Below are 62,500 nucleotides of genomic sequence, written 5' to 3'. Positions count from 1 at the left end.
TGCCCCACCTCATGAGCCCTTCATTCCCATTACGTAGCTGAATCAAGTAGGTTAGATGGTTATGGTCCGTTGGGAATGTCTGTGGGAACACATGGTCAGCGCGATAGGAACCAAGGTGCTCAAGAGATGAGCCCATGCCTGAGAGTTCTTTCTCTTGAGTTTGGAGTTTATCCCATGTCTGGAAGAAATTAAAGTAAACCCCACAGTTGAGAATTCCTATTTGCATCTGGTGAAGCCAAAAATGAATTATGAGTATGGTCAGAGGTCGTGACTCCTCTGCCATGAAGTGGGAGCCTTCGTCCTTCTGAAATGTGGCTAGGAAGCCATAACAATAAAAGAATTGTGTCAGTTCTGTGACACTAATGGATGGGATGACTTGGAGCAAGGCCCTCGGCACTATTTGTTTATAGTTACCGGAGATTGGACAAGGAGGGCAGGATGCTAAGTAAGCCTTAACAATCTCGTGCAAGCCCAGCCAGAATTGATGCTGAATCAGCTGGGTAGAACATGTTACCCCAAAGTGTCCTCCCAGTCTCTCATGGGCAACGCCTAGCATCGACAACCGGAGATTACAGGGGACAACTACTTGCCGGCACGAGACCTTAACAGGATCGTGAGAACCTCGGGTGATCTTAAGGGGCACCTCATCCCTTAGCAGGAACTCAGCCTTAGAGGGGTTATTTATTTCCCCCTCGCTCAAGTAGGTGGGTGCCCTGTGGTTTATCACCATTTCACCCATCAGCTGAAATCTGCTGAGCTGTGACTGGCTCCTGGTGGTCTCTTGGTCCTCCTTCGAGACCTCTGGTCTGGTGGAAAGCATCATTGCTTTAGCTGGGGAGCCCTCTCGGGTACAGGGCTTAAACTCATTGCTGGAAGGGGGAGACTCTTGGGCCTCCTCCCTTAGCCAAGCTACCTCACCCAGATCAATGGTACCTAGCCAGTCGTCTTCCCCTGCAGGTTGCGTCCTCACAGTTTTAGGCTCCGGCTTGGCAGCCTTCATGCACCTGAGGGGCACTTGCTGTACACCCTTCACGGGCTTTTGACCCAAGCATGAGTTTTAGCCCTCATGTGTAAGATCACTCCCTGCCCCCAGTCGGCACTTCTTGCTGAGCTGGGACGTGGTCACCCTCAGTTCCCTTATAGGGAGTTCCTTGGTGAACCCTTCAATGAAGTGGGTCCTCCTGCGATTGTCCTGCTGGACTTTGGCAACATTGGGTTGAGGTGGCAAGTGATTGAGTTGTGCCAATCGGGCGTCCATCTCCTGCATTCTTAATTCATGCGCTCTCTCTCTTTCATACTGCATCCTTTCTTGCTCTGTTCTTCTCTGGGCTTTGTCTTCATTCATGAGCTCCCGTACATACCTTCGCAATGCTTCTCCCTCATAGCCTTGTCTTTCTGCCAAGTCCACAAACGCACTGATTTCAGCAGCAGTCATTTTGCTAAGTTTTTGTGGAGACAGCGACAAGAAAAACTCAACAGCACAAGGTACGATGTTGACCACACCAGAAATTACACGGAGGGGAAAGACGCTCTAGCCTTATGCAAGAGTCTCATGGAAGGAAGGATGAAGATGGAGCTGGGCAAAATGCACAATGGCTGTAAAGAAATGCCTCTCGAGAAAGAACTATCACCAAATAGTAATTGGACAGGAGCCTAACTCGAAAACCAGGGTCACGACAATGGGTGAGCTTAGGCTGTCCGGTTTTAATGCGTCCAAACAAGTAACGATATATTTGACAACTGTGCTACACAATAAAAATTGGAATCACAACTATAGGTGACCCTCTATGCTAGACAAAATAAACTGGAATCACAACTATACAGTAGGTGACCCTCTAGGCTAGTCAGGAAAAAAAATGAGATCACAGCTATGGGTGACACTATGCTGGACGAAATAAAATGGAATCACAACTATGGGTGAACCTTTATACTAGTCATATAAAGTAATGGAATCACAACAATGGGTGAATCTCTATGCTAGTCCTAAAAAAAATGGAATCACAACAATGGGTGAATCTCTCTGTAAGTCTTAAAAAAGTGGAATTACAACAATGACTAACCCTCTATGCTAGTCATAAATGAATGGAATCACAACAATGAAAGACCCTTTATGGTAGTCATCAGGAAAAAAAATGGAGTCTCCACGATGTGTGACCCTCCTATGCCAGTCATAAGGAAAAAAATGGAATCTCCACGATGTGTGACCCTCCTATGCTAGTCTTAAGGAAAAAAAAAATGGAATCTCCACGATGTGTGACCCTCCTATGCTAGTCTTAAGGAAAAAAATGGAATCTCCACTATTTGTGACCCTCCTTTGCCAGTCATAAGGGAAAAGATGGAATCTCCACGATGTGCGACCCTCCTATGCTAGTCTTAAGGAAAAAATGGAATCTTCACGATGTGTGACCCTCCTATGCTAGTCTTAAGGAAAAAAAATGGAATCTCTACGATGTGTGACCCTCCTATGCTAGTCTTAAGGGAAAAAAATGGAATCTCCACGATGTGTGACCCTCTCATGCTAGTCTTAAGGAAAAAAAATGGATTTGTAAAGATGTGTGGGTGCGTTCTTGCAACACCACCACTTGCAACTCAGTGACTTTAAAGCAAAGTTTGTATTTATACTTAAAGTATAATAAATAAAATGAAACAAACAATGTCACTGAGATTGCTTAATGCTTCGTTAAGAAAATCAGCCCCTTTACATACTTTCCCTTTAGTAAAAAATGAATTTAAGAAATTACCCTCCCAAATATTTTATCTAAATGATCCTATACCCTGACGGAAAAAATTAAATTGAATGTGATATCATAAATCCTTTATCTTTAGGTTAACAATATTACACAATCGTACGAAAATTATCCCTTTAAAAAATGTACATAAAAACAATATCCCACGATAAGTAACAAAATGAAATTACATACCCTTACTGTCAAAAGGAAAAATCGAAATAATGAATGCCACGTGTTCTTACCGTTACTCTACACAATTATGCCTCGCTGGAAATTGACACGTGTTTTAGTGTATCACGGTTTTTCCGAAAATTTCGTAAATTTCAATTCACTAAGTTCTAACACAAAATAAACTATTCACTTACTGCACAATATATGTAAATGAAAAAAAAATATCCCTTTCAGAAATGTAGATAAAATGATATCCCACGAAAAGCAATAAAATGAAATTAAATAGACTTACTGTCAATAGAAAAATCGAAACAAGGAACGCCATGTGTTCTTACCGTTATCAACACAGGAATTAGGCCTCACTGGATATTAACACTGTTTTAGTCTACCACGTTTGTTGTCCTAAAATTTTGTAACTTTCACTTCACTTTTTTTTTAAAAATCACAAAATAGCACATTCACTTAATGCACAATATATTTAATGAATGAAAATTTTAATCACGTTGATAATAAACACTCAGGGAAAAAAAAGCAGAACACAAATTCTTTTCACGCGGTTGGCTATCCTGCTAAACAATAGGACTAAAATCTACCACGTGGTTTTAAAAACAAAAGGGTTCGCGTTGCGAACACACGCACTAATAAACACAAAACTTTAACAATGAGAATAGAATACTTTTGCTGTTTTCTTCCACGGTTCCAACTCCAGTGATATTAATTTACTTGAAATAAAATTGAGGTTCGTCAAGTCGCTAAAGACAGAAAAAAGGGGGGAATTTAACTTTGATAAAATTAATGTGAAATTACTGTCTTAGTGAATCCTGGCATTTGGTCGCCAATATGTTACGGGCCACTGGTTCGAGTCCGGCCTTGCTTAAGAGACTCAATGCCCATAACAAAACAAATAACAATGGTAGGTCGCCAGTCAGCAATAATACAAGGAATACTGACAAATATATGTATTTACAATAACATTTAAATAAAAATTAATAGAAGAAAGGGGAGCACAATAGCTAATTATGTTTTAATTTATGCCACGAGGAGCTTCAGATGGAGTTTGGCTGGCCGTGGATGAAACGCCAGCACAGCAATCAACGTTCACTGGAAGGGGAAATAAATTGAATTATTAACATCACACTTACTTCTACCGGCTGGGAACACGATGAAGTCGTGTGGCTAAAACCTTTATGCAAATTAAATGAAAATGGAAAGCTTAGGGATTTAAACGTTACACATGGGAATCAACACTGTCATAGGGTGAATTAATTAAAACTAGGACTAAACTGCACACGTGGTCTGGGTATAGGGGATAGGATACAAGGTTCAGTGGGTAGGATTTCTTTAGAGGATAAGGAAAAATGGGATATGATAAGGAAGGGATGGGAGGTTGGGTAAGGATATTGAGAATCTCAAAATCAGACACCTTACCTTAGTAAAAAGGACTCTGGTTCCTTCCCTTATGGAAGGATATGTAGACAGAGGTCCTGCCTCTCTGATGTCTTGAGGGTGAAGAGAGCTGGTGTTTCCCTCTAGGAGGTTGAGTAAAGAAGAGAAGATGTTATCCTCATGGAGGCTGAATCACCATGAAGGATCCCCAGTTTTCCCTGGGTAGGTCAACCCCACTTGACTCCCAATTGAGGGGGTAGGCGGGATTGGCCTGACCGCTGTCCTATTGGTCAGGCTTGATCACGTGTCCCAACATCCTTCGCAGCTCGCTTCCCTCCTTCTCCTGGGACCTCGATGTTGTCACGGGACTCATAGAAAGTAGCTGAAATTTAGATCTCAGGGGGAGTAGACTGGTATAGCATGGTTGGAGGGGGATGAGACTCTGGGTAGGGTCCCAAAACTCGTGGCATTTCGACTCATGCTTGCTGGTGTGGTCTTTTGTTATTTGAAAAAGGTGGTGTAATGACCGCCATTACTAACGATATATATATATATATATATATATATATATATATATATATATATATATATATATATATATATATATATATATATATATATATTCAAACAAGTGATATATATTTTTGATACATTGTTGTCTAGACTCTCTTAACGACCTTGGGATCAGAGCCCAAGGCAAAATCACACAAAGAAAAGAGCTTGTGTCCGGCCGGGAATCGAACCCTGGTTGGCAACCTTGTATAGACAGTGACTAACCCACTTGTCAACGAAGAACGATAAAAGTCAATGACAATTCTTCTGTACTTATACATGTCGAATTCAGGTGTTTTGTACTCAGAATTGAAATCAACCCTTCTTCACCATCTTAGCTAATTGGTAGTTAGTTACTTGGTATTCGATTAATGATATATTTTTACACATTTAGACGTGTTTTTCATATTCAAATAAGCGATATATATTTTTGATACATTAATGTCTGGATTTTCTTAACAACCTCGGGATCAGAGCCACAGGCGATATCATACAAAGACAAGAGCTTGTGTCCAGCCCGGAATTGAACCCGAGTCGGCAAGCTTGTATAGACAGTGACTAAACCACTTGGCCTCGAAAAAAGATAGAAGTCAATGACAATTCTTCTGTACTTATATCTGTCGCATTCAGGTGTTTTGTGCTTAGAATTGAAATTAATCCATCTTCACCATTGTTGCTAAATGGTAGTTTGTTACTTGGCATTCGATTAATGATAAATTTTTGCACATTTAGACGTATTTTTATATTCAAATAAGCCATATATATTTTTGATACATTAATGTCTGGATTCTCTTAACGACATCGGGATCAGAGCTCCAGGCGATATAAAAAAAACACATGAGCTTGTGTCCGGCCGGGAATCGAACCCTGGTCGGCAAGCTTGTATAAACAGTGACTAAACCACTTGGCCACAAAGAAAGATAAAAGTCAATGACAATTCTTCTGTACTTATACATGTCGCATTCAGGTGTTTTGTACTTAGAATTGAAATTAAGCCATCTTCACAAACATAGCTAATTGGTAGTTTGTTACTTGGCATTCGATTAATGATAAATTTTCGCACATTTAGACGTGTTATTCATATTCAAATAAGCCATATATATTTTTGATACATTAATGTCTGGATTCTTTTAACGACCTCGGGATCAGAGCTCCAGGCGAAATCACACAAAGACAAGAGCTTGTGTCCACCTTGGAATCGAACCCTGGTCGGCAAGCTTGTATAGACAGTGACTAAGCCACTTGGCCACGAAAAAAGATAAAAGTCAATGACAATTCTTCTGTACTTATACCTGTCGAATTCAGGTGTTTTGTACTTAGAATTGAAATTAACCAATCTTCACCATCGTAGCTAATTAGTAATTTGTTACTTGGCATTCGATTAATGATAAATTTTTTAGCACATTTAGAAGTGTTTTTCATATTCAAATAAGCGATATATATTTTTGATACATTAATGTATGGATTCTCTTAATGACCTAGAGATCAGAGCTCCAGGCAATATCACAAAAACACAAGAGCTTGTGTACGGCTGGGAATCGAACCCTGGTCGGCAAGCTTGTATAAACAGTGACTAAAACACTTGGCCAAAAAGAAAGATAAAGTCAATGACAATTCTTCTGTACTTATACCAGTCGCATTTAGGTGTTTTGTACTTTGAATTGAAATTAAGCCATCTTCACCAACGTAGCTAATTGATAATTTGTTACTTGTCATTCGATTAATGATAAATTTTTGCATATTTAGATGTGTTTTTCATATACAAATAAGCCATATATATATTTGATACATCAATGTCTGGATACTCTTAATAACCTCAGGATCAGAGCCCCAGGAGAAATCACACAAAGACAAGTCCTTGTGTCCAGCCGGGAATCGAACACTGTTCGCCAAGCTTGTATAGACAGTGACTAAACAACTTGGCCACGAAAAAAGATAAAAGTCAATGACAATTCTTCTGTACTTATACCTGTCGAATTCAGGTGTTTTGTACTTAGAATTGAAATTAACCAATCTTCACCATCGTAGCTAATTAGTAATTTGTTACTTGGCATTCGATTAATGATAAATTTTTTAGCACATTTAGAAGTGTTTTTCATATTCAAATAAGCGATATATATTTTTGATACATTAATGTCTGGATTCTCTTAATGACCTAGAGATCAGAGCTCCAGGCAATATCACAAAAACACAAGAGCTTGTGTACGGCTGGGAATCGAACCCTGGTCGGCAAGCTTGTATAAACAGTGACTAAAACACTTGGCCAAAAAGAAAGATAAAGTCAATGACAATTCTTCTGTACTTATACCTGTCGCATTCAGGTGTTTTGTACTTTGAATTGAAATTAACCCATCTTCACCATCTTAGCTAATAGGTAGTTTGTTACTTGGCATTCGATTAATGATAAATTTTTGCATATTTAGACGTGTTTTTCATATTCAAATAGGCCATATATATTTTTGATACATTAATGTCTGGATTCATTTAACGACATCGGGCTCCGAGCCCCAGGCGAAATCACACAAAGACAAGAGCTTTTGTCTGGCCTGGAATCGAACCCTTGTCGGTATGCTTGTATAGACAGTGACTAAACCACTTGGCCTCGAAGATAGTTGAAAGTCAATGACAATTCTTCTGTACTTATACCTGTCGCATTCAGGTGTTTTGTACTTAGAATTGAAATTAACCCATCTTCACCATCGTAGCTAATTGGTAGTTTGTTACTTGGCATTCGATGAATGATAAATTTTTGCACAATTAGATGTATTTTTTATATTCAAATAAGCCATATATATTTTTGATACATTAATGTCTGGATTCTCTTAATGACCTCGGGATCAGAGGCCCAGGCGAAATCACACAAAAACAAGAGCTTGTGTCCGGCCGGGAATCGAACCCGGGTCGGCAAGCTTTTATAGACAGTGACTAAACCACTTGGCCACAACGAAAGATAAAAGTCAACGACAATTCTTCTTTACAAATACTTGTCGAATTCAGGTGTTTTGTACTTAGAATTGAATTTAACCCATCTTCACCATCGTAGCTAATTAGTAGTTTGTTACTTGGCATTCGATTAATGATAAAGTTTTGCACATTTAGATGTGTTTTTCATTTTCAAATAAGCCATTTATATTTTTGATACATTAATGTCTGGATTCTCTTAACGACCTCGGGATCAGAGCCCTAGTTGAAATCATACAAAGACAAGAGCTTGTGTCCGGCCGGGAATCGAACACGGGTCGGCAAGCTTGTATAGACAGTGACTAAACTACTTGGCCACGAAGAAAGCTAAAAGACAATGACAATTCTTCTGTACATATACCAGTCGAATTCAGGTATTTTGTACTTAGAATAGAAATTAACCCTCCTTCACCATCTTAGCTAATTGGTATTTTGTTACTTGGCATTCGATTAATAATAAATTTTTGCTCATTTATACGTGTTTTTCATATTCAAATTAGCGATATATATTTTCGATACATTAATGTCTGGATTTTCTTAACGACCTCGGGATCAGAGCCCCAGGCAAAATCACACAAAGACAAGAGCTTGTGTCCCGCCGGGAATCTAACCCTAGTCGGCAAGCTTGTATAGACAGTGACTAAACCACTTGGCCACGAAGAAAGCTAAAAGACAATGACAATTCTTCTATACTTATACCTGCCGAATTCAGGTGTTTTGTACTTAGAATTGAAATTAAGCCATCTTCACCATCGTAGCTAATTGGTAGTTTGTTACTTGGCATTCGATTACTGATAAATTTTTGCACATTTAGACATGTTTTTCATATTCAATTAAGCCATATATATTTTTGTGAATCCGCCTGGGGATCTGATCCCGAGGTCGTTAAGAGAATCCAAACATTAATGTAATAAAAATATATATGGCTTATTTGAATATGAAAAACACGTCTAAATGTGCAAAAAATTATCATTAATTGAATGTCAAGTAACAAACTACTAATTAGCTACGATGGTGAAGATGGCTGAATTTCAATTCTAAGTACAAAACACCCGAATTCGAGAAGTATAAGTTCAGAAGAATTGTCATTGACTTTTATCTTTTTCCGTGGCCAAATGGTTTAGTCACTGTCAATACAAGCTTGCCGACTAGGGTTAGATTCCCGGCCGGACACAAGCTCTTGTCTTTATGTGATTTCGCCTGGGGCTTTGATCCCGAGGTCGTTAATTGAGTCCAGACATTAATGTAGCAAAAATATATATATTTTATTTGAATATGAAAAACACGTCTAAATGTACGAAAATTCATCATATATATATATATATATATATATATATATATATATATATATATATATAATTTATATCTATATATATATATATATATATATATATATATATATATATATATATATATATATATATATATATATATATATATATATATATATATGGGCGTGTTTGATAATTTTTCTTACTTCTTGATTATTAGTCTGATATGGAGGAGTCTTTTCAGGTTTTTTTTTTTTTTTCTAAAAGGTTTTCTACTTACGGAGATTTTCTTTGGTTAATTCTACAAATAAGTTCATACTTCATGCTCTGTTTTCCATGTATTCAACTTTACACATGTTACTCATAAGTATAGTAAGAATTTCATATTATTATGATGTGCTCATTACTAATGGTTGTATGAAAATCTTTATGAAAAGAAAAAAAAATAATGAGGAGCATTCCCCTTAAAATTATAAGTAACTCCTAAATTGAATTTATTATACTTAATAATTGCCTTATTGGATAATTAGGACATCAAACTCAAAGATTACAAATTATAAAATCCTATCTTGCCATATTAACATCAATATCCAAACGTAATGTGTTTATTTTTTTTATTAAAAAATAGGCAATATTATAAAAGTAAAAAAATCTGAATAAAGCACGAGAGGGTGAAATGTGATATATACTTCACTTGGTTCTTGGCATATTTTATTTGTGTATTTAAATAAAGTTTGTATACTGAAAAGAGAAATTAATAATTCAAGATAGGAAATTCTCCTATTCTAGACCAATAAAGATGCATGTTATATTATCAACCTTCTCTAACTGAAACATTTCCGTCTTCATACTTTAAAGCAAATATGTATTGGTGCCTTGGTCCAAGCGCTTCAACATTTTGCTTCTTCCTATGTTTAGAATTTCCTCAATTTTGGTCTGATTGTGTTTACGAATGTTTTTATTTTTATTTTTTATTTATCTACTGATTAGGGAAGTTCTGCTAAATCTATTTCACCAAAGTTAGATTTTACCCTCACACATTTATATATATATATATATATATATATATATATATATATATATATATATATATATATATATATATATATATACATATATGTATATATATATTTATATATATACACATATATGTATATATATATTTACATATATATATATATATATATATATATATATATATATATATATATATTTATGTATACATATATATATATATATATATATATATATATATATATATATATATATATATATATATATATATATATATATATATATATATATATATATATATACATATATATATATATATATATATATATATTACAATAAGCCATATATATTTTTGATACATTAATGTCTGGATACTCTTAACGACCTCGGGATCAGAGCCCCAGGCGAAATCACACAAAGACAAGAGCTTGTGACCGGCCGGGAATCGAACCCTGGTCGGCAAGCTTGTATAGACAGTGACTAAACCACTTGGCCACGAAGAAAGATGGAAGTCAATGACAATTCTTCTGTACTTATACCTGTCGAATTCAGGTGTTTTGTACTTAGAATTGAAATTAACCCATCTTCACCATCGTAGCTAATTGGTAGTTTGTTACTTGGCATTCAATTAATGATAAATTTGGCACATTTAGACATGTTTTTCATATTCAAATAAGCCATATATATTTTTTGATACATTAATGTCTGGAATCTCTTAAAGACCTCGGGATCAGAGCCCCAGGCGAATTCACACAAAGACAAGAGCTTGTGTCCGACCAGGAATCGAACCCTGGTCGGCAAGCTTGTATAGACAGTGACTAAACCACTTGGACACGAAGAAAGATAAAAGTCGATGACAATTCTTCTGTACATATACCTGTCAAATTAAGGTTTTCTGTATTTAGAATTGAAATCAACCCATCTTCACTATATATATATATATATATATATATATATATATATATATATATATATATATATATATATATATACATAAATACATAAATATATATATATTATATATATATATATATATATATATATATATATATATATATATATATATATATATATATATATATATATATATATATACTGTATAGATGTGTGTGGTTGAGGGTATAATTCAATGGAGATTAAATAGATTTAGCAGAATTTCCAAAAAATATAAAAAAATCCTAAGCCACATCAGATCAAAATTTGGGAAATATCAAATATAAGAAGCAAAATATCAAGGCGCTTGGAACAAGGCACCAACACATTTGCTTTAAAGTATGAAGACTGAAATGTTATCAGCAAAAGAAATGGAGTTATAGAAATTTTAGAGGATGTCCTTACAATGTTATACAATATCGATATAAGAAATAATTTTGTTAATAGGAATAGTGAAACACCTGAGCCGTTACCAAAAGCAACAGTAAGAAAAGTGAAGAAAACATCAAAAGGGTATGTAAGCAAAAGGAGACGGTGTAACAGTTGATTTACTAATAAATGGTCAATATTTCATAGTACTAAAACTCACTGAACTTTAGAGAAAAAGTCAGCAAGAATTCTCTATACCTACAGCTTGACATGAGCATATGTTGAACATTTTTAGGATCCCTTACCTAATGTAAAACAAAAAATCTTTGCTGAAGGTTAAACACCGAAAAGAAAATCTTGTTTCTATCGATGCAGACAAAAACTTTCTTGGTCTACTTGTCACTGCAGCCAAATCTATAAACAGTAACAGGAGGGAGGTGGTATCATATTTGATTATCTTTACTTCCCTTCTTAATTACTCAATTGACAGTACTTTGCGAGTGACATCTTTGACTGATTTCCTTGATGAGCTATATAAAACTCTTTATGATGAGTAACAATCGCGTTTACCAGCCCTTACGAATGGAAACTTCTTTGTAAGCTATGCATCAAAACCCTGCTCTAGAAGGCTTACAACTATGTATGGGAGACTACAGAGGTGGAGAATTAGGGTTCCTGAATTGTTAATTAATAAAAACAACATAAACAAAGGAGAAACTTACTTTTATTACCTTGAAAGTTGTAACAAATGTGTTGTTCTAAATTAATATAATTGCTGAAGAGAAAATATGCAATAACCTGCGATGTTATTTCTTGGATCATAATATACCTCTGACATCTTGATCCCCTTTTAAGTAAACTGACTCACACTTTAATTAAAAATGCTATATTCTTCTTCTGTATTGACATAGAAATATACCTACTTAAGGCATGGAGAAGCCGGCAATTACTTTCCCAAGAAAAATAATTTTCTTTAGCATTTGAAGTTATGTATGTCTCATTCAATAATTCTGTAATTACCCTTTTTACAAGTACGAGTTGAAAGGATATAAAAAAGAAGAGACAAGTGTTTTATAAATATTTATATATATATATATATATATATATATATATATATATATATATAAATATATATATATATATATATATATATATATATATATATATATATATATATATATATATATGTGTGTGTGTGTGTGCGTGTGTATATATATATATATATATATATATATATATATATATATATATATATATATATATATATATATATATATATATATATATATGTATATATATATATATATATATATATATATATATATATATATATATATATATATATATATACATATATATATATATATATATATATATATATATATATATATATATACATACACATATATATATATATATATATATATATACATATATATATATATATATATATATATATATATATATATATATTTGGGCTCAGGCCATGTTGTACTGATGGAAGTTCCATCGTTAGTAGCTTCCTAGATTATATTTGACTACAGTGATATATCCCAGATAATTTACCAAAGGTATTCAGAATTCTAACTCCTGAAGCGAATATCCTTTGAAGATTTTTAATAAGGGATATCGCATAAAATCAGAGGACGTATTCTTGACACGTCTCATAGCTATCTACACCCCTAATAGCGTTTTCGCTTCTGGGGGAAAAAGTGACAAGAATATAGGAGAGCCGTTATTAAGGCAACGCTCCTACTGTTCTGTAAATAGGTGCCACCCCACCACCTCGTGGCGCCATCTAGCCATTCTTTCCCTTGTAGCTTTGCTGACCAGTGTTTATCCCGTGTTATCTCTTGCTATTTTGGATTTATTTCGCTGCTATGATGTCTTCACCAGTTTCATCCGCCTCTGGAAAGTTAAGTAATATCTTTGAATTGTGTAAATGTAAGCTCTTGTCAGTTGTACTCTTCGATTGAGATCGTAATTAACGTAACAAGAGCTGTTGCCAGCCGGATAGCGTCATGGATGCGGTTCTTCCTTTGTAGATTTAGTTAGCCAAGAACGACTTTCCCGGCATCGCTTGCTTCCTAACTTTAGCTATTTCGCTAGGGATTTTTATATCACGTCCTTGTCATGATTTTGGCAAAATATTTGGAGCCTCACGAGTGCTAGGCTTCCTAGCCTAGGCACCTTCACACTTCATGCATGATATAACCTTCCTGGTAAAGTTTTACTGAAGGTCAGGCAATATTTTATACATTTAAGATATTACTGCATTCAATTTTCCTCTCCCAAGATAGTATACGAGAGAGTTTCGGTGAACGATTCTCACTGCTGCTAGGCTACTAGCCTAGGGGCTTTAGTATACTTACATACATGTCCCCAATTGGTCTTGTATTGCCTTTTAAGGGGAGACTGACACCTCCTATACCTTTCAAGCCAATACCAATGTCCTGGTGGGATTTAAGAACAATTCCTCTCCCTCTGACTAGCTTAGGCTACCCTCAGTTAGATTTGCCCTGAACTGAGTTCTGGCAAATCTTTACTGAGACGTCCTGTTTCTTTCTCTTAACCATTGTGTCGGTTTCGAGCCTAGAACGGGACATCAGAGTAGTTTGTCTGTGTTCGGCATCCGTCCGTCTGGTGAAATGATTTCCCAGGTCGGGTTAGGTTGCCTTTACAGGAGGCTAGACCTCCCTAGGCCTTACCCGGGAGGTTTTTGTATGACAATTCCCCCTCTTGGCCTAGAAGACATTCCTGTGCTGGTAGATCTTCAGCCAAAGAATTGAATTCTTCCCCTTCCGAAGATCTCTGGTACGAGATTCCGTTCCCTTTGAGTTTGCGTCCTGGGAGTCGCCTTCTCACCTAGACAAACCCAACCTGGGGAATTGAATTCCCTACCATGAGGTTATCTTCTATGGGATCAGAATCGCCCAGGTAAGTAGTACCTTTGGGTATTACCTTACCCATAGGACCCTTGCCCCTCCCCTGCTGTCCTTTTTGTGTTGGCCTAGCCTTCACATACCTTAGCCGCTGTTCTACATTCGACCCTATGGGTAGTCAGTAGGATTGGCCTGGGGTCTCCTGCCTGCCGCCGGCCGAGCCGGCTGCCGGCAGGAGCCCCCATCTGTCTTTGAGTGTTTTTCAGCCCTCCCTTGGTCTGCCTTCCATATCCAAGCTTCCAATATGGATGGGATATGGTTGGATGGAAGCCCGAATTTAATTCCCCCCTCCATTTGAACCCTTATTCCAGATATAGGCCGGCAAGCTGAGTCTTTGCCTTCCTCCATCCTTCTTTTCCTTTGTCTTTCCCCATTCTGGGCCAACTGCTGGCAGCCATGTTGGACGCCTGCCGGCAGTTAGCTCTGCCGCCACTTGCCTTGGGCGCCGTTGATTGACGACCAAAGGCAATAGGCATGCTCTGACCGGCCGCCGCCAACTGTGTTGTCTGCCGTTAGCCGGTAACCCAAACTCTAGATAGAAGGTCTCTCTGGCTGCCGGCGACAGAGCAACAGCCAGCGACCTGCCGCCCATCACCCTGAAGGCAGTGCTTGCCTTCTATAGCCCAGAACGCGCCGGCATGTGCCGGCCGGCACAGCAGTACTGACGGCATGCCGCCCCCAGTCATTGCCATAACCCATATAAAATTTTTTTCCAACCTACACGGTGATCATGGGCAGCCCATTGTGAGACCATCACAATTAAGAGAGCGATTCTCTCTGCCTTTCTAATGGTTGACAACCATTACCAATTCCCCAATATTGAATAAAGAAGACAGTGTTAAGAAGACACCATATATCCAAGGATATTATTCCTAAATTCATTAAGAATTTAGTACTCAATATTGAGAGAGGTCACAGCAATGGGCTGGACAGTAGACACAGTAGGTGTCTTTTTCTTCATCTAGCTTACCCTATCTTAAGCTATATATTTTTGAATAAATATGTATGATGAAATCTGAGAATTTCACCGAATACTTATATGCCTTTCTTTCTTCACAGGAGGAGCATCCCGAGTGCGGGCACAACTTCTGCAGTGTCCGCAGTAGGAACTTCTGCGGCCATGACATGTCCAGGGCCCACGCTTACTGCGCAGTCATGAAGGGATCCCTTAAATACTGGGACTGACAGGTATGAACTGTTTGTGACAAACTGGTTAAAGAGGCTTTTGATAATCAAAAGTCTACAGAGTGTAGCGATGCAGCAAGAGAGACGCTGCACAAATGGGTCAGGGGTTTTCAGGAGAACACCTCTGGCCCATATCTGCTTAATGAGAAGATGAGGGCATGTCTGTTCACTAGGGTATCTTCGGATGCAGTTATTCCCCAGGCTCAACCTGAGATTCCCCTCATCCAGATTCCGATGGAATCTGTTGTTTCGGATGCCTTGCAGGGCATCCAGCTTGAGGACAACATGTCGGTTGTCTCAGAGGAGACCGAGCATAATCTCCTCTTTGATGAATTGGAACGGGAGGATGACATATCCCCTGAAGGCGAGACCGAGAAAGCCAAAACGATTTCGGTCTCTTCTGCGACGGTGGCCGAACCGGTGCCTTCGACCTCTTCTTCTGCCCCCCAATTGGATTCGATCAAGAGCACTCTGCACTCTTTTCTTTCCATGTTCCAGGAATGCAAAAGAAGTCGTCAGAGAAGGAGGCTTCTCTTCGGACGGAGATGCACCAGCTCGTGGCGACGCTTTTAGCCCCAAAGAAGCTAAAAATCAAGGACCTTCCTGCTTTCTCTGACATCAATCCTTGGAGATATGCTGAGCATATGCCGATGTCAGGGGGGAAGCTCTTCCTCTCCGAGAAAATGGGCACTGTCCCAGTGGAGGATGTAGAGTTCTGCTCAGCAAAGGGGCCTACCCGGATTGCTATGTCCATCTGAGGATGGAGCCTTCGTCCAAAGAGGAGACAGAGCCAAAAGAGGTCATCGTTTTTAGCTCCCCAAGGCCCAGGCCTTGTTCTCAAACACCTTGAAAGAGAGGGCCTTTACTAATTCCAAGGTGCCAGCTCTCAGCAAAAAGCACCCTTTCTTTGTTGCTGATCCCTCTCGTGCCTTTCCTTTTATGGACAAAGGGTTTAAGGCTGCCTCAAAGGCAGTGGAGGTAGGGAAACCCTGTCCTACACTCGCAGAGTATAGACCCTTCTCCCTCGCTTTTCCATCGGATGAAAAGGACTGGAAAGATGTGCATAACACTTTCACAGTCGGGAAGCTGGAGGCAGACATTGCTGGACGTCAGTTCGGCGAAGACCTCCCCAAGCTGTCAGACTTTCTCCTGCGCAGGGAGCAGGAGACAAAAGAATGTCTTTCCGTCTCTATGTCTCTGCCGACGGTACTAGAAACGATGGCAAGCATATCGGAAACCCCAGATATGTACATGGTCTTCGCCAAAGCTCATTTGGCGACGGTCACCAAAGACCTGTTCAACTTTATCAAAGCCCGTAAGTCTTGCAGAGAGTTCGTGTTCGCCTCGGCTGCAGTGAGGCATGAACCGAGGAAGCTGATAGCTTCCAACATCTGGGGAAAAGACCTCTTCCCAAGCGAAGTGATCAAAGAGGTCGTGGACAAAGCCGCTTCGGAGAATAGGAATCTCCTCTCCAAGTGGGGCTTGTCCTCCAAAAGGAAGTCTTCCGCTGACGAAGGTCCTCTGCCGAAAAGGAAGACGAAACGACCAAGAGTGCCCTCTCGTCCTAAACAACAACAGCTTCCCATGGCCACGGTGCAACAGTTGGTTCCCCAGACGGTAGCGACACAGTCGCCCGGCTTCACCCCAGCTTTAAAAAGGCAGTCGACCACTTTCAGGGTGAAGTCTCGAAGTTCTTTTCGAGGATCCTCTAGGCACCCCTCCAGAGCCAGGAGCAACAGAGGTGGACGTGGACGTGGCCAAGGAGGTAAATGCTCCAACCAGCACTCCGAGTGAGATGCTACTGGTAGGAGGGAGACTTCTTCTCTTCCGGGATCGTTGGACCTTCGACCCCTGGTTCCATAGACTAGTCAAGAATGGACTGGGGCGGAGTTTGAACACAAGTCCACCCAACTAAACTCAATTCTTCCAACACTCAACCCCATATTGGAAGAATATGTTCAGGAACTCTTAAACAAGATGTTTATAAGAAGGGCAAAGTCCATCAAATTCCAAGGAAGGCTATTTTGTGTTCCGAAAAAGGACTCAGAAAAGCTCAGAGTCATTCTGGACCTATCACCACTCAACAAGTTCATAGTGAACTACAAGTTCAGAATGCTGACGCTTCAACACATAAGGACCCTTTTGCCCAAACAGGCATTCACAGTCTCCATAGACATGACGGATGCGTACTGGCACGTACCAATCAACCGTCAGGTTTCCCCCTACCTAGGGTTCAAGTTACAGAGAAGACAATATGTCTTCAGAGCCATGCCCTTCCACTAAAACATGGCCCCAAGAGTATTCACCAAGCTTGCAAATGCAGTCATTCATCAACTACGCCTAAAGGGAATCCAGGTAGCAGCCTACCTGGACGACTGGCTGGTATGGGCAGCATCCAAGGAGGAGTGCACGCAAGCCTCCAAGGAAGTGATCCAGTTCCTGGAATACCTGGAATTCAAGATCAACTTGGAAAAGTCTCGTCTTTCTCCAGCTCAGAAGTTCTAGTGACTTGGTGTCCACTGGGATTTACAGTCACACTGCCTTTCCATTCCATCAAAGAAGAGGAAAGAGATAGCGGGATCTGTCAAGAAACTCCTTCAATCCGCCCGGATATCAAGAAGGCAACAGTAGTGCGTGTTGGGGTCCCTCCAGTTTGCCTCAGTGGCAGATCCAGTGTTGAGAGCACAATTAAAAGATGCACCAGGAGTTTGGAGAAAATACGCATCAAACACTCGAAGAGATCTAAGGAAGCCAGTACCGAATCATCTGCGATCCCTACTCACGTCATGGTCGGAGGTCAAGAACCTAAAGAAGAAGGAACCCTTGCAACCACCTCCACCATCAGCCACTGTTCATATGGATGTCTCAAGAGAAGGGTGGGGAGGCCACTTTGATCATCTGAAAGTCCAAGGAACCTGGTCTCCTCTCTTCCGAACCTTCCACATCATCTTTTTGGAAGCCAGGGCAGTTTTTCTCTCGCTGAAAAAACTGAAATTTCGCTGCTCGATCCACATTCGGCTGGTCCTAGTCAGCGAGGTTGTAATGAGATGCCTCAATCAACAGGGCTCGAGATCGCCTCATCTGAATCAGGTAATACTGGCCATCCTCCGTTTAACGGAGAAGAAGAGATGGCACTTGTCAGCAGTCCAACTTCAAGGATTCCGCAATGTGACGGCGGACGCTCTTTCCAGGGTCAACCCAGTAGAGTCGGAATGGTCCCTAGACGCAAGATCATTCTCCTTCATCTTACGCAAAGTCCCAGGACTGCAGATAGACCTCTTCGCAACGAGCTACAACAAGAAGCTACCCCGGTACGTAGCTCCGTACGAGGATCCCCTAGCGGAAGCAACGGACGCGATGTCTATAGACTGGAACAGATGGTCCAAGATATACCTGTTCCCTCCAACCAACCTTCTGCTGAAAGTCCTCGACAAACTAAGATCCTTCCGCGGGACAGCAGCAATAGTGGCCCACAAATGGCCCAACAGTGTTTGATTCCCCCTGGTACCGGAACTACGCCTGAAGCTGATCCCATTGCTGGACCCAGTTCTGACTCAGCAAGTGCAGAAATTGACTGTCTCCACTTCATCACTGAAGTCCCAGAACCTTCATCTCATGATTTTCTCACCTGAGCAGTCAAGAAAATGTCCGGGATTTCAAAAGACAGTATCGACTTCTTAGAAGAGTACAAGTCGAAGTCAACAAGAAGACAATATGAGTCTTCCTGGAAGAAATGGGTCGCCTTCGTCAAGGCAAAGAAATCTAAGGAGATTTCTATGGATTTTTGCCTGTCCTTCTTCATCCATCTCCATGAACAAGGTCTAGCAGCCAATACGATCACTATGTGCAAATCCGCCCTATCCAGACCAGTGCTTTATGCCTTCCAGGTAGACTTCTCTAGCAAAATCTTCAACAAGATTCCCAAAGCCTGCACTAAACTTCGGCCCGCAGCCCCCCCTAAGCCCATTTCATGGTCTCTGGACAAGGTTCTTCACTTAGCATCAACTCTGAATGATGAAGATTGTTCACTAAAGGACTTGACTCAAAAGGTGATATTCTTATTTGCACTAGCCTCAGGAGCCAGAGTCAGCAAAATAGTGGGCCTCTCGAGGGATGAGGGGCACATTCAGTTCACAGACTGCGGAGAACTGAACCTCTTTCCGGACCCAACGTTTCTCGACAAGAACGAGCTGCCCACTAAGAGATGGGGTCCCTGGAGAATCTGCCCTCTGAAGGGAGAAGCATCCCTCTGCCGAGTGGAATGCCTAAAGGTCTATCTTCGCAGAACTTCAGACTTTAAGGGAGGTTAGCTTTTCAGGGGAGAGACGTCTGGTTCAACAATATCCTTGAAACAGTTAAGGGCGAAAATCACCTATTTTATATGCAGAGCGTATCCAGACAGTACACCCGCAGGTCATGATCCGAGGAAAGTCGCCTTGTCCCTTAATTTCTTTCAGACTGTCGTTTGAAAGCCTTCGCGCTTATACTGGATGGAAGTTATCCAGAGTCTTCTTCAAACACTACACGAAGCAACTACAGGAAATTAAACATTTCATGGTGGCAGCAAGTAGTGTTCTGAAACCTGCCACCTGACCTCTGCAAGAACAGTGCACTATTTGGGACTTTATAGTGAAGGGTGTACATGATAGACTCTTAAGGTATATCATGTGAGTAATGTGTCTAGTATCGACACTATTAGACTGTTCTAGCTACACAGGTGACATTCAGCATAATAGACCAACACATGTGCCATGCATATTTATATGCATAGTGTTCCTTGTAACAGCAGAATACATAGTGAAATCTTGACATATTTCCCATGGAGTGGCTTGTGTTCCCTTTTTCAGGTGGAACTTTATTTATGACTGTTATTACCGATTATGCTCCTCTGCAGATTCATTCAGCATAAACTGAAATTGTAATTGATTCTTACAACCTTGATTACTATTTTTACTTTTGTAATAAATAATAGTAGGAATCTTTACGTCTCATTTCGCCCCAAATACTCTAAACTTTATATATATGTCAGAGCATCTTTTGATCCTATTAATATCTAGGAAAACACCAGGAACTGAGATTATTACTGTTCTGAGCAACCAGGTAAGGTCTTATTGCACTAAACTGTCTATCTTACTGAACTAAGGTTTCCTACATGCGTATAAACCTGTCTGTCTCTATCTACATCTAGACTTGGGAGGTTCTTCAGGAACCTACACAGATCAATTCCATCTAAGTAAAATCTATGCTTTACGTATATGACGACACTAATATACAAACTGTTTGCTAGTCTGTTCCTTGAACTCACAATCCTTGGGTTTTTTTCCTAAAGTCTACCCGTACTCTTCCCTGTATGGGGCAGGAAGTACTGACATCTGATATGAACAGTTGAATGATGTTTTTAATGGTAACGTCAAGTGTCTCTAGGTCCTGAGGGCCAAAAGGAAAACTTATCTCGAGGTGAACGGTACTATTGAAAATCCACAGATACATTAATGCTCTGGTAAACTTCCATCAGCACGACATAGCCTGAGCACAAAAAACAGATTTTGAGCGAAGCGAAAAATTCATTTTTGGGTGAGGTAGCCATGTCGTCCTGATTGCCCCTCCCTCCTTTTGACAAAGGATAACGATTCCCTCCCTAATATACTGTACCTGTTACACCTACAAAGCTACAAAGAATGGCTAGATGGCGCCTCGAGGCGGCGGAGTGGCGCCTATTTACAGTACAGTAGGAGTGTTGCCTTAATAACGGCTCTCCTATATTCTTGCCACTTTTTCCCCTAGAAGAGAAAACGTTATTAGGGGTGTAGATAACTATGAGACGTGTCAAGAATACGTCCTCTGATTTTATGCGATATCCCTTATTAAAAATCTTCATGGGATATTCGCTCCGAGAGTTAGAATTCTGGATACCTTTATAATTCTCTGGGATATATCACTGTAGTCAAGTATAACCTAGAAAGCTACTAACGAAGGAACCTCCATCAGGACGACATGACTACCTCACCCAAAAATAGATTTTTCGCTTCGCTCAAAATCTGTTTATATATATATATATATATATATATATATATATATATATATATATATATATATATATATATATATATATATATATATATATATACATATATATATATATATATATATATATATATATATATATATATATATATATATATATATATATATATATATATATATATATATATATATATATATATATATATATAGAGAGAGAGAGAGAGAGAGAGAGAGAGAGAGAGAGAGAGAGAGAGAGAGAGAGAGAGAGAGAGAGAGAGAAAATTTTTACCTCATACTTGGGATGGAGCCCTAGCCCCTTCAAATGAAAGGCCAGGTTGCATCCAACCATGCCAATTGAGGCTCAAAACAAGTCGGAACGTAACTGCTACCCGCAGCTCAGGATGTTCCTGGAGAAATATCAGTGTCTCACCAGCGAATTTTCCGTGACTTCCCGGTGCACTAGGGGACACAATAGATTTCTTTTTTCTTTTTATAGTTGGAAATACCCCTATTGAGTCAATATGGATTCAAATACACGCAATATCTTGTTCAAATAGGAATAAATTTTCTACCCCATACTTGGGATCAAACCCCAGCCCTTTCAAATGAAAGATCTGGTTGCTTCCAACCATACCACCAGAGGCTTGAAAGAAGTTGGGACGTAACTGCTACCTACAGTTAAGGATTTACCTGGCGAAACATCAGAGTCTTACCAGCGAGTTTTCCCTCCCCTCCTGGCTCACTAGGTGACACAATTGATAGTTTTTTTTTTAGTTGGAATTACCCCAAATGAGTTAATATGGATGCAAATCATCACAATATCGTGTTCAAATAGAAATATATTTCTACATCATACTTTGGATCGAACTCTAGCCCCTTCAAATGAAAGGCCAGGTTGTTTCCAAGCATGCTACAGGAGGCTCCAAAGAAGTAAGGATCTAACTGCTACCTGCAATTAGATTTTCCTGGAAAACATCAGTCTCTTACCATAGAGTTTTCCCCGACTTCACGGCAGCATATTCCTGAAGTCTGGATGGAAATAAACCTCTCGGATATAAGAACCAATCAGAGCGTGTTTTGGAGCGGTGACGTCGTGAGACTCCGCCCTCCTTAGTGCTACCACCTATAAACTTTTTCTAATTCTTGCAAAAGCACCAGTTTTGAAAATATTAATCTTACATAATACGTTATGATATTGGTAAATATATTTGTTATTATAGAAGAACACAGAATATATGTATCAACTATGCTGAAACAGCTAGCATTGACGCTGGTGCTGATTATTATAAAAAGGTCTGAGTACGCAAGGTATATAGCACCATTGCTCCATGTAAACAAGCTGCATGTACTCTACTGCTGCTCTTAAACTTCTGTTGTTTTCATCGTGTGTTGCTTGTACTTTAGTCACTATGGAGTGTACAAGAAATCCCGAGTTGCTAGATTTTGAAGGTAGTGGCTTCCATAATATTATTTTACAGAAAAAGCAAGATTTCGTGCGCTTACGAACTAATGTTAAATCAAGGGAAGATTCAACATCAAGAATTGTATGTGTTTCAACTCCTATAAACTGTACCCTGTTGGAGTGAAGAAATTATTTCGCCAAAAATTACTATGCCAACACAGCAACAAATTCAACCACAAAGGTGTGAAGAAGATTGTTACTGGGTAAGTAGTTTTTGCCATGTAATTTTACTCACTCATATTTAAGAGGTCTAACCTAAAACCTAGTCTTGGGGTCTTAAGCCATACCTGAATAGGCTTACGCGTAAGAGGCAGGCCTCACCTAAGACCAAAGGGTAAAACTTTACAAAGCTTGCATGACCTATGTATAGCCAAAAATAGCTACACCCAAAAAACGTATGTTTGGGAGTGAATTGATTTTTTAAAGCATGCAGTAAAATATTATACAAAAGCCTACACCTACAAATAGTAAGGGGGAAATTTTTAGGAAACCTGGGTGGGGGAACAGACAGAATAGGCTACAGGGCAAAAATCGGAGTTTCTGTCGTAATTTTCGTAAAACGGTAAGGGGATCCAGTGGTGGGAAACCAGGGTTTTTGGGTGGGGGAAAACAGAGATGACCACAATTAGCCATACACAAGGAAATTGATAAAAAATAGCTGTGCGGCTAACCCCCTACCATATATAGAGGCTCCTGTTGCTGAATAAACACTGGTTCTATGCAACGTAAAAACACCATACAAACAAATACATATGCGCTTACCCCCTACCGTACACATGGCCCCCTGACCAAAACGATCTTTCATAACTTTGTATGATCGGAATGCTAGGGGGATAGTAAAATGGCCTTTGCTGATGTACAGGCCTGTTCAAGTGCATGATTGTCATCAGTTTATCATTTTCATTTCTTTTCTCATTTTTCCATCTAGCCATACTTTCATTTCAGCGCTGGATGATCTTATAGGTCCCAGCACTTGGGCTATGCCCTAAATTCCATAATCCCTCTCTCCTACCGTACACATAAACCCCCTACCTTACATACAAGTGAGTCTTTGTATATCAGCAACCATTTCCTCATGCATTGATTAAACATGGACCTAAACTTTCCCCCCTAACCTAACCTACAAACCGTGTCCTTACCTACATGCCTAACAGGGGGTGTTAGCACCCCTGTGGACCCCTTTACAGTGCCATATTCTAAGCTAGCCATAATAATACATACAGGTGGCCGCTATCCTACATACACCCCAATATAAGCTGACTCCCCTACACTGCATACAGGAGGGGGCTATAACCGTTTGGTGGTCTATACTACTTTACCTATGAACCCAGCTAGCCTAGGCTATTGCTTGACGACCTGAGAAACAATACTCGTTATTGACATATCAACCCCAGCCTCTGTAGGGTGACATCGTTTTTTCAACGATCATTTTTGGAACATCTGTTACTTGTACATTGGGACCTGCCTGGCCTAAGCTACTTCTTACTTTGGAATTACAGAAGGCCGCACAATCTTGATACAGTTTTACCTACCAAAGTGCTGAAATATGGCAATTTTCAGTTGTCCTCGGGCAGGCCATTAGTTTGGTACTCAGTCCACAGGAGCTAAGTCTTTGAATTTTTGGGCTTAGGCCATGTCATCCTGATGGAAAGTTCTTTCAGTAGCTTCCTAAGGGTATATATGACTACAGTAGATATTCCCAGAGAATTAAAATAAAGGTTTCACAGGATTCTAACTTCTGGCACGAGTACCCATAAGGTTTCCCTTTAGGATATTGTATAATAACAGGGGACGTATGCTTGACACGGGAAGTTGGTGGCAAGTTATGGGAGGAGCCGTTACTAAGTTCTCCTCCTCCGTTACTGTTATGGTACTCGGATGACATCATAAATGCCATCTTGGCTGTGGAGAATTTTTTATTGTTATGTTCTGAGTGGGAACTTAGTCCGGGAAAGTCTCCTTATAACAGTTACATCAAGTTCAACATGGGAGGATAGGAGCACTTACTCTCGGGGCACAGACACCCTGCTAATACTTTACTGTCACAATTCACTGACCATCACTCTTTAAATACAAAAGGGGGAAATTTTACTGTCCAGAGGCCGAAGAACTCCACACGTAGGATTAACAATAATTTATGGCCTACTCTAGCTTTGTCAGGTCTATAGTCATCTCATTCTCAGGCTCTGTTTCGGCTCCGTCCCAGCTACCCCAATGAGATGCTGGACAGGTATTTTACGTTAATGTAATTAAGACAAAATCCAAAATGGGAGCAGTGATGTAAAGTAGTTTAAAAGTTTATAAAGATAAGGATCTTTACCTTCGAAGCAAATATATTAATGCAAAGTTCCTTGCTGTTACCACCTATACTTACTTAGGTTTACTCTTTAAATATTGGGTACTTTGTCCCGTGATCAACTATTCATTTCACACATTAAAATAAATGAGGGAGCAAAAATACTAAAGAGGTTTAATTAACCTAATATTGATTTATTCACAAATTTACATCAAAGAAACGGACATCTTAACAAAGACAAAATAGAATCATAAAAATGCAATTCAAAATGATGAAAATTAGTTAGTTAGACACATGGTCTGCAATAATAAAAAATCGAAATGGGGTCGGACACGTGATCCATGTGACCCAGAGACTGTGTTAGTCTCCAAGCAAGAAATAATAATGGAAAAATATTTACACACAATCCCACCGCACACAGTCCGAATAGTGTAAAAGCCAGGTTCCCTATAAAGTTAAAATTAGTCTAAGCTAATAAAAAATGGGGGAAAACTAAATGGCCATTGATGTAGTACCTGCACTCCTTTGAAGTTTAGTCCTATGCCCGTGATAGCTGTTGACCTGGTTGCACTTTGCACTCTTTTCTGGCCCACCCCAAGAATCCTTTTTTGTGGTAATATGGTTCACAGGTTCCGCTCCTTCACTATCTCCAGCCGGCAGCCACAGGACTCCTTGGTGAGTCACGTTTTGGAAGAGGGGGAAGGGGGTGAGCCAGAGGTGCACGGAATCACTGACCAGTTGAATGGGGCGACGCTAAGGTCGAAGAGATCACCTGGCTTCACCTTGCCAAACAGGTGAAGAGCTTGATGCGCATGGTATTTCATTGGGGGTGCCATATCGGGACTTCAGGACAGGGCAACATGTTGTTGCAAGGAGTGCAGAGGAGGCAGGATTTTGTACTAAATACTTTAGAGAAATCTTGCTGCTCTAAGGGAGTTTATATATACAATAATCATACCTATACTGGCTTGCTAAAAATTAATAGTTTAATGATCAATTAGCAATGGGCTGGTGCGATGGGCATACATCTTAAAATTAACAAACCTTAATTGGTATTGAGAAATATAAGATGCATTAATTTAGCAGTATTGGAATTTATATAAAAAATGCAGTTTAGGAATTTAATCTCGACCCACGTAGTTTAAGGAAAGAACCAACGTACGCCGTGGTTACACTAAGGCCCTCTATTGTGCGTATCTACGCTGTGACGTCACGAGCATGGCGTGCGCCACTGTCAACAAGTTTAGGTTTAGAATAGTCCTTCCTATGTTTCGTTAAAGAAAATTGAATGTAGGAGAGAACGTTTAAGGGGTAGCTATAGTATTAGTAGAAGAGAGCTAAAAATACGATTAAAAGAAGAAGAGTGAAGAAAATTCTTCACATTGGCTGCCATCTCGGCTGATGTCATAACCGGGCACCTTCTCCATTCCTTCTCTTGTAGCATCTCTGACCAGGTGTTTTTCCCAGTTGTTTGCTATTATCTACCAGCATGTCGGAATCTTCAACCTCTTGTGCCCCTGGAAAGTTGAGTACCATATTCTTATATTGTATAAATGAGCTCTGGATGTAAAGTAAAACCTTTTTATCTTTAAATACTGTGCTTTGTGGCAGAGCTGTTGCCTTCCAGAGGCGTGCCAGACGCTCTTGTTCGCTTCGAATGCTCTATTTAGTTAGCCAGAACAACTATCCCGGTTCCATAACTAATTATCAGTATTAGTTATTTAGTCTTCATTGCTAGGAATTAGTTATATTAAGCCGATAGTATTCTTTAATTTCAGAGAGTGTAGGTAGCCATATTTACGACGCTAGAGTTGGTAGCCCATCCCCTAGGCTCGATAGCCTATGTGTTTTAGTTTACTCTTATGCATGATATAATAAGTGTTCCCAGTGTTAATTTATTAAATGAAGATATTAGGCATTTATACATATAAGATTCAGGGATTGTACATGGGTTTATCTCCATGTCGAAAGTATACAAGGGGTTTTGATGATCTTGGTAGTGGATTCCTTTGCACCTAACCTACAGCTTAAGGGCTTTAGTATACTTTCACACCTCCCTGGTTACCTTAGCCTAAGGTAATCTCTCCTCCCTCTGAGGTAGCCTAGGCTATATCCTAGTCCTCCTTATCTTGAATGTACTCAAGTGAGGTTAAGCTAGGATTTTATTTCCCTGTCCAAAGCCATAGATCATGAGCTTTGAGTTAGGGTCAGAACCTCAGAGTATCAGTCGTTTGCCCCCAGCTACCCCCTTAGGTGAATGAACTCTCCTTTGGGTCTCCGCTGGATGGCAAAAGGTGGGGGGGCTCTGCCCTCCCCCCTATGCCACACCTGGTAGGGTTACGACCCTTTCTCCCTGTGGCCTAGCGACTTGTCCTACGCCTGCCTTCCCCTGGCTGTGAGATATGCTTTCCCTAGCCTATATTAGGCAGACCCTAGTATTCTGTTTCTCTATAGTTTAGGACGGCACGACCATGCCGTTCTTTTACTATACTAACCCACCCTAGACTGGAGAATGAACTCTTCCTATACCTAGGATGGCACCGGTACTGAAATAGAATCCCCTTTACGGTGTCGGGGAAGGCTCACACCAACCCCCACACTCCTTCTCAGGACACTTTCCCCTCCCCCTCTGTCCTTTGGTGATGGCCTAGCCATCACATCTCTACCCCTCCCCCTCTGTCCTTTGGTGATAGCCTAGCCATCACACCTCTGTCCACCATCCTACAACTCGACTGAGTGCCGGCAGGCTGTGGAGTCGGCCCGGTCCTTTCGCCTGCTAGTCCGAACTGCTAAGCTTCCCGCATATAGTTGAACTATGTGATAGCGTAACGACAGGTCGGTCTGCCGGCCGGAGACCTCCCTGCTATCTTAGAGTGTTCTTCGGTCCTCCCTTGGACTGCCACCCGTAACCCTACCTGACTGCCGGCTTAGTTGTGGCTGGATGGAAGTCTGATCATACTCTTCCTTCCATTTGAAACCTCCTTCTCGAGGAAGGCGAGGTTAGGATAGTGAGCTGCCACCCTTCCCTCTCCCTTCCTCCATGCTTTCTCTCTCTCTCAATCAAGTGCCGGTCCACTGTAGCACAACTCTGCCGGCAACAGCCGACAGCGTAGCCTAGGTCTCCTCTCAGTCTCATAGATCGATGTCAGGGTTGGAGTACCTAGAGCCGGTTGTCTGACGGCTGCCGGCGTCCGCCGACATGTCGACAATATGCCATCAATTCCCGAGGTTATCTCCCTTTTCCCTGCCACATAGACTTATGGGTGCAAGGAGTTACCCTCAATCGGAGACTCGCCGGCGCCCGGTGTGCCTCCGACGCGTCGGCAGGCTGCCGGCTCCACCTAATTCATATTACAACAGTGGACTGTCACCTTACTCTAACCCTGCCGGCTATGCGCCGGCAGTGTCTGTTGTATGGTGCTATACAGTAGCCAGTATATCTGTTGTATAGTACATACCCTAGACAGAAAACTATGGTGTATAGTTATGCAATAGATATTTTCTAGCATACTCTGTGCATCCATGCGCTCGAATTGGGGATAATTATTTCCCATTTTCACTATGCTGAATGAACTCAGCTCTCTCCCTTTCACCACTGCTAATACCCTTGAGGAAGTACTAGCTGTGCTACTCTATCCCTACTGGATAGCTGCCCCCTTAGGCTTACTAGAACGAAAGCCCTAGAATTAGTAGAGGTGTAAGGTCACGGCAATTGGCTGGGCGGGATTCACAAGTATGTGTCTTCCCTTCTTCATTTCCAGCTTACCTATCCTAAGCTTACACTTGGAAAGGAATCTTATACTATAATTGAGATTACTTTAAGACTAATCTAATATTACTTTAAGTCCATCATTATAGATTTCCAAATACTCATGTACCTCTTTCTTCTTTACAGGAGGAGTACATCCAGTGTGAGAGTGCCTTTTGCAGCGTTCGGTGGCTTGACTTCTACGGCCACCTGGCGTGCCGGACCTGCTCAATGAGGCGTTCGAGGCTCCCCAGTCTGCGGAGTCAAGGGACATCGCTTGTGAGAAACTGCGCAAGTTGGTGCCTGGTTTCCAGAAGAACTCCACGGGGCCCTATCTCCCCAGTGAGAAGATGAGAGCTTTGCTCTTCCCTAAGGCATCTGCGGATGCCGTCATCCCCAAGCCAGAGATCCCCTGTGTCCAACTGACGGTTGACCCAGATGTTTCGGACGCATTCCAGGACATCCACCTCGATGATGATGAGAGGATGTCAGAGGTGTCAGATACCACCGAGAGGACCCTGATGGCCGAGGGTCGAGAAGAGGAACCTACAGAAGCTCCTAACTCTGAAGAAGAAGGTGCCCCTGCACCCTTTATCGCTTCCGTAGTCATCTCGGAACTAGTCCCCTCTACATCGCCCACTCCTATGCCCACAAGAGCAGACAAATCCGTGGACAATTTTCAAGCCTTGATCGCGATCCTCGAGGAGAGGCTCCGCAAGAGGGGTGAGGATTTCAAAAAGGAAATCCTCGGTTTAACGAAGCAACCGCAGAGGAAGATCAACGTGAAGGACCTTCCATCCTGCTCTCTGACGAACCCATGGAGGCATGCCGAGCAAATGCCTATCACTAGTGGCAGGATCTTCGTGAACGACAAGCTAGGCGCCGTCTCCCATGAAGAGGAGGAATTCTGGCCTAGCTTCGAGGCATATCCGGACTGCTATATTCGCCTCAAGTCCGAACCTGTTTCCAAGGAGGAAACCGAGCCTAAAGAGGTCATTGTGTTTGACCACGCAAAGGGTCAATCTCTGCTAGCCGGATGTCTGAAAGACAAGGGCTACACCAACTATAAGGTGCCGACCCTGAGCAAGAAACACCTGTCTTTTCTTGTTCCTACCACCATGGTCTTCCCTTTCGTGGAGAAGTTCCTCCTAGCAGTGTAGAAGGTGGTGGAGGAAGGGAAACCCTGCCCTACATTGGAGGAATGTAGGCCCCTCTCCCTCGCCCTCCCTCCTGACGACAAAAACTGGAGAGACATCCAGTAAACTTTCTCTTTGGGAAAGTTGGAGGCTGATATCGCTGGACGTTAATTCAGTGAGAACCTCCCCAAGCTCTCCGAATATCTTCTTCGTCGGGAGAAGGACACGAAAGAGAGGCTGGCTGCCTCCCTTTCCCTCCAGGTGCAAATGGAGACGATGGACGGGGAACAACGGACCCAAGGCTTCTACATGGTCTTGGCCAAGACCCACCTCGCTACCCTGACGAAGGACTTTTATAGCTTCATAAGGGCACGGAGAGCCTGCAGAGAGTTCGTGTTTGCGAATGCTACCGTAAAACACGAACCAAGGAAGCTGATTTCCTCCAATATTTGGGGGAAAGATCTCTTTCCCAATGACCTCGTGAAAGGGATCGTTGACAGGGCCGCCGCGGAGAACCGGAACCTTCTCCAAAAGTGGGGCATGTCAGGTAAGAGGAAATCTTCTCAGGATGAGGGCCCCAAACCGAAGAAGAAATCTAACAAGCCAAGACCTCAGCAGCATCAGGCTAAACGTCAGCTTCCGGCAACCACTGCTCCCTAGTTGGTGGCTCAGCCCCAACAAACCTTCCAACTGGTACTTCAGCCAGTGGTGACTCAGTCACCAGCCTTCACTCCCGCCTCTGAGAGGCAGTCGACTACCTTTCGTCCCAGAGGTAAAGGCGCCGGCAGAGACTCCTCTCGACGTCCCTCCAAAAGGAGAGGAGGAAAGGGAGCAAGCGGCCGAGGTGGTAAACCCTTGCGCAACCAGAAGCAATGAGATGCTTCGGGTGGGAGAAAGACTCCGCCTTTTCCAGGATCGTTGGACCTTCGATCGCTGGGCTCACAGCATCATCAAGAACGGACTAGGATGAAGCTGGGAAACACCACCACCAGCTTTTCACCAATTCTTCCAACACTCCACCCCCGTTCTTGAAGAATACGTCCAAGAACTCTTGAACAAAAAGGTGATCAAGAGGGTAAAGTACACCAGTTTCCAAAGAAGACTATTCTGGGTTCCCAAGAAGGACTCCGACAAACTCAGAGTCATTCTGTACTTGTCCCCTTTCAACAAGTTCATAGTGAACAAGTTCAAAATGCTGACTCTTCAGAATATAAGAGCCCTACTGCCTCAAAAGGCATACACAGTCTCAATAGACATGGCGGACGTGTACTGGCACATTCCAATGAATCACCAGACCTCCTACTACCTAGGATTCATGTTTCACAGAAGACAGTACGCCTTCAGATCCATGCCCTTCGGGCTAAACATAGCCCCAAGGATATTCACGAAGCTCGCAGAGACGATCGTTCAACAACTACGCTTACAAGGCATCCAGGTGATGACTTACCTGGACGATTGGCTGGTGTGGGCAGCATCAGAGGAAGAATGCCTGCAAGCTTCCACAAAGGTGATCCAATTCTTGGAATATTTGGGCTTCAAGATCAACACTAAAAAGTCTTGACTTTCTCCAGCTCAAAAGTTCCAATGGCTAGGAATCCATTGGGACCTTCAGTCACACTGTATTTCCATTCCACTAAAGAAGAGAAAAGAAATAACAAGATCTGTCAAGAGACTCCTCAAATCCAAACCGATTTCAAGACAACAACAGGAACGGGTGCTCGGCTCCCTTCAGTTTGCTACCTGACAGACCCAGTGCTAAGAGCACAGCTAAAAGATGCATCGGGAGGCTGGAGAAGACATGCATCAAACGCTCGAAGAGATCTGAAGAGACCTCTACCGACCCGGCTACGATCACTCCTCAAGCCGTGGTCAGTGGCAAAAAATCGGAAAAGGTCGGTACCTCTTCAATTACTGCCTCCCTCGGTCGTTATCCATACGGACGCATCGCTAGAAAGATGGGGGGGGGGGGGGGGTGGAGGGGTGCCACTCTCATCAACGTCAAGTTCAAGGAACATGGTCTCCCCTATTCAAGACGTTTCACATCAACATCTTGGAGGCCATGGCAGTTCTCACCCTGAAGAGGCTGTCCCCACGTCCCTCAGTCCACATTCGACTGACCCTGGAAAGCGATGTCGTGGTCAGTTGTCTCAACCGTCAGGGTTCAAGATCGCCCCAACTCAACCAAGTGTTGCTGCCCATCTTCCGCCTGGCGGAGAAGAAAAGATGGCACCTCTCAGCAGTTCACCTACAAGGATTCCGCAACCTGACAGCGGATGCTCTATCCAGGACAGCCCCGATAAAGTCAGAATGGTCCCTAGACGCAGACTCCTTCTCCTTCGTCTACCAAGAAGTCCCAGAACTGCAGATCGACCTCTTCGAAACGAGCGACAACAAAAAACTTCCTGGCTATGTGGCCCCGTACGAGGACCCCTGAGCAGAAGCGGTGGACGCCATGTCCCTGGATTGGAGCAGATGGAACAAGACTTACCTGTTCCCTCCACCTAACCTTCTGCTAAAAGTCCTCACCAAGCTGAGATCCTTCCAAGGAATAGCTGCCCTAGTGGCCCCCAATTGGCCCCGGAGAAACTGGTTCCCATTGATCCTGGAGTTACAACCTAAGCTAATTCCCCTGCCGGATCCAGTTCTAACCCAAAAAGTTCAGAAGTCGACTGTCTTCGCTTCATCAAAGAAAACCTGAGACCTTCATCTCATGATTTTCTCTCCCTAGCCGTCAAGAAGAGGTTTGGGATCTCAAAGAAAAGCTTAGACTTCTTAGAGGAATATAAAACAAAATCTACCAGAAGGCAATACGAGTCATCTTGGAAGAAATGGGTGGCCTTTGTCAAGGCTAGAAATCCTAAATAAATATCAATGGATTTCTGTTTGTCCTTCTTCATTCACCTTCATGGACAAGGCTTAGCAGCCAACACAATTTCCACCTGCAAATCGGCCCTGACAAGACCCTTACTATATGCCTTCCAAATAGACCTGTCTAGTGAAATTTTCAACAAGTTTCCGATGGCATGTGCTAGACTCAGACCTGCACCTCCGCCGAGACCCATCTCTTGGTCTCTTGACAAGGTGCTCCATTTTGCCTCAAGTTTGGACAATGAAACTTTCCCTTTTAAAGATCTGACTCAAAAAGTGATTTTCTTATTTGCTCTCACCTCGGGGGCTAGAGTCAGTGAAATTGTGGTATTATCAAGGGAAGAAGGCTAGATCCAGTTCTCAGAAACAGGCGAGCTCACCCTCTTTCTTGACCCAATGTTTCTTGCCAAGAATGAGCTACCCATCAAAAGGTGGGGTCCCTGGAGAATCTGCCCTCTGAAGGAAAACATCTCCCTGTGCCCAGTGGAGAGCCTAAATGTCTATCTTCGAAGAACTTCGGACTTCGGTGGAGGACAGCTCTTTAAAGGGGAAAATTCAGGTTCTGATTTGTCACTCAAACAACTAAGGGCGAAGATAAACTACTTTATTTGCAGTACACCCGCAGGTCACGATCCCAGGAAAGTTGCCTCTTCCCTGAATTTCTTCCAGTCAATGAACTTCGAAAGTCTTCGCTCATTCACAGGATGGAATTCTTCAAGACTGTTCTTCAAACACTATGCGAAGCAGGTGCACGAATTGAAACGCTTCGGTGTAGCTGCAGGTAGTGTGTTAAAACCTGCCGTTTAGTGCTGCGATGAACAGTGAGTTATTTGGGACTCTAACGCTAAGGGTGTCTGTGTTGACCCTAGTGCGCAACATAGTGAAAATAGTGCCACCGAGTGACATTACGGACTGTTCTTATACTAAGGTGAAGTCACATAGACTAAAACACTTGTGCCACGTGTTCCAAACATGAAGTGTATATAAGACATTTCAGAAAGACTTTATAATTCCTACGGAATTAACGTGTGTGATGGCAAGTTTCCTTTTCAGATACCACATATATTGGTCCCAAGTCTACATAATTGATTTGTATTCCATTACAATTTACATTTATTACTTTTATGTGTGCTAATTCTTATTTATGCCCAAATACAGGAATTTGCTATACTCGTGCATCTTATTCGCCCTAATAGTGTAATAAAATACTGTTTGAGAGTTTTAATATCCCTCTATAATATGTAAATATATCTGAACAATGAAATACTATTGTTCCTTCATTTATACAAACTCATCTACACTAAGGTAATTTGTTCCAACACGTTGTACTTACCTTATCTTCTACCTTGCTCTGGGACCGGCGGGTACTTCTTGATACTGGGTGAGTTTCTTTATCAAGTAACTTCGATACTTCCCATAAGTCCAGTAGGATTCATCCCTGCCGGGGGGCCGGCCAGGAAAGGGTAACATAGCACATGGTTATCTGAGGTGACATATACCGGTAATGTCACAAGCTCTCTATGGTCATTACACCAAAGGAATATTGTCCAGAAGTCGACGGCACTACTAAAAGGGAAAAATCCACGATACATTAATTCTCTGGTACACTTCCATCAAGACGACATGGCCTAAGCCCAAAAAAAACGGATTTTGAGCGATGCGAAAAATCTATTTTTGGGTGAGGTAGCCATGTCGTCCTGATGGACCCGCCCTTTTCTCTATTCTAGGCCTTGGCAGGCCCCCTCCCAATCTTACTGTATTCATGGAGGCTGTCCTCGACACCAGAAGGAATGGAGAAGGCGCGCGGTTATGACGTCATCCGAGTACCACAACAGTGACGGAGGAGGAAAACTTTGTAACGGCTCCTCCCATAACTTGCCACCAACTTCCCCCTCGAAGTGTAAATGCTATGTGGGGTGCAGATACCTATGTGGTGTGTCAAGCATACTTCCCCTGTTATTATACGATATCCTAAAGGGAAACCTTATGGGTACTCGCGCCAGAAGTTAGAATTCTGTGAAACCTTTAGTTTAATTCTCTGGGTATATCTACTGTAGTCATAAATACCCTTAGGGAGCTACTGAAGGAACCTTCCATCAGGACGACATGGCTATCCCACCCAAAAATAGATTTTTCGCTTCGCTCAAAATCCGTTAATTTTATATTTACTGAAACTAGATTTAAGTGGAGCAGACCCCTGCACCCTCCTAATTAATTGCTAAAATAGGATAAATAGGGCATCAATATTTTCCCCCATGACCTAAATTCCAAATTTCTGATACACTGTTAGGACAAATTGTGGAGAACATAAGGGTAGCCTAAGCCATTTGGATGCATTTTTTTTCAAGATCCAAATATCGATTCCTTCAGTCGCTGAAACAAAAATGGGTCTAATTAATCAGTAATTGTGTGTAAAAGGAACTAGGCCTAGCTAGCCTCACCTGTTTATAGGCTATCTAAACCACTTAACCTGAGGGGCTCCTCCACTCCCCCCAACCTAATGATAGGAGGCACCTCTAAGGCCCTTCCTCAACATAGGGGACTAGACCCCCTTTTGGGAGGTTGAACTGGTTGTTTGGGTAAGCCAATTCCTTCTAAGCATGAACCCATGAAATCTTCCCTAATGCACAACAAATTTATTTCTTTTTTTTTTCTTCTTTTTTTTTAGCATAATTGACATTCAATAACTGCAGTTGTGAGTAGATATGTGAATTTAATTTTTTAAGATTGCTCTTAGTGGTTTATAGAGATGCACATGGTTCTCTCTGCTTGTGCAATTATTTAAAACTTTGTGCCATAAAACATGCAGCATTATTTATACAATATATATGCTAATTATATTTATTTATTTCATTCTCAGTTGTGAAGTTTTCGTCGATGCCACAGTTAGGATCATTCATAAGCAATCCCTTAAAAGGAACACGCTTATTGAGTCTTTTCCATGTTTTATTGAAATCCATGTGTGGCATAATCATTCCCTTGCGTCTGCAGATGCTCTTAATCAACTGAGAGTAACATCAAGTACCCGGGATACATTCGAGAGATACTTTGAGCAAGGTAAAATAAAAATTTTCTTGAAATGCAGTGAAACTTAGTGTAAACTTATTTACCTGTTTCAAAGTTTTTGTAAGAAGAATTTTACTCTAATAATTATCTTGATGAATTAAATTCAGCTAGAAAACCTCAATATCACAAATAATAATATTTATGTAAAATTTCACATGGTAATTTTATATTGATTATACTTAACAAGTAACGTTAACTCTGCTGATGATGTCACTATAGTGAATATAGGCCTTCATAGGAATGTAAAAATTATAGTCTGTTTGTGTTTATTGATGTATAATATCCCATAATTCATGGTGTTTTTTTTTTTCAGAAATTCTCACTATCAGCACATATGCAACAGCTCTTTCCTTTGGAAGTCGTGAACAAATCAATTACTGTACTTCCTAAGACATATGCTTAAGGCTGATATCACAATTTTGAATGCTACCCTTTTTCAAAATTTGTAGTGTCGATTTATTTGAAAGTAAATTAACTGCCTTTTACCATTTAAAACTTCAAATGGCATAACTAATGATTTATTTACATAATTAGCTACTTCAAAAAGATTTGCTTTGCATGCATTCATGAATTTTTGTGCTTCTAATTCGGTATCACTCCCGAATAGACTAACTAAAAGATGTTATTAAACGGATTTTGAGCGAAGCGAAAAATCTATTTTTGGGTGAGATGGCCATGTCGTCCTGATGGAAGTTCCTAAAGGGTAGCTTCCTTGGGTATATATAACTACGGCGATATTCCCAGAGAATTTACCTTAAGGTACCCAGAATTCTAACTCCTGGAGCGAATATCCCTAATAAAAGAACCAGGGATATCACGAAATATCAGAGGACGTATTCTTGACACGCTACATAGCAATCTGCACCCCGAACAGAGTTAACACTTCGAAGGGGTCAATTGGCAAGAAAACGAAAAACGAGAAAGAAAGGAGAGCCGCTCGCAAGGTATCTCTCCTCTCCCGTTTCGTAAGCGTGCATTGCGCCACTCACGGCGCCATCTGTATTCCTTGTAGCGATACACGAGGTGCTACAGATACTGTATGTAGGGAGGGGACCTACAGCCCTTTTTAGAAGAAAAGGGAAGGGCGCGTCCATCAGGACGACATGGCCATCTCACCCAAAAATAGATTTTTCGCTTCGCTCAAAATCCGTTTTTTGGGCTCAAGCCATGTCGTCCTGACGGAAGTATACCAGAGCATTACTGTATCTGTGGATTCTCAAAACCTGCTGTACTCCCCGAAGGTATTTCCCGGCCAACTAGACCTAGAGACCTAAGATGTTACCGTCATACATCTTATCATCTAACCATATACCATGTTAGTGCTTCCTGCCCCCTACAGGGAAGAGTCATAATAGACTCTGAAAAAGTCTCGAAGAGTACATATACCTATGTATGAATAACAGATAAGCCAATATAGTGGTGTCACCCTATATCATGTAAAGCATAGTTTGTAAAGAACCACTGAGTCAATATGAAATATCGACCAGTTCCCCGTTCATTACTGGATTGGACTAAGGTTTATATCCGAGTAGGAGGAAAACTTGCATATCCGCCACCGTCCCCTTAGGGCATGGAATCCTCCCGCTAGGGGAAAGCATAAACCAATGCAAAAATGCTTGCATAAAGGAACAATCTATTAGAATTATCCCAGATAAATATACATAGTAAACGTAATGCTAAATCATTTCAAGTAAAATGACACAGGCAAAGGAGACGCAAGTTTCACAAGAACGAGTTTATTGACAAACAATAAAACAAAACAGGTTAAACAACAATTATACATATATAAGAGGAGGATAACCAATAAATAAGCATAATCATGATAGTAAACAGAAAACTTGTTTATCTGAAAGAAAAACATTAGCGCCACTTTTAACATACCGAGGTATCAAAATCATAAAAGTCTGTATTACTAATCGGTTACATTAGCGTTGGAAACGCTTGGCACACATGTCTGCACTTATGCTAGGTTCACCTTTGAATATGGAACAGTCAATGTAGGCACCCCAGTGCCCTAACACTTAGTTTGTAGAACAGTTCGTAACTACACACTTACCACGGAATTAATCGTCCCAATTAAATCCACTGTTCCTCGCAGAGTTAAACAGCAGGGTTAACGACACTATCCACTGCTACCACAGACCTCTTCAGTTGCTCCACTTGCTTCGCATAGTGACGAAAGAAAACTCTGGAAGACTTCCAGCCAGTGTATGAGCGAAGATGTTCAAAATCCATACTATTAAAGAAATTTAAGGATGAGGCAACTTTCCTCGGATCGTGACCTGTGGGTGTACTGTCTGGATCCGCTCTGCAAATAAAATAGGTGATTTTTGCCCTAAGTTGTTTCAGTGATAAATTTGAGCCTGATGTTTCTCCCCTGAATAGTTGACCACCCCTGAAGTCTGAAGTTCTACAAAGATAGACCTTTAGGCATTCCACTGGACATAGAGATGCATCTTCTTTCAGAGGGCAGATTCTCCAGGGACCCCACCTGTTGGTGGGTAACTCGTTCTTGGCGAGAAACGTAGGATCCGGAAACAGGTTCAGTTCTCCCCCATCCAAGAACTGAACACGACCTTCCTCTCTCGAGAGGGCTACAATTTCACTAACCCTGGCCCCCGACGCGAGTGCAAACAGGAAAATAACTTTTTGGGTCAAATCCTTTAAAGCACACTCCTCATTGTTTAACAGCGAAGAGAAATGAAGAACTTTATCTAAAGACCATGAAATGGGCTTTGGAGGTGCTGATGGTCTGAGCCTAGCACAGGCTTTCGGAATTTTATTAAAAATATCGTTAGAGAGGTCGACCTGGAAGGCATATAAAATGGGTCATGTCAAAGCAGATTTACACGTTGATATTGCGTTGGCTGCTAACCCTTGATCATGGAGCTGGTTGAAGAAAGATAAGCAGAAGTCCGTCGAGATCTTTTGCGGATTCTTCGCCTTGACAAAGGACACCCATTTTCTCCATGATGACTCATATTGCCTTCTAGTAGATTTGCACTTATATTCCTCCAGGAAGTCTATACTGTCTTTCGAAATCCCGAAACGTTTTCTCACCGTTAGGGAGAGAAAATCATGAGCTGCAGGTTCCGGGTTTTCTCTGATGAAGCGCAGACAGTCGACTTCTGAACTCGCTGGGTCAGAACTGGATCTGATAACAGTAGACACTTCAGCCGTAGTTCAAATGCCAGAGGGAACCACACGCTGTTCGGCCACTTGTGAGCCACTATTGCCGCTACTCCCTTGAAAGATCTCAGTTTGTTGAGGACCCTCAATAGAAGGTTGTGAGGAGGGAACAGGTAAATCCTGGACCATCTGTTCCAATCAAGGGACATCGCGTCCTCTGCTTCCGCCAAGGGATCCTCGTACGGGGACATGTAAAGGGGTAACTTCTTGTTGTCTTTCGTCGCAAAGAGGTCTATCTGCAGTTCTGGGACTTGACTCAAGATGAAGGAGAATGATCCTGCGTCTAGGGACCATTCCGACTCTATCGGTGTGAACCTGGATAGAGCGTCCGCTATCACATTGCGGACTCCTAGAAGGTGAACTGCCGACAGGTACCACTTCTTCTTTTCCGCCAGTCGAAAGATGGCCAACATCACCTGGTTGATTGGTGGTGACCTCGATCCTTGTCGATTCAAGCATCTCACAATCACCTTGTTGTCCAGTACCAACCTTATGTGGATCGAGCGACGAGGGGAGACTTTCTTCAAGGTAAGGAGTACTGCCATAGCTTCCAAAAAGTTTATGTGAAAGGTCTTGACTAGATTGGACCAAGTTCCTTGGGACTTCTTCCGATGAGAATGACCTCCCCACCCCTCCTTTGAGGCGTCTGTGTGAATAGTCAACGAGGGGGAGGTGGCTGAAGAAGCATCGACTTCTTTAGTTGCCTGACTTTGGACCAAGGCCTGAGAAGCGTACGTAGACGAAGCGGTACTGGTCTTCTCAGATCTCTTCGCGCGTTTGATGCATAACTTCTCCAAACTCCGGTTGCATCCTTTAGCTGTGCTCTTAGCACCGGGTCTGTTACTGAGGCAAACTGGAGAGAACCCAGCACTCTCTCCTGTTCGCGTCATGATATCCTTTCAGAATCCAGAAGTCTCTTGACAGAACCAGCTATCTCCTTCTTCTTCTTCGCCGGGATGGAGAGTTGGTGTGACACTAGGTCCCAGTGGATTCCCAACCACAGGAACTTTTGAGATGGAGAAAGTCGAGACTTTTTTCTGTTGATCTTGAAGCCTAGATGCTCTAGGAACTGGATCACCTGTAGGGAAGCTGGCAAACACTCTGTCTTGGATGCTGCCTACACCAGCCAGTTGTTCAGGTAAGCGACCACCTGGATTCCCTTTAGGCGTAATTGTTTGAGAGCTACGCACACAAGCTTCGTGAAGATCCTTTGGGGCTATGTTTAGCCCAAATGGCATGGCTCTGAAGGCGTAGAGTCTTCGATGTAGCTTGAACCCTAGGTAGGGGGAGAGTTGACGATTGATTGGAACGTGCCAATAGGCGTCTGACAAATCTATGGAGACGGTATATGCCCTCTTGGGCAGTAAGGTCCTTATGTGTTGCAGTGTTAGCATCTTGAACTTGCAGTTCACTATGAACTTGTTGAGTGGCGACAAGTCCAAAATGAGTCCTTCTTGGGAACACAAAACTGCCTCCCTTGGAATTTGATGGACTTTACCCTTCGGATTACTCTTTTCTCCAACAGTTCTTGAACGTACTCCTCCAGAACGAGGATGGAGTGTTGGAAAAATCGAGGGCATGGGAGTGGAGTGCTGTACCAGCTCCAACCCAGTCCATTCTTGAGTAGGCTGTGGGCCCAGAGATCGAAGGTCCACCGATCCCGAAAATTCTGAAGTCTCCCTTCTACCGGTATCATCTCACTTTGGCTGCTGTTGCCATGAGGTCTTGCCTCCTTGACCGTGACACCCCCTGAATCCCCTCCCCCTTGAGGGGCCTCTAGACGAACCTCTGGCTGCTCCTCTAGGCTTCGCTCGAAAGGTAGTTGACTGCCCTTCGAACGCTGGGTTAAATGCCGGAGACTGCGTCGACACGGCTCGGGGTACCCACTGGTACGTGGTCGGGGTTTGTGCCACCATCTGGGGCACTGTAGGCATAGGAAGTTGTTGCTGCTGCTGCTGTCTGAATGGCTTGGCTGGCCGAGACGGTAGCCTAGTCATCTTAGTCTTCCTCTTTTGCTGGGGACTCTCATCCGGGGAAGACTTTCTCTTGAGAGATAGGCCCCACTTCTGGAGAAGGTTTCTATTCTCCGTGGCGGCCTTATCTACAACCTCCTTGACCACTTCACTAGGGAAGAGGTCTTTGCCCCAAATGCTGGAGGAGATTAGCTTCCTTGGCTCGAGCTTCACCGCAGCCGAGGCGAACACGAACTCCGTACAAGCCATCCTAGCTTTGACGAAGCTATAAAGGTCCTTCGTCACTGGCTAGGTGTGTCTTAGCCACTACCATAAACATTTCATGGACTTTGGGGTCACTTGCCATTGTCTCTAGAGTCGTTTGATGAGACATTGAGGCAGCAAGTCTTTCTTTTGTCTCAAGCTCCCTGCGCAAAAGAAAGTCAGACAGCTTGGGGAGGTTCTCACCAAACTGACCTCCAGCAATATCAGCCTCCAACTTCCCGACTGAGAAGGTAAGATGGACATCCTTCCAGTCCTTGTGGTCCATGGGTAGGGCCAAAGACAGAGGTTTACACTCCTCCAAGGAGGGGCATGGCTTACCTGCCTCGATTGCTTTCAGCACAGCCGTAAACCCTTTCTGCATAAAGGGGAAGGCTCTAGAAGGAGAGGACACAAAGGAAGGGTGCTTCTTACTCAAAGCAGGTACCTTTGAGTTTGTGAAGCCCCTCTCTTTTATCGAGCTTGACAGTAAAGCTTGAGCCTTAGCGTGGTCCAAAACTATAACCTCCTTCGGCTCAGTTTCTTCCTTTGAGGCTTGTTCCTTCCTTAGACTGACATAACAGTCCGGATACAACTCCTTCCAGGGCCAGAATTCTACCTCCTCAAGGGGGACTGAGCCCAACTTCTCCGAAATGACGATTTTTCCCGTCGTCATAGGCATGTGCTCAGCATACCTCCAAGGGTTGGCATCTGAGCACAAGGGAAGGTCTTTCACGCTGAGCTTCTTCTGGGGCCCACGTGATGCTGCAAGTCTCAGCATCTCCAGCTTCATTGCAGCAGCCTTCTAATTATTTTCCCTCTGCATCTGTTGGATCATTCCAACGATGGAGGAAAGGGTCTTTCCCAGCTCATCTGGGAGAGAGGACGATGTTGAGGGAATAGGTTCAGGGGCCTGAACCGGAGTAGGCGACACCTCGTCGAACTCTTCCTCTTCATTGTCTGGAGCCTGCTCTTCTTCCTGGTCTTCTGCCAGAAGGTCTTCTTCCAAACGTTCGGACACCTCCGACATCCTATCGTCCAATTGGATGTCCTGCAGGGCGTCCGCGACTTCAGCATCCACCGGGATCTGAACCAACGGTATCTCCGCTTGAGGCTGGGGAATCACTGCCTCAGCTGACGCCTTGGGGAAAAGATAAGCCCTCATCTTCTCACTTGGAAGATAGGGCCCAGAAGTGTTCTTTTGAAAGCCCCTTACTCAGGTACGAAGCTTCTCCCTTACTGCGTCCCTTGACTCCGCCGTCTTAGGGGAATCAAAAGCCTCAGTAATCAGGTTTGTGCACACGGTACATACCTGTGGGTCCCAATACCGGAGATCACCTTTGGAGACTGCGCATGCTGCGTGCCTCCTACACAAGTCATGTCCACAGAAGTTCTTGCTGCGGATGTTGCAGAAAACGCTTCCACACCTCGGATGGTCCTCCTGTAAAGAGAAGAAAATTCCATGAGTATCAAGTGAACTACGTATCACTGGATATACATAGCTTAGCATAACTAAACTAGAAAGGGAAGACACACACTTATATGGTTAATCTATTCTAGAGCAACCAATAAATAATTTCTAGAGGAAACAGGTGTAGCTCACACCCAAATAAGGGATTTTAAAATGCTGGATAGTAGACAAGAAAGAACTCACTTTCTTTATCTGTAAGGTTACACCAAAGGGCTGCGCAAGACAACACAAAAGTGTTAGAAAAACTTAGTGTTGTAACAAATACTATACTATAGTTTTCTCCCTACAGTATATACTATACTGAAAAATACTGGTTACAGTATAGAAGGTAATGTACCGGCCGGCACACACCTTAACTAGTTCCAAAGTATACTACTTATAATCTATAAGGTGGAAGAACACTGGTTCAAATGCGTGTGCAACTACACAAGATAGCACCCGGCTGCCGGCCGCCAAACGTAGCAGCCGGCAGAACCTTGGTGTGTTTCTATTGCCGGCTGGCAGGGGACTGCCGGCCGGCCGGCAGCTAAACAACAACAGCACCCGGCTGCCGGCCACTAATGGTGTGATATATAGCCGGCCGGCAAAGGTATACAACCAATGCCGGCCGGCAGCAAAAGAACCAGAGAACTCCGACTGCCTGGCTAGTAAAACAGAATGGATGCCGGGATAAGAGACTGTACTGCCTCATAGCCCGGCAACCTGAAAGAGTGCACATAAGGAAGGGGAGAATATAACTTCAGGCTTCCTGACCAATGCCATCTGGCTCTACAGACAAACATGGATGAGAGACCAAGGGAGGTCTGGGCAGCACTCAAAGCAGAAGACCCTTGCCGGCCAGCACGCACTGCCGGCCGGCAAGGGACTGAGTCAACCCCACATCCTAACCTATGCTAGGTTCAGATGTAGAATGATGGACAGGGATGCAATGGCTAGGCCATCACGAAGGAAAGAGGGGGAAAGGGGGAAGAGGGTCCTGCCAACCTTGCTCTGATAATGAATCACGCGCAGCCAAGAAAACTCATCTTAGCCTAGGGGAGATCCGAGGACGGAGGCCGGCAATACTTGCCAACTCCCTCGGAACCAAAGCAATGAAGGCATTGTTATTCACAGAAAAGAGGATCTCATCCTCCACACCGAGAACAACAACATTGGACTAGTCTGCTAGATCACAAAAAGAAGGAATCATCTCGTACAGAAACCTTCGAAAGTGAACTAAGGAGGCTAAGCCTCCTATGTTTGCTGTCAGACTAGCAAGGGAATCTCAACCACAAGCTAGACAGAAACAGACTCAGACTAAGAACTCTGATATCCTGCCCCTTTCCTGAAGCCAGACTTACTGGAAACAGGAAAGAAACGGAAACGCCCTAATATATTTGTATCTAAAGTCAATTCAGATAAACCATTAGGGTTAAGCCCAAGGCTTAAGCAGAGGGAAAGGGATTGCACACAATCTCCGAAGAGAAGAGAGCAACCAGGGAGTGTGAGAAAGTGTACTATGGCCCCATAGACAACTAGCCTAGGCGCGAAGAGAATCAATTACCTAAATCACCGAAACTCACTCGTATACTATCTTGGAAGAAAATCAACATAATCTTAAATGTATAAAACTGCCTAAAGCTTCAATAAAATTTTAAAACACTCGGAAATCTGAATATCAAACGACTAGGCAACAAGGTCTAGCGTAGGCCCGAATTGGCAAATCCTTCGCCAAAACGGAAATACTAAAAGCATCATATAAAAAAAACCTATGTAACGCTGAATAGCTAAAATTAATAAAGCGAAACAGCCGGGAACGTCGCTCTGGCTAACTAATTAACTCATACATAGCGAGCGACAGCGTCCAGGACTCCTCCGGTAGGCAACAGCTCTTGTAACAACGATATCACTATCAAATCATTTTAAAATTACCAAGAGCTTACATTTATACATAAAAGAAATAATACTCAACTTATCAGAAGCAGAAGTTGGAGAAAGCATTATCAAGTTGAAATAATCCAAGAATTGCGAGAAACACAGAGAAAAAAACACCGAGTTGTTGTGCTACGCAAAAAGGAATACAGATGGCGCCGTGAGCGGCGCATTGCTTGCTTACGAAACGGGAGAGGAGAGATACCTTGCGAGCGGCTCTCCTTTCTTTCTCGTTTTTTGTTTTCTTGCCAATTGACCCCTTCGAAGTGTTAACTCTGTTCGGGGTGCAGATTGCTATGTGGCGTGTCAAGAATACGTCCTCTGATATTTCGCGATATCCCTGGTTCTTTTATTAGGGATATTCGCTCCAGGAGTTAGAATTCTCGGTACCTTAAGGTAATCTCTGGGAATATCGCCGCAGTTATATATACCCAAGGAAGCTACCCTTTAGGAACTTCCATCAGGACGACATGGCTTGAGCCCAAAAATATACAATAAAACTCCTTGACTCAGTACTATGATTGAAATGTAAGTAGATCTTCAATAATATTCATGTTTGGGGGCCTCAAAATCTGAATTCCTTAATCACCGGATCAGTGATTGCAGTGCATAGTAGGATAATGCATTAATGATGTAACTGTAGTTACTATTATTTTAAAATGCTAATCTCAGCCATGTTTTGACTCTTTTGAAGGTGGCGGTGAATGCAATAGATATTATAAGCGCTGAAATCTTGATATGAAAATATGTATATTTATCATAACCTCTATAGTAAGGTTTATTTTGGTGTTGGAATGCGATTGTTAACCGACATTAGAATAATTACAGGTATGACAACATCGATGGCTTACAGACACCCTCTTATGAAATTAGATTTGGTTGATGATTTGAAAGGACAAGCAAACAAATCTGTCAATCAATCTCTCAAATCTGTGGAATATATGCGGACCCAATGGGTAAAAGAATAACATGGTGGATTGAACACGTTATCTATGTTTAATGCTATCCACAAGTATGCAGCTGACAACCCAGAAGTACAGATTAAAGTTGAGCACAACGATGAACGATTCTGTGTCGTTTTGGTAACTCCCTTCATGAAGAGGGTTCATGAACATCTAAGAGAAGCATCGGAAGTTGTTTTTGTAGATGCCACAAGATCTGTAGACCAACTGAACACAGCTATCATACTTTTTATTTGTGTAGGACCAGCTGGTGCTGTTCCTTTGGCTGTGTTGTTCACATCATGTCAAGATCAAGTAACATTTACCAGAGGTTTGTAGTTTACATGAATGATTTTATTCTTTATTTTATTTTTGCGTATTTTAACTTTTTCAGAGGCATGTTGGCAAAATTTTAATGAGTCCATGCTCACTCACGAGACCCTTAATGTATTGCATATGGGTCTGCTCCATACTTTCATCTTAATACTGCACTCTACTCTAACTGTTACAGGTATTCTATCACTAGATTCCCACCTTCACTCAGAACTCTCCGAATCTCCTGAAAAATCTTTTCTAATTGTTGACTTTGCTTTGATGGTTTGGAAGTTCAGTGCATACAATATGTATTTTCATAAGCAAAATTTTAATTTGTATCTCTTCAAGTGATACTACTTTCATGGTGCCAAGCACAGTCACCTCGAAGAATTTTATTAGTCTACTTTTTTCATTACTCTTCTTTGGTGAACAAAATTCAATGAAGTATTTGCATAATGTTTTACAAATATACAGTACAATGTGTACAGTAAATGCATTTAGTAAGAAGGTGTTTGTGTCCAACTAGGCCATTGTATATTACAGATAATGCAAATATGATGATTTAATTTATAATTCTGTTTGTTAACATCCATACCAGTAATAATTTTTTCTATAAATTATATTCATTGTTCTGTTTTGTGCTTTGTAGGCTTTGTTATGATTAAGGAGATGCTAGGTGAATGTGTTTTCTATGGCAGAGGAGCTCCACAGTCATTCAGAGGAGGACACATTTACTCCAGGAAAAACCTTTAAGAGATATACTGGGGGAAAACTGTAATACCCTGAACTTGAGAAAATTTATACAAAGTATTGGGTTATATTACGAGCTATAATTGATTTTATTAATTTATTTATTTTACCCTTTTAATCCCTATTTATTTCACATCTAGATTTTATTGTATGAAAGTGTTACGATTTGTATTAAAGGTTAAAATGATACTAAATCTTGTGAGTGTACAGATATGATTGAATGATTTTCGTTATATAGCGGTGAATGGCCTTTGATGCCCCAGTGCTTGGCTTAATGGCTAAATCCTATATTCAATTCAATTCAATTCACAGTCATTCATGACTGACAACTGTGAAGCTGAAAGAAAGAGTCTAGCTACAACTTGGCCGTCAGCAAAGCGTTTCCTATGTATTTTCCCCCTGCTTCAGCAGGTATGGCGTTGGCTATTGGATTCTAAACATATAATTCAAAACAATAATCGTCAAGACCTTATGGCAGCAATGAAAAGTCTGGTTTATGCTAGTTCGAAAGCAGAGTTTCATAAGGTGTGGCAGTTTCTCCAATCCAGTTCTCTCATGGCTACATATCCTATTTTCAAAAGGTAATGTGAAATAGTCCAGTATTAGAAGCATTTAGTGCATTATTGCTTCAGCTCTCTGTCCCTATAAATGTCCTTTTTTGATAGTTCACTAAAGTGTAAAGTCAGTCACCATGGTTTATAATCCAACAAGTTGGTATGAAATCCAAGGTATTTGATCCTTTTGGACGAAGAGTTGAACCGAATTGAAAAAAAAAAATGATTTTTAACACTAAGTTTACTTTTCAAATTGCAATGTTGTATGTCCTGCTGTTTAATTCATAATCTTAATTTCCTTTTGATATATTTAAATCTTGTTTTAATGAGCATACTTTCTTAACTTTCAGTTATGTGGCATCCTTGGTTGAAAGGAAGGAAGACTGGGGAATAGCTTTTCGAGCTGGTACATTGTTACGAGGGCACCATACAAATAATTTCTGCAAGTCAACAATGTGCATAATCAAGGATGTTGTTCTCAGTAGGTAAGGATTCATAAGTACATTATACAGGTAATATTTGTCATTACATCATTTAAGAAAGTACATATTCTGATACTTAATGAGTCTGCATATGTGTTTAACTGATACTACTTTTTACTTTCCATGAGAGTTGCTAAGGTTGGGTTGGAGTGGGTATGTATATATATATATATATATATATATATATATATATATATATATATATATACATATATATATATATATATATATATATGCATGTATATATATATATATATATATATATATATATATATATATATATACATACATATATATACATATATATATATATATATATATATATATATATATATATATATATATTTATATATATAAATATATATATATATATATATATATATATATATATATATATATATATATATATATATATATATATATATATATATATATATATATATATACAGAGAGAGAGAGAGAGAGAGAGAGAGAGAGAGAGAGAGAGAGAGAGAGAGAGAGAGAGAGAGAGAGAGAGAGTGTATTTTAAACTACATAATAATAATAATAATAATAATAATAATAATAATAATAATAATAATAATAATAATAATAATAATGATAATAATAATAAAAGTTATATTGGCATACAAAATTTCAAAAACTGTTCAATAGTATGCATATTGAAAGGAACAGGAAAGAACAAGTGGTATCCAAATAGCTGAGAGTTGCTCCAGTTTAATTAAAAATCTTCATACTGCAATGAAAATACTATGGGTCAAAAGTCTCTGGATGTTCTGCAGTTAATTGTATAGATTGATCTGGCAAACATGATTTGTCAGTAAGTGTAGGAACAAATTTTTTATGGAAATGTCTTACCTCTAAAGAGAGAGAAAAGGGGCATATTTAAACCCATTCTTGCTAAATTTAAGAAAAAGAATTATGTATATATTAGAAACTATGCTGGCAAAAGTTCAGGTTAAACTGCATTAATTTTTGTAACAGACTGCCCTATTTTTAGTTTTCCTTTATCAAACAGTTTGGATTGCTTCTTCATTTATTTTTTTCAGAGGCGAGGCATACAATACGGCCCAGCTACTGATGTTTACGGTAGAGATTTTCGGTGTATATATGAGGCAACGATTGGTCGATGTGTCCTTGAGTAGGCGCCATGTAAAGCCAATAATCTCGACCAAGGATGCATTAGACAGCGTTGGATTGGTTGGCAAATCTGACTCAACCCTAAAATATGACGAAGACCTGGAAATTGGACTGTGCTCTTGCATGCAAGGCGAAACTGGTGCTATTTGCAAGCAACAAATTGCCTATGCCGAGTTTAGCATGACAGCTGTGCCCCAGCAATTTCTAAGTAGCAGTGAAAGTTGCCATTGATTAGCAGTTTTGGCTGTTGGTCAAGAGAAGGTCCCTGATGTGGCATTTTTTAGAAAGTTGAATGAGGATGGCGGTTTTGAGATCACAGGCAAGGCAGACATAAAAAAATTGTTAGTGTGAAGACAGAAAATCTGGATGTGGGAGAGGAGCCACAGGATCCAAGTTCTACAACAGAGACAACGTCATCTTCAGATGATGAAGATTTTGCCTCTAGGAAAATATCATATGATGTTGCAGATGCCATTGTTAGAGTCAATGCGCGCTATGGATTCCGTAAAAGCTGCAAACCAGTTGAATAGTTTGCTGCATTGCACAGGAAGTGCAATAAAGAATGGTGGAGCTGGGCGAGGTAATATACCTTGTCAGCCAACCTCCATCGCAGGACGCTCATCAGGCAGGCCAAGAGGAGCTGCACCGCTGTGTAAAGGCCGTCATCCGACAGATGCTGTGAATTCACAACCTAAACGTCCCCGTAATCTGGCTCATAACATTTCCTGCAACGTGGCCAATGCGAAATCTCATGGCACAAATCATTAAGTGGAAAATAGTGATATTTATGTGTTTTTTTTTTATTGGCATATATTTGATTCAAATGGAAAATATGAAACCTATTTTCGAATTCATATTTCTCACACTTCCCAATAATTTTTTATTAGTGCTAAGGCAACGTATTAATTTTATGTATTTATAATAGCTCTTAAGACATGAATTATTCCATTTTATATTGTATCTGGTTGATAGTGGAACTGTTCAGTTTGGAGTCAATCAACTTTGGTATGATGTATAATGTGAGTAATCTTTTGTATATAATAAACTTTTGTATAAAATTATCTTTTGTAAATAATTTATTTTTTCCTTTGTATTCCAAGCTATGCCGTTGATTTAAAAATTTACAACAAAATATCAGCAAAAGAAAGCTTTTTGGTATCCGAGGCTGCAATGGTAATATGTATAAGCAAAGCAAAAATTTTACATAGTTTAGGATAACTGCACAACAAAACCTGAGCACGGCCTTGGTTGTAATACACAGCATAAATTTGTGCTTTACTATATATTTGTGCAAATTGAAAAAAAAAAATCTGATATATTTTTCTTTGACTAGAATAATTTTGCTCCGCATATCCGTTGGATATTATCAAAAGAATATACTTTTTTATTGCAACATGAATTCACCATAGCAACCAAAATAAAGGTATATATTCCCTGTCCCACACCCTGTATACTTCCGAACATGAATTACCATCCGTATTCTGGCCTAACCTGACTAAATATGTACATTTCAAAATCAATGAGTCAATACTACAAAACAGTAATAGAAGATATACATGTATATAAACAGCAAAGAACAAATAAACTTGCAGAAAAAATATATATGATCAACAGCACAAAATTTGTGCATTTAGAAGGGTACAATGATTCCAAATAAAATTCAAAGAAACACAAATTTTAAACTCGGCCTACTTCATGTACTAAATGCCTAAGTGTGTAGGCCAATATGAGTAGTTGAGTCTTTTTTTTTTTAATGGGTGACTTAATTCACAGTCAAATCTTTGTACTGTAGAGTAATTGATTTTGAGTGATAATAAGGAAGAGCCAACAGTACTATACTAATATGATTAATTATCGAATTAAATATCATCAACATTTTTTATAAAAGATATCACCATTCATGAGTAATGACAGGCAATACTATGGAATTGTCTTTCTTACTTATAAAAAAACAAACACTACGACCCTCAATCCATAAGACTTGAAATAATTCCTTCAATACAAGCCAAGTTATTCAGAGAGTAATAACTGTTTTAATGACATTGATAAGTATGTAATTAAAAGTGCAAAAAATTGTTCACCAGAGGTACAGAGAGAAGGAGAGACGGGCATGTTGCAATTTGCAACAGCATTTCCAGATTTTTACAAAACAGTTAATCCCTGCGTTTCATAACTCTACGATTAAAATTGTAGCCAGGAAGCTGTTGAAAAAAAAAAAAAAAAAAAAAAAAAAACACATACATAACTTCCCTCCAACTTCGTTGGCGGTGGTAATAAAAGAGAAGGATGTTATGTGATTCTGAATCAGGAATTTTCATAAGTACTATTTTTCTCTACCATATTTTTTGCAGATCTGTGGGGCGTTGTAAAGTCATCGCCTCATTGCTTCGATACTTCATCATTTTAAATAAAATCAGCTTTAATTTGTATATTTCTTCTTCTTAAGATAGGTTTTGTCATAGCAGGAATCCATATATATAAGGTTTATTCACAATCTTGAAGCCATATAGCCAGTATGATAGAAGCCAAATTGCATTGGGGTGATGTTCGGTCCCGAATAGCTTCGGACGAAATGTCGATACAGAATTTTATATCGAGATGGCTAAGTTAGGAGTCATAACAGTATGGTCTGAATTCTTTAAGAAATCTGCTAGTTTCTTAACTGCCGAATCATATTGGCGATTCATAGAGTCCCTTTTGTCTGATTCTATAAAGAGGACATTATCCGGGTCGATGTTCGCATCCTTACGAGCCGCAAACTTCATGAAATCCACAAAGTTAGGGTTTTGGCTATCCTTGAGGAATCTGACAGTCTGAGTTTGGACTACTTGGGTCGGTTTGGGGAATGGGATCCGGAAGGGACGGAATTTCAACTCGAGGAGGAGAGGAAACCAATTGCTCTTTGGCCAGTGAGGTGCTACTAAAGCCACTGCCCCTTGGAAGGAGCGTAGTTTGGGTAAGACTTTCAGTAGAAGATTCACTGGAGGAAATAAGTAGATCTTCTTCCAATGGTTCCAATCCAGGGTTAATGCGTCCATGGCATAAGCCTGAGGGTCCAGGTTCGGGGTCACATAACAGGGGAGTTTTTGATTGAGTTGGGTCGCGAATAGATGTACCTGGAGACCTGGGACCAGCCTGAGTATCCACCGGAAGGAATTTATGTCTAGGGACCATTCTGATTCCAGTGGTTTTGTCCTGGATAGTGAGTCTGCTATCACATTCTGGACTCCTGCTAGGTGAGTTGCTGACAGGAACCAGTTTTTGTCGGCTGCCAAGGCGAAGATAGTGACCAGGATCTGATTCAGGTTGGGTGACTTGGATCCTCCTCTGTTGATGCAATGTACTACTGCTGTGCTGTCTGAGACCACTCTGATGTGGGTCGACCTCGGAGGAGAGGTTCTCTTCAGGGTCAAGAACACTGCCATGGCTTCGAGAACATTGATATGGAACTGTTTCATGGCGGGTGACCAAGAGCCCTGAAACATCTGATGTTGGGAGTAACCCCCCCCCCCATCCACTCAGAGACGCGTCGGTATGAATTGTCACTTGTGGAGAGGGGAACTGTAGAGGAACCGATTTGGAGAGGTTCCTCCGTTCGGACCATGGTCGTAGTCTCATTTTTAAGACAGAGGGGATCTTCGAGATCTTGTCTCTCAAAGGTATTGTAGCTCTCTTTCTCCAAACTCGATTGATGTCTTTGAGTTTGGCTTTCAATAGGAGATCGGTTAGTGAGGCAAATTGGAGAAGGCCGAGGATTCGTTCTAGAGCTCTTCTGGACACCTGTTTGTGTTTGAGAAAGTTCCTGACCTTGGAAGCTATCTCCCTTACCTTCTTGGGAGGAAGGGAGAGCCTGTGCTTTGAAAGGTCCCACCGGATGCCTAACCATTCGAAGTGGCTTGATGATTGTAGGTGACATTTTCGGAGATTTACTTGGAATCCTAGTTTGCCGAGAAATTGAATGACCTTTGTCGTAGCTCTGTTGCATTCCTGGTTCGACTGAGCCAAAATGAGCCAATCGTCCAGATAGGCGATGATCTGTATCCCTTGGTTCCTGAGTTGTTCGAGCACTGTCTCTCCCAGTTTCATGAGGATCCTGGGAGCAATGCTGAGACCGAAGGGCATGACTTTGAATGCAAAGGCTTTCTTGCCGAGACGGAAGCCTAGGTAAGGAGAGAAATTTCGAGCTACCGGCACATGATAATAGGCGTCGGTAAGATCGATAGAGGTGGTGACGGCCCCACGGGGAAGTAAGGTCCGTACCTGAGAGATAGTCAGCATACGGAACTTGTCGCAGAGAATGTAAGCGTTTAGTTTTGACAAGTCCAGAACTACTCTCAATGCCAACGAGTCTTTCTTTGGAACTGTAAACAGGCGGCCTTGGAATTTCAGGGATCGTACCCGTTTGATCGCTTTCTTCTTGAGTAACTCTGTGGTGTACTCTTTCAGGATAGGAGTGGGTTTCTGGAAGAAGGTCACTGGTGGAGATGGAGATCCCTGTGACCATTTCCAACCCAAGCCTTTGGATATTATGCTGTGAGCCCATGGACTGAAGGTCCAATGATCTCGAAAGGGATAATGTCTCCCTCCTACCGGGAACACATCATTGCGAGGGAGTGAACCTAGGTCCCTTCCCTCCACGAGCACCCCGTGCTTTAGGTCCGCCTCGCTGGCGGAACTGTCCTCTACCTCTGTAGCTTCCTTTCTGGTGTCCACGAAAGGAACCAGAGGATTCGTAGCTAGGGTTGTATGCTGGAGAGGACATCCAAGTGGGGTTGGGCTGTGCACCTGGGGGAGCAGTGAGGTAGACTACTTGCTTAGGGGGAGCCGGTTGTTGAGAAGTCGAAGCAGAGGGGGACTGTGTCGACGTGTGGGGAACTGACAATTGGTGGTAGTGGCCCCGGTTCGTCTTGTAAGGAATAAATCTCTGCTTCTTCTTGAAGAACGTTTGCTTGTGGGATTCGATCTTCCTTTTGGTCGAAAGGCCCCACCTTACTGGCAAATTTTGGTTTGCCCTCGCAGCGTCCTGAAGAACCTTATCAACTTCGTTCTGAGGGAATAGGTTCTTACCCCAGCAGGAGGAAACTATCAGCCTGTTCGGTTCATGTCTGATAGAAGCCTCAGACAGAACGAATTTCCTGCAGCTAACTCGAGCCGACCAGAAGTCGTGAAGGTCCACTTGGTAGGACAGAAGCAGGTTCTTTGTAAAAACCCTGAACAATGTTTCTGTGGGGTAAACAGACGCTAGGGACTCTATGGAGGTGATGGAGTGGAGGGACCTAGCCAGCCTATTATGGGTCTCGAACTCAGTTTTGAGAAGACTCTCTAGTAATCTGGGGAGCTTCTCAGAAAAAAGAGTAGAGGCACAGTCTGGGTCTAGCTTCCCCACTGTGAAGGTAGAAGACGCAACGTCCCAGGTTGCAGAGGTACTCGGAATAAGCAATGAGGTGGGGTCCGTCTCCTTGAGAGCCGGCATGGTAGAGCCTTCCTTGATGGCCTGTATTGTCAGCTCTGTGATTTTGTCTATGAGCGGTAAAGAGATGGACGCTGCCGTCGTAAAAATAGTGAAGGCACCTTTGTGTGGGGTGAGCTTGGAGTTATTACACCCCCACTCTGATAGAGTTCTGGCCCAGATAGCTTGGGCCTGCTCTTTCGGAAATATCACCGTTTCCTTCGGTACCTTGTCCATTCGCACCAATGCATGCTCCTTTAAGCGTGCGAAGCCATTGAATGGGAATTCGAACCCCGGGGGGGGGGGGGGTAAAAATGCAGTGTTTCTCAACCTTTTTCTGGTGGTGGCCCCCTTCAATCCAGTGCAAGTTCTTGTGGCCCCTCCATGCCAACTTTGAGTTCTAATGCACCCCCCCCAGCACCCGCCATCCGTCCATCCCCTTAATACGCCTAGGGAAGTAGGTCTATTAATGGTTCTAGCTTGAATAGTACCATGTACTCAAAACACTAATTTCAGGTATAAATCAAATAACAATATTAATTAGAAAAATATTTTATTTGAATACTTATTTATTTACAAAAGGAATACAAAACAAGGAATACATGTAGGTACAATTGGCTTTATCTTGAAAGGTTTCAGTGGGATCCCTGTGACTGATGCAAGGCTGCCAACTTGTCAGTGTTTGGCTTGAAAGCTGTTAGAGCGAGACGTGAATTGCCTCTTTTTTTTTTCTATGTCAAGGCGAATTCGTGTCTTTGACAGCAGGCACATCACCCGATTGAAACCAGTCTCAACCAAGTAAGATGTGGGAAAGGCAAGTAAGAGCAACTTTACATCTTTCCAGAGTATTGGGTACTACTTATACATATCTTGATTCATCCACAGCTTCTGGTGTCCTCCATGCTTGAACCTTGCTTGAGCTTTTGTGTTATTCTGAAGTTCAATGAGACATTCTTGTAGGGTGACATCAACTTCAGATACATCAACAATGAAGGGATCCACAAACCAGTGTGGCACAGTCATTTGCAGTAGGTCAGAGAAGTGAGTTTCCATATCATTATGCAACTGCTTCAGATGGTCAACATTCACTGCTAGGTCATCATCAAGCAGTTTGGTGGATATAACTGCTAAGGAAGGAAACTGTGCAAACTCTCGTCTTCCAAGGTTCAATCAGAACAGCTTGAGTTTCCCTTTAAATGCAGTAATTGCCTCCTAGCAGGAAAACAGGGTGGAGTTATTTCCTTGAAGCTCTTTGTTCAGAACATTTAGCTTTTCAAATATGTCTGACAGGTATAAGATGTCACTCTTTGCATCAACAAGTTTCTGTCCAAGTTCTGTTGTCCCACTAAAGAAAGAGATAACACTCCCAAAGTGCAATAAAAAATAGTGCACAGAAAGATCGCCTCTTTCAGCAATTATGTGAAAAGATGACAGCACTTCTTTTAAAATGCGTAAAGCAGTTTCCTTTTCCTTGTAATTTCAGGTTAAGGTTATTTAAATGTGAAATTATTTAATATTTCAAGTGTTTGGAACTAAAACCTGACTTCAGTGTGCAACGCATTTTCAAATTCTTCATTGTTCTTTTCACATAATTGCTGAAAGAGGCGATCTTTCTGTGCACTATTTTTTATCAAGTTGATAGCCTTGATAACATGCCCAAGTGCTTCATGCAGACGTCCTGCTAGGTTTTTGGCAACCAGGTGCTGCCAGTGAACAACACAGTGCACACAAACGACATTAGAAACAGCTTTTTTTAAGTAAGCACTGAATCCCTGATACCTTCCAATCATAACAGCAGCGCCATCTGTTGCACAAGCCACAATGTTCTTGAGTGTAATGTTGTTCCCCTCAAAATAGACCTCAAGTTTTTTGAAGATGGATTCACCTTTAGTGTCATTCGTTAATTTCAATGCGAAAAGCATTTCTTGACATATTTCATGAACATCAAGAAACCAGACAAATACCACCAGAAGAGCAAAATTATCAGGTAAAGTTGATTCGTCGAGATGAAGCGAGAATTCATTCACCTGCAGTTTTGAGACTAATTGGCTTTCAACATCAGCTGCCATCTCATCAATGCGGCGTGATACTGAGGAGTTGCTCAGAGGAATAACACTAGTTACCTCTTGTGGACTCTGATTCATGACTGTTGAAAGCACTACAGCCACAGACGGCATGATCAGAGATTCATCGATAGTATGAGGCTTACCTGCTTTTGCAATCAAATTTGCTATCTTGTAAGAAGCCAACATCCCTCTATCTACTTTTGCCACTTTTTGGGTAAACATATGATTCACTGTCATCCTTCCTTGGAACTCATCAAGTAATTTTTTGAAGAAATCTAGCGGCTTGTCTTTCTTGTCTTTATGTGCAGTCTCCAGATGCTTTTTCAGTTTGCTGGGACGCATACTTTCATTTGAGAGTGAGGTCATACATAGCAGGCACATATTTCACTGTCTGCAAAAATTACCTGGTACTGTATATTGAATTGAATGATGTTTAAACTAAAGTCAAACATGATAAACAGAATATTCGAAGCATAATAATGATTTATTTCAAAATATTACACATTTATATATTTTGTGGGTCCTAAATTTTCTGTGGCCCCCCCCATGGCCCCCCCTTTTTCTAATTTTGTCTTGTGGCCCCTTAAAAATTCTCATGGCCCCCAAGGGGGCCATATGGCCCAGGTTGAGAAACAAGACTCTAGAGGACGGGTGCCTATGCCCTCTAGAGTTAGGGAACCATCTAAGTATGGGGCATGCAAGGCAAACCTCCAAGGATTGTTTTTATCGAAGGGAGGTAGCTTCGATGCGTCTGAGGCTGAAGGAGGCGGAATCTGAGTTCCGGAGCGGATCAGAGTAGCCACCATATCTTTAAGCTCTGTCATAGCCCCAGAGTGTTGTTGAATTTGCTCCTTGACTATATCCCTGATCAGGGCGACAGGGAAGGAGGGTACCTGAGAGCTACCTGTTGGTGGTGCCTTGGACTTGATAGACTTGGACTTCTTAGAAGTCACGGTTTTATGGGGAGCAACGTGAACATCAGGAGCAGTCGAGGGTCCGGGGACCGGTGACGTCGATACTGGCAAAGCTGAAGACTTACAAGTACGTAGTGGCTTCACCTTGGGTCGTACGGGGACAGAGGGATCCCGAGGAGAAGCCTTAGGCTTATCCAAGCCAAGAAAGGAAGAGGTAGAAGAAGGAGTAGGAGAGAAAAGGGTTTCCACCAACTCGACACCACATACCTGCTCGTCCATGGGTTCCACGTCTAGATCTAGATCTGCCACGTCCAACGGTAAAAGGGGTTCATCTTCCACGGAAATGGCTGTTCTTACTTCTTCAATTAAAGGGGCAGCAAGTTCCGGAGTGACTGCTGCAGTTGTCGAGCCTGGGAAGAGACGGGAGGCCATGTCTCCATCGAGGAGATAGGGTGCACCAGACGGGGCATTCCTGCCGAAGCCCGACACCCAAGGAGGAAGAGCAGCCCTTGTTGACCGAAGAGAGTCATCATCGGCCTGAAAGAGTTGAGGTGATTAATAATGAAGGAGAAGGATCGTCCTCCGAAATATACCACGATATATAATTAAGGGACAAATTAATGTCTGCAAAAGATAAACAAGGAACAAAACGAAAACCCACTTACATCATCGTTCAGGAGTATTGAGGACAACTCGTAACAGAGTGTGCACGATTCCGGGAACCAAACCATATATGGGGCTTGTTCCGGCTCCCGAATAAAGGATATGGCGCAATGTGCATGTGAACGACAGAGGTCATGTTCAACGGGGTCGTTGAACGAGGCGGGGCAGCCCTGAGCAGCACAACGGACCTTCTGTAAAAGAAAGGAGACATAAGTCTGGATGTTCTTTGAGACTCTGGTAAAGGATTAAGATCTACTAACAGAGCCTAGATATAATGAAATATGTGTGCTTAGGGGAATTCAGTGATTGAGAGCCAGAGCTCCCTATTAAAATACGTTAAATATAAAAGTTTCCTGCACCGGAGTGTACCGGAGCAATGGAAATGGGTCCGTATCACTATAAATATTAATAAAATAAGAATAAATAATCTAATGAAATCTGCCGAACCTCTGAGGGTCGGGGATCCAGTGACAGGCCCGTAATGAATAATTTATAAAACACAAGCAGTAGCTAAAGGCTAAGGCTAATATTATAGTTAAGCGTATTGGTGATCTCCGGTGAAGCCGGAGGTCGGTGAAAGGTCCTGAATAATTCAATTGTGATTAATAATGAATATTTGTGTGGATATGGCCGTGGCCGGAGACCGGTGTAAGGGCCACTGGAGGATGAGGCCCTCCCAGAGGGTTGTATCTAAACAATATATTTAGGCCCTTCGAGAGGGTTGTATCTAAACAATATATAACAATAGTTCCAAACTCATTGAGAATCCCTCATGGCGGAGTAGAACTCAAGGCGGAGTGGATGAATGTTCAGATCCTACTCCCAAGCCGTAACGGGGAGAGGACGGAACTACAAGGGGAACAGGGGGGGGGGGGTGGTCGTAATGACATCCCAAAACAATAACTCACACAGTAACGGGACCTATTAAATAACGCTATCTATCTCAATAGTAACCACAAACTAAATAACTCGTAAGATATCATATACCTGTAGAGGGAGAGGAGGGAGGGAGAACTCGTTGAATGCACAAAACGGAAAACGGGAAATCCACTTCTCATACCCGAGGTTAAGAAAGAAAATGAGAGAAAGGGTAACTCGTGACTGGCTACAGAAAACGGGAACTCCAATCTCTCGCTCTCGTGGTTACACTATAAGAACCTAATAAGCACACAATAATATGATATAAGTATAACAATAAAATTGTAACGTCAAATACAATACTACGAACGAAGAAAAACGTCTGCTAAAACCAAATTTAAAAGGATATAGTCCACTGACGAACGCCACGCAGGGCGGGTACTAAACTATAATAAAGCCAGAACGCTATTCTTGTTCGCACACTGGACTTGCTAGCAAAAAGTACCATAGGAAATAGTAATAATAATAATAATGGTTCAAAAAGGCATAAGGCCAGTGACTTAACCAAGAACCTAACTGACAGAGTACCAAATGGGCAAGACTAACATGAATTCCCAGCTAAACAAAGCAAAACAACAATGGCTGCCGACACCACGGAGGGCCCAGCCGGTCGAAATAAAAACAGACTATACTGGGAAGAGGACAATTGCCCGGTACTACAAAAAGCTGTCAAAACAAACTATGGTACTTAACATTGGAATGGGTGAAGTTGGAGCTTCGGTCATGACGAAATAAATCCACGAAAGTGAAAACACTGAGAGTACAAAATTCTACAAACACGCTAGCAAGTCCAAAGTAGAAGGATGTTGTTTAGACGGCGCTCGCGTCGGGGCGTCGGTGGCATGGCTCTGGTAGCGTAGCTGGTGCCTCTGTATCGGCCCATCCCTTTGACGAAGGAATTAGCTAAATGGAAGACAGCCGCTGAATAGTGGTTTTCACGCGCCTCTGCTTTATACACGACACCCACAAGGTGCTCGTGCGAGGGTAGTAACCTCTGCATTCCATGCTTTTATCTTTCTCTGGTATAATTGTAAGGTTTATATCAGAAAAGTGTATAAGAAGGACCCTTTTCACCTGGCGCCACAGGTCTCTCCCCAAAAATAGATTTTTCCTTCGTCAAAATCCCTTTTATATCGTAAGTAATTTAATTTTTTTTATACCAGCAAATTCATTAAGGAAAAAGCATATGCACTACCCATGAAATAACTTACATTAAGAAGTTGTGAAACAAATTAAGGCCGTTTTTAGGACACTGAATCGAATTCTCGATGTGGTAATCATTACAGATCATAGAAAAGATATAATTTATGAGATTTGTGAAGTTTACAGCTCTATGAATAGCAAATTAATCATTAAATACTTATGAGCACAATTACTGATATCATTATCATTACTAATGTATTATTATCATTATCTCAGTAAGCAAAATCTTATTAAATAAAAGAAACAAATCAATATGACGTCATCACTTCTCAGTGAGACGTCACGATACAAAACACGCTCTGATTGGTTCTAATATCCGAGACGGTCTATTTTCATCCAGACTTCAAGAATATGCTTCCCGGCCTACTAGGTGACACAATTGGTAGCTTTTTTTTTTAGTTGGAATTACCCCTAATGAGTCATTATGCATGCATATCAACACAATATCGTGTTCAAATAGAAATAAACTCCAACCTCATACTTGGGATCGAACCAAAGCCCTTTTATATGAAAGGCCAGGTTTCTTCTGATCATACCACCAGAGGCTTAAAATAAGTCGAAACCTAACTGCTACCTGCAGTTCAGGATTTACCTGGCGAAGCATGTCTCTTACCAGAGAGTTTTCCCTGACTTCCCGGCCCACTAGGTGAAGCAATTGGTAGTTTTTTTTTTCTTTAAGTTGGAATTACCACAAATGAGTCAATATGGATGCAAATCACAATATCATGTTCAAATAGGAATAAATTTTTACCCCATACCTGGGATCGAACTCTAGCCCCTTCAGATGAAAGTCCAAGTTCCTTCCAACCATGCCAAAAGAGGTTCAAAAGAAGTCAGGACCTAACTGCTACCTGCAGTTCAGGATTAACCTGGCAAAACTTCAGTCTCTTGCCATAGAGTTCTCCCTGACTTCCTGGCCCCCTAGTTGACGCAATTGAGAGCTCTTTTTTTTTTTTTTTTTTTTAGATGGAATTACCCTTAATGTGTCAATATAGATACATATCAACATAATATCGTATTAAAATAGAAAAAAAATCCTACCTCATACTTAGGATCGAACACTAGCCCCTTCAAATGAAAGGCCAGGTTTCTTCCAATCATACCCACAGAGGCTTAAAAGAAGTCAGAATCTAACTGCTACCTGCAGTTCAGGATTTACCTTGCGAAAGATCAGTCTCTTACCTTAGAGTTTTCCCCGACTTCCCGGCCCAATAGGTGACACAATTGATAGCTTTTTTTTCTCAGTTGGAATTACCCCTAACGAGTCTATATGGATGCAAATAAAAAAAAATATCGTGTTCAGATAAAAATAAATTTTCACCTCATACTTGGGATTGAGCTTAGCCCCTTTAAATAAAAAGCAAGTTTGTTTACAACCATGTCACCAGAAGCTCAAAATAAGTCGGAACCTAACTGCTACATGCAGTTCAGGATTTGCCTGGCGAAAAATCAGCCTCTTACCAGTGAGTTTTCCCTGACTTCCTGGCCCACTACGTGACACAATTGATAGGTTTTTATTTGTTTTTTAGGTGGAATTACCCCTGATGAGTCAATATGGACACAAATCAACACTATATCGTCTCCAAATAAAAATAAATTTCTACCTCTTTTGCGAGATCGAACACTAGCCTCCCTAAATGAAAGGCCAAGTTGCTTCCAACTATGCCACCAGAGGCTGAAAAGAAGTCGGAACTTACTGCTACCTGCAGTTCAGGATTTACCCGGCGAAACATCAGCCTTCCCTGCACTTCATTGGAAGGAGCTAGGGTTTAATCCCAAGTATGAGGTAGAATTTTATACCTAATTGAATACAATATTGTGTTGATCTGCATCCATATGGACTCAATAGGGGTAATTCCAACAAAAAAAAAAAAGGCTATCAAATGTGTCACCTATTGGGCCTGGAATTCGGGGAAAACTCGCTGGTAAGAGACTAATGTTTTACCAGGTAAATCCTGAACTGAAACTACTGTTAGGTTCCGACTTCTTTTGAGCCTCTCGAGGCATAGTTGGAAGCAACCTAGCCTTTCATTTGAAGGGGCCAGGGTTCGATCCCAAGTATGAGGTAGAAATTTATTTCTATTTGAACAAGATAATATGGTGATTTGCATCCATATCGACTCATTAGGGGTAATTCCAACTAAAAAGAAATCAATTGGTTCACCAAGTGGGCTGAGAAGTCAGGAAAAACTCGCTGAAAAGAGACTG

General features: G+C 41.6%; 1 pseudogene; it reads left to right on the top strand.

The window, feature by feature from the left end:
* The first annotated feature begins 16,452 nt into the window (after nt 1-16,452).
* On the top strand, nt 16,453-49,430 carry LOC137651567 (uncharacterized; annotated as a pseudogene).
* Nucleotides 49,431-62,500: the final 13,070 nt, after the last annotated feature.

This window comes from Palaemon carinicauda, chromosome 13 (genome assembly GCF_036898095.1).
Source record: "Palaemon carinicauda isolate YSFRI2023 chromosome 13, ASM3689809v2, whole genome shotgun sequence".
Taxonomy (NCBI): domain Eukaryota; kingdom Metazoa; phylum Arthropoda; class Malacostraca; order Decapoda; family Palaemonidae; genus Palaemon; species Palaemon carinicauda.
Note: the sequence above shows the minus strand (reverse complement) of the source record. Positions and strands in the feature narration are given on the sequence as shown.